Genomic DNA, 63,040 nt, shown 5'->3' with positions numbered 1-63,040 from the left:
TTGGCCTATATGAGCGCTGTAAACGTAACGTATATTCCCTTCCGTCAGCTGCAAGAAACATCTTTCTCGCCTTTTAAAATTCGTTGATTATTTTTTGTAATTTTTAGTTTTAGTGAGTTTCTGGATTCAATAGTATTAACTGATAGTAATGATTGTTAGCTTATAGATTCAATATCATCTTGCACACCTTATAGTGGACTCTGGTAATCTGGTAATCTGATATCCCCTCGCCATTCATCTCTGTTTTTTGTAAGACGTTTCCACATCGGTCCTACAGTTCTTTTAATATCGTTGCTCCAGCGCATTTGCGGTCTTCCTCGTGGTCTTTTGGCTTTATATTTCCGATTCCTTTATTCCACCGGCCATCCTTAAGACGTTCGTTATGTCCAGCCCAATTCCATTTTAGTTTAGCTGCCTATTCGACAGCATATTTTACTTTTGTTCTATTATGAATGTCTTCGTTTGTTTTATGGTCTTTGAGTGAGATACCCAGCATCTGTCGTTCCATAGCTCTCTGAGTTTTTCTGATCTTCTCCATGTTTATTTTAGTGAATGTTTAGGTTTGAGCTTTATATGTAAGTACACGTAGGATACAGGAAGTAAACACTTTGATTCGCAGTTTTTGAGGTATATTTTTACTTTTAAGTACGTATGAGAGTCTTTCGAATGCTGCCCATCCCATTTTTACACATCTGCTTATTTCGATAGTCTGATTTCCTTTGCTTACCTTGAAATTTTGACCCAAATATGTATATTCATCTACGTGTTCTATCTATGTCCCTTGGATGTTTATCATAGGTTTGTCATCTTTGTTTGACATTAGTTTAGTTTCGCTGAAATTCATTTTCAGTTCTTTTTTTAGGGATTCTGTGTGTAGTTTCTCAATCATCGTATTCAGTACATTCCACGTGTCGGCTATTAGTACAACATCATCTACGTATCTAAGATCATTCAAGTATCTTCTGTTAATAGGGATTTCCTTATTTTCCCAGTCTATTAAGTTAAAGATATCTTCTAGGGCAGCTGTAAATAATTTTGTTTCGATTTCATTACCCAACGTCACTATCATTTCAGCTTGTTAGTAAATATTATGTATTAATATTCTGTACCTGGGGTCGATCCGGTTGTTAACTAATGCTTCTTCTATTGCCCACAGTTCTAGGCTATCAAAAGCTTTTTCATAATCTATAAAAGCCAGACATTATGGGACATTGTATTCGTTAGTCTTTTCTATTAGGATTTTCAAAGTATATAGATGGTTATATGTGCTCTACCCTTTTTTAAATCCGGCTTGTTCTACTGGTTGATATCCGTCAAATTTAATTGTTAACCTGTTTGCAATAATCTTTGTAAAGGTTTTGTAAAGTTGTGAAAGAAGTGAAATTGGTCGATAATTTTTCAGGTCTGTGGTGTCTACCTTTTTGTGTATTAGTATTGTTTGAGCAGTATTACATTGTTCGGGTATGTTGTCTTCGAAAAGACATGGATTAAATAGTATTTTTAGATATTTGATAGCTTCTTCTCCACCTTCCTGTAGCATTTCCGCTAGGATTCCATCGCTTCCAGGAGCTTTATTCCTTATTATTTCTTTTACTGCTCTTTCTATTTCTTCGAGGCTTATTTAGGGCATCACTTCCGAGTTGACATTTGTTATCTGCTTTTTCAAGTTTTGCTTTGAGGAGTTCGGGAGATCGTTTCTGGAACGATATAGATCGGCGTAGAACTTTGCAATTGAGTTTGCTATATCAGATTTACTTTTTTCTAGTTGTTCTTGTTCATTTTTAATGGTTATTATGTTTTTATTTCCTAGTTTCGGTTTGGTGCATTTGAGACTTCGGTTTTTCTGCATGTTTTGGGACTCTACACTTATTTTGAATTTTCGTTTTCTGTTAGCGGTTGCCACTTCTGAGCTTGCATGTAATAGTTCTTTTGTTATGACTTCATTGATTTCATTTAAGCTAAGTTTATCTAGATTTAATACTTTCGCGGGTTTTAACTTGCTTTTATATTGTTTTCTATTAGATTTTAGTTTATCTGTATCTATATTCCAAGTTTTTCCAAATTCATTTCTATTTTTATTATGTCTTATCTCTAATTTGGCTCTAACCATTCGGTGATCGCTACTTACTGACGTTGTATTTATTACTGTTACGTCCTCTATGATATCGGTTTTTTTGCACGGATGTCATCTATTTCGCTCCGAGTTGTTCCGTCCACTTTCTTTGAGGTTTTCCTTATAGAATGTGTTCATTGTATAGTATTTGTGAGCTTGTAGGAAGTTAACCAAGGTATATATATATATAACAGATTTGGTTTCGGCATATAAAAATCGATAAAAATCAGCTATTAATGTCAAAAAAGTTTTCAAACGAAATGGGCTGTGTAATTAAAGCACTATCTGAATTGGGTGGGCACAATTACTAATTATTACATTATAGAAAAAAATTAATTTGCTAACACCTACCTCGTATTAATAACGTACAAATGAATTCAATTTTAGAGTTAAAATTAGTTATACATTAAATATCATCCAATTAATTCCAAATTGATCCGACGAACTGTATTTCATATAACGGCGAGCAGTAGCGTGTTTCATTCGGGTAGTAACGCCGCGCGCTCACCAGTAAAATGCCCAAGATTAATGATTGGTAAGTAATAATTAACAAATATATTTCTTTAGTAGTATGACGAAAGTTAATATGTAAATCTAGTCAAATAACTAGCTGTAAAATTAAGTTTATTTTTATTATTTACGTTTTACTGCCAAATGGAAGATAAACACGCTACCGAGTTCCTCTCGGTGGTAAGTATATATTATATACTACCTGGTTCTAATCTTTAATAACTGAGCTTCTCCCATTAGCCCAGTCTGTTTATACAAAAATCATCGATTTCACGGCAAAATGTTTCGCAGATATCTGAAGCTTTTAAGACATAGGTGGGGGTTACTAGATGACGAATAGATAAAAAGATACTCCTATTTTTACCTTGCGTTTTTTTTAAACAATAATTTATGGTCAGAATTTGATTTTTTATCTATAAGTTTTTTCCCTTATAATTTAAATAAACAATATTTATACCATTTTTTTTATATCAAGAATATCTTTATTCTCCCGTTTTTTCGATTAAAATTGATAAATGATTTACGGAGATATTTGCAAAAAAGCAGTTTTTTTGCACTAATTTATAAATTTAATTATTTTTTTTGTTAACACAACAAAATGTTATTAATACATTTCAACATTGAGGAATTACTGTCCTTTAAATTTGTGCGAAATTTCCCCCCGATCGGTCAAATAGTTTAAAAGTTATTCAATTTATTTATCCCTGGGACTAATTATTTAAACCATTGAACTTGCCCTATGAATGATGCTAGACACATTTAACAAATTTCATAGGATTCTTTAAGACTTATACTCTCTCAGAAGTTAAATGAATATTGAGTTTTCATCAAAATTATTTACAAAATAAACGTTTGAAAAAGGGGTATGTTTTTTACTTATAAATAATTGTAATACCTTCTATATTTTTCAAGCTACAGACTTGTACGTACAACCATTAAATAGCTGGTAAAAAAACTCACATTTAACAAAAAAAAATAAACCTTCTATGAACAATAGGAACAAAGTTAGCGACAATTTTTTTGTTAATTATATCTCCATTGTTTATAAACATTAAGAAGTAAAATTTGCACAAATTCTGAATGAAAATTTAAACTTTATATTGAATTTTATAGCTGTAAAATTCGTCCAATTTTTCGAAACTTAAAACCTTTCGAAACGAAGTTACTTTCGAAAGATCGACATAGGAAAGTGGAGGGGAAACTGTTTTAGCTCCTCGCTGCCAAATTTAATATTATGGTTACGGATTTATCATTCAAAAGCTTCAACAGTTCTGTAGGAATTTCATCAGGTCCTTTTGCTTTTCCATTTTTAGCGTTTCTTATTGCGTATTCTACTTCTTCTTTCAATATGTCTGTTGCAGTTTGTTGTTTGTCTGTTGCAGTTCAATATGCCCAGTTGCATTGATTATCTGAGTTAAGGTTTTTCTATCGTCTTCAAATAATTCATTCAGGTATTCTGTCCATCTTTTTATTTTATTCTCTAGATCTACAATAATATTTTCATCTTTGTCTTTAAGTTTACCCATTTGAAATTTCTTTATGCTTCCTGTTATCTCTTTTACTTTTTTGTGCATATTGAACGCATCGTACTTTTTCTCAGAGGTTTCCGTTTCTTCACATTGTTCTTTAATCCACTCCTTTTTGGCTTCTTTTATTTTTTTTATGTGTTTATTTATTTCTTTGTATTTGTCTGGGTAATTCTTCATCTTTCTTCTTTGTTCCATCAAGTCTAGTATATCTTGTGTCATCCACCCCTTATTCTTTGTTGTTGTTTTTGTAAGATGTTTCTTTCATGCTGTTTGTATAGCTGTATTTATGTACTTTAATTTTTGGTTAACGTTGTTTGTATCGTTAATTTGTTGCTGCACTGAACGGAGGTTTTCATTTATTTCTTCTCCCGTTTCTTGTATATTTTTGTTTCTAAATCTATTTAAATCTGGTGCCTTTCTGTGTGGTCTTCTAATCTGTTTTGGTCTCGACTTTATCACAGTAACTACCGGGTTATGATCAGAGCCTATATTAGCTCCTGGGTACGTTTTAGTACATTTAACAGCATTATGATACCTCCTTGCTATCATAATGTAGTCTATTTGATTTCTCACTATTTTTTCTTTGATATGTTGTGGAGATGTCCATGTATATAACTGTCGAGGAGGTAATTTGAAAAAGGTATTTGTTATTACGAAGTCTTCACTTTGGCAAAATTGAATCAATCGATCTCCTCTGTCATTTCTGTTTCCAAGCCCATATTTTCTTACTTGTTCTCCTACCTTACCTTGACCCACCTTGGCATTCAGATCGCCCATTAATATGTTAATGTATGGAAAAACTGACTTAATAAGTGAAGACAAACAACCTGCAACAAAAAAGTTCAGACCTGACAGTGAAGTCGAATAAATGAACCAAATTTTAACTTTTAAACCAATGTATGTAAAGAAAATAAAAAAAGTAAAGTTCAATAAACATTGCAAAATTTAATAAGGCAAGTGATGAAAAAATCGACTTATTTTATCAAAGCAGTAAGGCAGATTAGATTAATATTGTATATCAACTTTGTAAGAAAAATAGAATAAAAATCAATATTGTTAATTAGAAAAATACAAACAATTATAATTAATATCAGGAATATAATAATATAATGTGTAAAAAATTACCTGAAATTTAATTTATAAAATATATAAGTATTATTACATCATTGATATAAAATGAAAAAATATATGTTGATTTTCCGGGATTTTCCGAGATTTATGGGTGGTGAAAATTATGTCATTATTATTAATACTGCGACAGACTATTCGAGCAAATTAAAAAAAAGTAAGTATTTAGCGTGACTTTCAAATGGACTCAATTTTTCCGAGTTTTCCCATATTTTCCGGCCAGTGAAAACTATGTAGTTATTCATATTTCGACGAGCTACCCCAGAATAAAAAAAGAGGCTTGCAGCTGCAAAGAAAGCCGAGATAATGTAAATTTTTCCTACGTGTTGCAATTTGAAGTTCCGATGCCGAAAAAAAAAACGGAGCTGAAACAGATATCCTCTCCACTTTCCTATGTCGATCTTTCGAAAGTACCGTCGTTTCGAAAAATTAGATAAATTTTATAGCTATAAGTTTCAATATAAAGTTTAGATTTTCATTCAAAATATGTGCAAATTTTACTTCTTAATGTTTATAATCAATGGAGATATGATTTTTTTAAAAATAGTCACTAACTTCGTTCCTATTGGTCATAGGTTTTTTATTTTTTAATGTGAGCTTTTTTACCAGCTATCCCATGGTTGTACGTACAAGTCTGTAGCTTGAAAAATATAGAAGTTATTACAATTGTTTATAAGTAAAAAACATACCCCTTTTTCAAACGTCTATTTTGTAAATAATTTCGATGAAAACTCAATATGCATTTAACTTCTGAGATAGTCTAAGTCTTAAAAAATCCTATGAAATTTGCTGAATGTGTCTAGCATCATACATAGGGCAAGATTAATAGTTTAAATAATTAGCCTCAGGGATAAACAAATTAAATAACTTATAAAATATTTGACTGATCGGGAAGAAATTTCGCACAAATCTAAAAGATGGTAATTCCTTGCTGTTTAAATGTATTAATACCATTTTATTTTGTTAACAAAAAAATTAATAAAATTTATATATTAGTGCAAAAAAACTGCTTTTTTGCATATATCTCTGTAAATTATTTATCAATTTTAATTAAAAAAACGGGAAAATAAAGATATTCTTGACATAAAAAAATGACATAAATATTGTTTATTTAAAATATAAGGGAAAAAATGTATAGACAAAAATTCAAATTGTGACCATAAATTATTGCTTAAAACAAACGCAAGGTAAAACTAGGAGTATCTTTTCATCTATTCATCATCTAGTATCCCCCACCTATGTCTTAAAAGCTTCAGATATCTGCGAAACATTTTTCCACCTTTTTTTTTAACCAGACTGGGCTACATGGTTGTCCCCAAATTATTGATTTGTGGTATATTAACCATTTGCAAGACACCGATAAGTTTACAAAATGTCAATTTTTTTTTTCAGGAATTATTATATGATAAATGGGTCTTAATTACAAGCTTATTAACACTGGGCCTTTTTTGTTATAAATTTACATTACAGTATAATTTACAATAAAGATAAAATAAAGCAAAAATAAAAAAAAAGTTAAATTTTGTAATAAAAATCAGTTTCTCGAAAAAATCTAATAAATTATGAAGAAGTTCTAATTGGCTGAAGATCTCAGTTGTAAGATCTTGTGTAGAGTATAATTTTGTTCTTGCTCGTATTCAATGCACCATGTAAGTATATGTTGAACGGCTAATGGCTTTTAACAGACAGGTGATTTCTCTGAAGCCATGAGATATCTATGTGTCAGCCGTGTGTGACCAGTTCTTAGCCTGCGAATGATTAATTTATCTCTTCTACTTAAGCTAGAGGTTTCGATGGTAGGTTGTATTTTGTATAAATTCGGGGTTGAATCCTTTCATTGGTTCTGTCAGGACTTTTTTATTTGTGACGTGAAAACTGGTTTTAGATCCGATGCTAGTTAAACGGACTTGATGTCTGAGTTAGTCTAGTTATTTCAGCAGTATTAGCAGTCTCATCTAAAATAAAATGCCAACGTGTCTAGGAATCCAGATTATGTTACAATAAAACACTTAAAACTTTGTTTTCAAAACTTCCACAAAATTTATTTTAAACTCTTATCACTACAGCTGTTTCGGCTGATTGCCTTTCTCAAGTGATCTATTTTTGGCATGCATTTACACTTTATAGTCTCTAATGAAATAGGTTGAGGAGGGGAGAACTGTTTGTCTCAAGTTGATCATTCAGAATTATATCTGTGTTTTTTAATTTGTTGATTTCCATAGATTCTAACAAAGATAGCTTAAGGCCTTCATTTTGAATGTGAAGAATTTTAAATTCGTCATTAAAAGAATGATTATGATCTAGAAGGTGAAGTGCGTACGTACAATCTGTTTTTCTTTTATGGAAAGCCCTTTCATGTTCTGCTATTCGTTTATTCAAATTTCTACCAGTTTGACCGATGTAAGTTTTTGGGCAGTCGCCACATTTAAGTTTGTACACACCACTGTGTAAGTGTTTTTTATTTTGGTTCTTGATGTTTTTAATATATTTGCCTAGGTTGTTATTTGTTCTGAAAGCTGGTGAAATTCCTTTCTTTTTTATGTGTTTGGCTATTTTTGTTGATATTTTGCCTGTATTTGTAATCGAGCAGAATGTACTGGGTTTTTCTCTAGTGGTGGAAATCTCTGGTGGAATCCAGATTAACGTTATGTTTATTCCAGAAGAAGAAAGATGGCTTGTTGCTTCATGTATGACATCGAAACATACTGCAGTGTTCTTGGCTTTAGTTTGGTTAGGTAAGCATTTTAATGTTTGGAGGATGACATATAATTTTCCTATATGAATAGAGATGGATGCTAGAAGGTAGAACTTCTGAATAATACTGTTTGCAGTTGTTACAGAATATCCAACTTTTCTCTCAGTTTGAGATGCAGCTGTGTAGAGAATCGCGTCATATGAGTTTGTGTTAAGAAGTTCTAGGAAAGATTGCCTCAGAATTTAGCTGTTGATTTAATTTTTTATTTTTGTAAAATTAGTATTAAGCGAAAGGTTAATCTTTGTAATGTTATTATGAGTATCAGTTACTGAAAAACCAATAGGGCATGAAAAAAGAAGTAAAATTTAGTAGTATCTGTTATTTATTGTTATGCTTACAATTACAGGGTTTGTAAATTAGTCAATATGCAGTGTTCGTTCGGTTTAAAAACATCCTAACAAACTATGTCGAAAAAATTTTGGCTGCGAGCAAAGGGAGAAGATCACCTGTATCACAGCAAAGGCTTTCGACGAAACTGAATCTGAAAGCTCCAAGAATTATTCAAAATACGATATTCTGAATAATGTCAAGAGTCCTTAAATAAGACTTTGATGTTGCCATACAAAGGACCCATATTTCAGTCAAAAGCGAATGAAAGATCTGTATACCTTAATGAGAATGTCTTCATCAGCTCAATAGTGATGGTTTACTAGAGATTTTATTAGATTTAATCTAGTTTAGTAATTTACTTTGACATTTGTAATATGTAGTTTTTATATTATTCGGCTGTCAAAAATTAAAAATCTAGTATCTTTTATTCATTAGCTACTGTGAGCTGAGTATCTTTTAATGTAATTTGAGGTAATAGAATGTGTGTAGAACGTGTTCTTCGACTAAATTTGAGTACTTTTGGTGTTTCAGCAGAGAAATTGATACCAAAACACATAGACCAAGAAGTTAGTTTATTTACTACTTTTTGGAATAAATAACAACTTAGTATTTACCAAATTACGTTAATTAATATTTGGGTTTAACTTAGTGGAAAAAGCCGACACAATACTTTTATTAAACTTACTCGTTTAATGACAGTAAGCCAGTTTGGAATATATGTTTTCTTCCTCATGTGCCATCTCCTCTAAGAAGGTTGGCAACCATCATAGCAATTCGCACTTTCGATACCGATGCTCTAAAGATGTCAGCAGAAGTGCAGGTAAACCAAGCTCTCAAATTATTTAACCATGAGATGCGTCTTCTTCCGCGACTCCTTCTACCCTGTATTCTTCCTTGTATTATTTATTGCAGCAACTTATAACGCTCGCCCCTCATGACATGTGCCAGATATTGCAGTTTTCTGACTTTAATTGTATTTAAAACCTCTTTATCTTTTCCCATTCTTCTCAACACCTCGACATTCGTGACGCTATCTACCCAACTTATTCTTAATATCCTTCTGTAGGTCCATAACTCGAAGGCTTCTAATCTGTCCGAAACATCTTTCTCTAATGTCCAAGCCTCCAACCCATAAAATAATACGGAGAACACGTAGCATCTCAGAAGTCTTATCTTTAAAGAAATTGAAATGTCCCTGCTGCAGAGTACTTTTTTCAGTTTGTTGAAAGAATTTCTTGCCTGTCCTATTCTTGCCTTAATCTCTTCTGTGTACTCATTATTTTCGTTAATTATTGTACCCAGATATTTATATTTTTCAACTTTTTAAATTTGTTCTCCATGTATTGTTATGTTTTCTTGGCGCTGTTGGGCTTTTGTAATTACAATAAATTGTGTATTTTTTGTGTTTAGGAACAGTCCGTTTTCTTCACTGACTTCTACCACTCTGTCAACCATTTTTTGTAAATCCTCGAGACATTCCGCTAAGAAAATAGTGTCGTCGGCAAACCGTATATTATTGATTGGTTGGTCATTAACTTTTATTCCCATAGTTAGTTCTTCTAGTGCTTCCTGGTCTATTTCCTCTGAATACAAATTAAACAAAGTAGTAGACAGGGCACAGCCCTGCCTGACGTCTCTCTTAATCTGTATTTCATTTGAAAAGACATTGTTCTCTTTTACCACAGCGATCTGATTATAATAGATTGCGCTAATGATCCTAATGTCTCTCATATCTACGTTTTTCTTTTCAAGAAATTTGATAAGACGGTTATGTCTGACCTTATCGAAGGCTTTGTTGTAATCCAAGAAACACATATATACTTAACGTCCATGCACCTTAGCATAAGTACATTCACAGCGAACAGGGCTTCCCTCGTTCCCAGATCCAAATTGTGTGTCACTTATGTCTTGCTCAAGTTTGTTGTGTATTCTCCGGTGTATAATTTTTAAAAATATTTTAAGCGTATGACTAATTAAACTTATTATCCGGTGGTCTTGGTATTCTTTTGCATTTGGTTTTTTTGGTAACGTTATGAATGTTGACATCAGCCAATGTCTGGGAATGATTCCTGTACTGTATATTGTATTGAATAAGTCTATAACACAATTATAACAATTACTTACAATAATATTATTAGGGATAATAATAGAAGTGGCATTATTGAAATTAGTATTATCAGAGGTATCAGTATGTGTACTAGTTTTCGATGTAATAATTTAATTAATTAATTTAATTCATACGTCTCTCTTGACTTTAGCAGCAATTATTCATAAGCAGCCGTTTTAGCAGCTTCACTTATCTCATGTGGAATCAATTAGGCGTCACTTTTACTACTGATGTCCATGTTTTAAAATGGAAAAGCAAAAATACTTTGGAAGCTTATATGGCTAGTTCTATCATAATAAAAATTCAAGTTGATATAATTGTTAAGTCCGTCTACGTAGATACTCAAAATAGTTTCAAAAGTTAACAAAATCGTTCCAAAATGAAAAAAATCGTCCCGAAAATAGTTGTTTTCGGTACGATTTGTAAAAAGTGAAACTTTGCAGAAAAATAAATTATTTCCATTGATTAACATTCATATTTCATTAATGAGTATTATTTGGGTAAACCACAAAATTTACTTGCATTCTATCTCAAGTTAAATTTCATTTATAAATTGAAATCTAGAAAAATACAAATAAAATCTATTAATATAATATACTTTAAACTGACTGGACATAGGATAAATATCTCTCGTTAAATAAACCTGTTTTTAGTTAGATTATAATTCTGACAAATAACTCTCCTGCATTGGTATTAAAGCTATTCAAAAGGATATTAACCCATTTTCATCATCATCAGTGGCATTACAGCTCGTTATGAGCCAAAGCGTTCTTCATAACAACCTTCCATTCGCTCCTATCTCTGGCAACTCTTCTCCATGCTTTAACTCCGATTGATTTTAGATCATCCTCTATGTAATCTTGATACCTAAGTTTTGGTCTTCTTCTGGCTCGTCTTCCCACTAGTCCTCTTCAGTCGAAAATTTTTCTGATTGTTGCATCTTCATCTCGTCTAATTACATGTCCTATATATCGAAGTCGTGCTAATTTAATACATTTTATAACCTCAGGTTCCCCAAAACTTCTGTATAACTCAAAGTTGTCGCGCCTACGCCATAAACCCTGCTCTTGAATTCCTCCATATATTTTCCTTAGAATTTTTCTCTTAAGAGGTTTAAGAAATTCTTGGTCGTTCTGTGTAGGTGACCACGTTTCTGACCCGTATGTTAACACTGGCCTTATTAGTGTTTTATGTATGGTAAATTTAATTTTTCTGGGTAGTTTTGGTGACATTTGTTTCGTCAAGCCATAATAGCACGTATTGGCAAGCACTATTCTTCTTTTAATTTCTTTGCTGACATTGTTGTCTTTGGTCAGCAGCGAGCCCAGGTAGACGAAGGTGTTCAAACCTTCCAGTTCCAGATCATCAATTAATAGTCTAGGTATCTGGTTGCCTGATCTAGTACAATACATATACTTGGTTTTCTGTGCGTTTATTTTTATCCCATTCTCAGTGCAGACGTCCTTAGTGATCGAAATGCTTCGATCAGAGATTCTGTGAACCTAGCAATAATGTCTATAGGATCTGCATATCCGACCACTTGTACAGATTTATTAAATATGGTACCATTCGTATTAATATGGCACTCTCGAATTACTTTTTCTAGTGCAAGGTTAAATAAGAGACATGACAGTCCATCTCCCTGTCTCAGTCCATTTTTACAATGGAAGGGTCTTAAAAAGGCGTTTTGGATTCTGACTACACTCTCTACGCCTGTGAGTGTAAGTTCCGTTAGTTGAACAAGATGAAGTATTTGAAATTCCACCATAGCCTGTAGAAGTTTTTGTCTGTTGACTGAGTCGTATGCGGCTTTGAAATCCACGAATATGTGATGGGTGTCGACTCCAAACTCAAGAGTTTTCTCAAGAATCTGCCTAACTGTGAAGATTTGATCCGTTGTTGATTTATTGGGTAGAAAACTGCACTGATAGTTCCCAACTATTTGTTCAGCATAGGGGATCAATCTTCTGTACAATACGTTAAACAATACTTTATATGCCACGTTAAGTAGGGTGATGCCTCTATAATTATCACACACCATTATATCTCCCTTTTTGTGAAGAGGGTGCATTACACCTAATTTCCCGTCCGCGGGCGTTTCCTTCCGTTGCCAGATTTCGGTTACTAATTTATGCATGTGTTTAAAAAGGGGATGGACCAATACATTTTAATTATATAAAATATGTTAATATACTCAGTGACATTAGAAGTGTTACACCCAGAAGGAATAATTTCTTGAACTTAATTTTTTGGCAACATGGTAGATTTACATCAAGAATGAAACGATAACGTTGTCAAGAATTTTTATTAACAAGTAATCAAAAAAAAATAATAATAATGTGTTTGGCGACCCCGTAGCTGAATACACTCCTGTATACGTCTAGGCATGGACGAAATGAGATGTTCAATGTCTGCTTGTGGCTCCTCGTTCCAAGCAACTTACACTTTATGTATTAACTGTGCCAGAGTCTGTGCAGGATGGGGCAAAGTGGACAGTATCCTTCACATCATATCCCATACATGTTCGATAGGATTTAAATCCGGAATACGGGGCGGCCGTGGCAACACATTAACGCCAGCTTCTTGGAAAAAGTTCATAGTTTTGATGAGGAATATGGGGACGCACGTTGTGTTGCTGAAAAAGGACGTCTCGATGGCCGTCGAGATAAGGCAGTAAACTGGTTTGTAAGATGTCTTCAACATAACGCGCAGCTGTGATATTGCCTCGAATAAACACAAATGGTGATCGGTTACCATAGGCAATAGCCCCCCAAACCATTACTTCAACTGTCCTGTATACATGCCTCTCAACAGCAAACCCGATATCTCGTCGTTCTCCACGGCGGCGTCTTACCATACTACGACCATTATGCAGTCCTAAACAGAATCGTGATTCATCGCTGAATGCTACATTACGCCATTCTGCTTCCCAATGCTGCCGTTCTCTGCACCAATTCAAACATTGATGACCGTGGTCCGCAGTCTAAGGAAGCACTAGTCATGGGAAGAATGAAACCAGTCCAAAGGCTCGAATACGATGATATAGTGTACGCATACTAACAGGTCTACCTACTACTCCAAACCATTGGTCAGCAATTTGACGCGCAGTAGCAAAACGATCTCGCAGAGCCAGTAATCTAAAGCGCCTATCTTGACGCTTTGTGGTACGCCTTGATTGACCAGTTGGTCTTCTTCGTATTTCTCTGCCTTAGTTTGTCCACACACGACAGACACGCATAACCGTCATTGTCGTACAATTAACAGGACGGCCAATTTCGCGATACGACAAATCCATATCTTTATACACAATAATTCTACCCCTGTCAAAATCGCTAAAATGGTGGTAATTATGGTTTATTCGAACTCGAGGCATTTGCTTACACTGAATACAATTATACTGAGGAACAATAACTAAAAATTTCTATACGAACCGGTTTTCACAGGTCGGTCTCTCACAAAAAAATTTAGAAGATAAAACTTTATTTTTACAAAAAGTAGAAGAGATAAACCATTGGTATTGTTATCATAGCATGTTTTAAATATAGTCATTCTGTTGCCAAAAAATTAAGTTCAAGAAATTACTCTTTCTGGGTGTAACACTTCTAATGTCACTGAGTATACATAATGACTCACCTATAAACAGTGTTGAATATAAGGGAATAGTAATTACGTAAGAGACTTACAAAAATGAGACAACCTGAGTTCAATGATATTAACTTCATTTGTTAAGCAGCGAGGATTACGTTAAACGGACGAAGAAAAAAATGATACAATGTAGTTTAATAATGTATTTGCTACATTTATGTTCAAATTTTACAGATTACAGATAAAAATATTTCTAATGTCTAAATATAAAAAATGGATCTCGGTATCGGCGCCTTTGCTGTTTCGATATTTACAAAACCTTCTGCTTGTCCTCCGACTTGACCACCTACGGTTCCTTTTATACTTCCGATTTTAATATTCATGGGATCAAGTTTAGCTGAAGCTTGCCCTTTACCTTGCACACGAATATCTCTCTAGAAGTGGAAAATATAGTATTATGTAGATTATATAAAAAATTACAGTGTTTATTAATTACTTCGCAGTCATGTTTAGAGACATAAATATATTACGACGATAATTGTCTTCTTGAGTTATTAAAACTTGAGTATAATAAACTATTTTATAATATTTCATTCAACACAAAGTGTTTTAGATCACTTCTTAGGAAAAATAATAGTTCCTGAGAAGTGAAGCATTAAACAATTTAATATTTCTCTTTTAAAGAAGCTATGTTTTAGATAAATTTGTCAAGTTGACAATATTTTGTTATTTTTGTTTTATTATAAAACTACTAACACATAGAAAGACTTACAATACATCATACCTCATCATACATACATCAACCAATGCAATAAAATATTGAAGCACCCGATAGAACGTGTTTAGAACATATTTAACTTATCTATAAATCTGATGCAGTTTTATAATACGAGTATCTAGGCCTATTTTTACAATTTCTGTATCTTATGATCGTAAATTTGACAAACGGTGTATTTATTTCCTACATCAACTATAAATCAAAGTTTTAATCCAACGTCCATTCTATCTGAATTATCTGGTTACCCAATCCAAATTAAATAGAATAACTACGAAGACCAAAGACCATATAGACCAGTTGTCGAAGCCTAAAAATCGGTTTATCGCGATTTTCTGCGAAACTACAAGTGATATGAAAAAAAGTTGTAGGTAACAAAAAGATCTAAAACTTCTGTATTTAAACTTTTTTCACATAACCTCAAAATTTTTGTGGAAAATTAAACAAACTAAGTTTTTAATTTTTTATTTTTATCTTTTACAAAAATTTTTTTTTTTACGAAATTTGGTGAAAACTTGCCTTAGTATGTACCAAACATACTCTAATTTTTTGGAATTGAAAAATTTATTTTTTTACCTGATATTGATTTAATATCGAAAAAGCACCCTAATTTTCAATCGAAAATTCATGCCTTAAAATATCAGCTTTTTTAAAAAAGTCGGTGGGCTTTTTGTTCGTTAAAATCTCTACTTTCCGATAATGTAAAAAAAATATACATTACTATGGGAAATGTTCTTAAAAAACGCAAAAAACGAAGAAAACTCGAATCGAAATTTTTTTTTTCATCATTATGTACAATTTTGAGATGTTTATTAAAATTTAAACTGTAATTACTCATGTTGCGTAAGATTTCATGGTACATTGACAAATAAAAAAATTATAAATTGAAATATCCTACTAATATTAACAAACAATTAAGTTAATAATGTTTATATTTGATAAGACATCTACAATATTATAAGGGAGTTGTAGAATTTTCTTTTAATTAAATGAGTACATACTTATTTATTGCAAAACTATCGTAAATTCATTATTAGATGCTAAAAATTTGTCAAGTTTGGTCACGGCTCAGAAAAATGCTCTAATGTGAAGGAAAAAGCCTAGGAAGATATTAATGATAATGATTCTAATGAAATTGTGGATGAGGAAGTAACGCAGACAGGAAACAATATTGGAGATGAAGACGGTGATGGTCTTTAAGATTTCTAAGATCTTCTAGAATCAGAAGGCGACGAAGGAATGCCATCAAAGAGGCAAAAATGAATGCCCTAAAAATATTATGATAAATATATACATCATAAATATATATATTGTAAGATTGCCCATAACAAAAATGTAATTAAACATTAATAAACCAGCTTTTTAATTGTAAAAAAAAATCGTATAGCAGTCACATTTTTTTGATGAAATTCCCTTTAAATCCTACCTTGAATATTTTTAACAGCTATTTTCACATGTCTTTTTGAAAATCGTAATGTTTTGTGGATTTATAATTTTTTTGTTTATCAATGTATTATGAAATCTTAAGCTACATGACTCATTACGTATTAATTATAAGAAATATCTCAAAATTGTACATAATGATGGAAAAAATTTTTTTCGATTTGAGTTTTTTTTAGTTTTTTGCGTTTTTTGAAAACATTTGCCATAGTAATGTATATTTTTTTACACTATTGGAAAGTAGAGATTTCAACAAACAAAAAGCCCACCGATTTTTTTAAAAAAGCTGATATTTTGACGTGTGAATTTTCGATTGAAAATTAAAGTGCTTTTTCGATATTAAATCAATATCAGGTAAACAAATAAATTTTTCTATTATAAAACATTATAGTGTGTTTGGTACATACTAAGGAAAGTTTTTACCAAATTTCGTAAACAAAAAAATATTTGTAAAAGATAAAAATAAAGAACCAAAAACTTAATTTTTTGAATTTTCTACAAAAATTTTAAGGTTATGTGAAAAAAGTGTAAATACAAAAGTTGTAGATCCTTTTGTTATATACAACTTTGCCATTTAACTTTTTTGCATATCACTTGTAGTTTCGCCGAAAATCTCGATAAACCGATTTTTACCCTTAAAAACTCACCCTCTCTCACTTCCCGAACTCAAATAGAGTGGAATTTATTTTTTTTTTCATTTTTAGCATGTTCTCTTTCTTTTCTAATAGGTTTCATTATACAATAATTTTTTTTGGTTTCAAAAATTATCGACCCTGGTCTAATACCGTTTCAAGCTTCTAAGAGTTTTTTTAGAGTTATCCCACAAAAATACGTCTAGAAGACGAAATCATTTCAAGTGTGGGTTCTCAACCAGTTTTATGTCAATAAACATACTCTGCTTTATTGTAGATGTCACGAAAGAACATATTTAAACCGAAAAGAATTCTGCTTGGTTCGTTATTCGTAAAGATATAAACACACTAGACGTTCCAAAAGAAAATTCTGGCTATAGTTATAAATGCACTTCAAATATACCTAGAGCCCCAGAATCCCAAAATTACAAAATTTACTAGTACATAAACAATCACAAAAAATGTGACGTTTAAAATCAGACACGTTATATTGTACTTATAACACGATGCTTAAATCAACGATTACATATTCATCGGTAGTATCGTGACCAAAAGTGTACCAAAAAAGTGCCATACTTAAAATTAGTAGGGTTCAAAGACGTGCTTACCTAAAAATCACAGACTTTGAGACGCACACGAACAACAGCTATAGAGACCTTACTGGACTTCCTTTCTTTGCACATCGTTCTGAGGGGTAAGGCAAAAATAAGATATGAACTGCGAGTAAGCCTAAGCAATGTAATGGTAAGATCAGGATAGAGCTACATTATAAATCAAATCACGAATACCGAAAAGATAACAATGTTTTATCATATATATATTCCTAGACATAGGACTAAATTACCTTATCAAGTAAACATCTGTTCACGAGAGTAATGGATCAGAATAAACATTCAATTCAGGCTGCGGGCTTGTACCTGGTATATAAATTGGCCTAAAGCTACAAAAGGAACGGGTGAAGGAATCTCGCTAGTGAAAGGAATCTACTAGTGGAAATGTAAAACTTTATATTTCACTAGGAGAATATATAATATGTGTAAATCCGTAAAATAGTTTCGAAACACAATTCAGATTTCTGCCTTAATATGAGCCTTCTAAAAATTGCAAGGCAAAACAGACGTTGATAAAGATGTTAATAGAGACATGGGGAATCAAAATTTGCATACCACGATATGTCTCCTTAACTAAGCAGAAATCCTTAGCGAATTGGTTTCTTGTACTCATACAGAGTAGATCCGAATAAAATGAAAAAGACAGTCAAGATTTGATTTCACGTACAAAGTGTCTATGTATCTGTTTATACGTATTTCGCCCTAATAGGGCTCATCAAAACAGATATTCATAGGCTTTCTCAACGTGAAAAATAAATCTTTAGACCCCTTGTTCTAAAGATAAACGTTATTATTTTATTAATATAATAATATTTTATATATTTTTAATTTTAATTGTATTATTTCAATAAAATCTGAATGAACTACAGTAGGGCTAGGCAGTGTTAACGATTAAGTATATTATGAAAATTGACAAAATCTACAAGACGTATAATTTCAAAAAAAAATATAGTGTATTCGCTCCGTACGTGACCATGGTAGGGGTACTTTGAAACTGTTTTTAAATATATACTCTTTCAGGTGAAAAACTTGATTTGCCAGTACTAGATTTTTCCCTTTCTTTTCCGTTTGTGGTTGAAAAGATATATTATGATGAATTTTGAGAAACCCTGTTTTTGATACTACATGTATTTTGTACATAAACTGAAAAAATATAATTAAAAAGTTTTTTATTAATAATTGTCAATTTCGCATGAATTTAACAATGTCAAACATATGTCATATGTTTAACCTGAAAATTGGTAGGTCCAAAACTGTCAGATGAAGGCGGTAGGTGTCGCGTCAGTCACGCACGGAGCGAATATACGCTACAGAAAAGAGGAATAGCTTATCTAAATACTTAGGAATAGAGAGTATAAACAGAATTTTTAAATGAGATACAAAGTTTATTTTATAAAAATGAAACAAGAAAATACCACAAATCTTTAAATAGTAGCCATCAAGAATTTAAGCCAAGAATAAAAACTTGTGTAGAGATATTAACAATAAAATTCTATAGGATGCAAACTCAGTTGTAAATAGATGGATACAACATTTCACTGATCACCTTAACCTAGACTATGTTGAAGAAGGTAACAACATAGAAAACCAGCCAAATATACCTCAATAGCTTAACATTAAAACACAAACAAAAAAATAAGTGTCCAATGTCATTAAAAAACTTTAAAAAAGCCCCAGAAATTAAAGGAATCTGCTCTGAAATGTATAAGGAAGATGATGACTATCTTTTGGCAGTAATCCGTAAACTGATAGGACTTATATGGCAGAACTAATTGATGCCAGAGGAATAGAAATAGAATAAAGGGAATTTTGTGTCCGCTGTGTAAAAAGGGTAATAAACTTCTTTGAAATTATTATGAAACATACTTTTTGAGAGACTTAAACTCTTTATAAAGGATACTATTGGACATTACCAATACGGAGTCACTGCTGGAAAGTCAACTATACATTAAATTCAAGCACATAGGCAGTTTTTAGAAAAGTCACTAGAATATAACATAGAAACACACCATCTCTTCATTGACTTCAAAGCAGCCTATGCCAGTGTTAAAAGAACTGCACAGTATCATACAATGTTAGACTTTGGGGTCCCAACTAACTTTGTAAAATTTACAAAACTTACAATGCAAAACGTCAGCTCGTGAGTTAGAATTTAAGCAGAAAACTCTACGTTCTGTAATATAAATAATGGTCTAAGAGAGAGAGAGAGAGAGAGAGAGAGAGAGAGAGAGAGAGAGAGAGAGAGAGAGAGAGAGAGAGAGAGAGAGAGAGAGAGAGAGAGAGAGAGAGAGAGAGAGAGAGGACCACATTGATCCATCTTATTATATTCACAGCAGCTCGAAATATAAATAGGTTGACGTTAGTCCAGTCCATTTCCTTAGATTGGCCAGCGAGGATTATACGTCTACGTCCAGGGTCTGTCGAGTTTTCACTCTTGCCTCGTAGAATGAACTGTAAAAGGTGGTATTTACTATTACGCATATTGTGGCCAAAGTAAGCCAATGTTCTAACCTTTAAGGCGTTAAAAAATTAATTAAAATCCTTTGTAAAAGGTATATATTTAAAAACCCAAACAGGCTGTGTTAGACAAAAACTAAAACGTCCTAACTTGTCAACATTGTCATTTCAATCAGTTGCTTCCATAAAGTCCTCGTAGACAAACCGTCTCAGGACTTGCAACTTCAACGTGGAGTCATATGTCGCCATGTTACCTAATCCAACGGTAACTTTAACATCCTAATTATTTATAAGATATAATGTAAAACAAATGTAACTAATTATTTGTTAACGTGTTTTTACCCATATATTTAGTGGCTACATTCATGTACTCCTAGTAAGTATTAACCACACTTTACATTAACCTTGGTCAAAATTTAAACTTCATATTCTTTTTAATTAAGTGGTTACATATTTTCTAGGACACCGATGATGGAATGATGGATTCCGAAAACGTTTTGTCTAACACAGCCCTTTTGGGTTTTTAAATATATACCTTTTACAAAGGATTTTAATTAATTTTTTAATATATGGTATACAGCCAAATACAGGAACGTAGATTCCGTGTGGTTTTTAAGGCGTTACTTATTTTTTTTTTTGTATTTTCTTAGCCTGTAAAGAATTGTTATGTTAGTTGTGATGTATATAAAACCCGTAACATACGTCGGTAGCACCACATTTCAAATGCCTCTAATCGTGTTGTGGCATCTTCTGTAAGACTTCTGCTTTCTACTTCGTAGAGATATACACTAAAGACCTAAAATCTAAGAATTCTTATGCGTATATTGATAACCAAAGATAAGAGGCATAAAATCTTCCTAAGACCGTTAAAAGAGCTTCTGGCGTTTTCAGTATATTATGAGTTTTTATTTCGTAGATATTGTCCCAGATATCCCTTATTTTGCAGACCAAATAGCACATTTTCTCCACTCTTTTTAACAGTTTATTAGTTAGGATGCTAGATAATGAATACACAAAAATATTTACATTCTCAAACCCAGAGACAGATTTACAAAGGACTGTCAAGCAATTAGCACTGTTGATTGTAAAGAATATTGACAAGAACTTGAGATTTGGTGAGCTTTAGTGGTAAACTGTAAATTTTTAGTATTAAAGTATTAAATATACTATAAAAGTATTAAAAATTCAAAACAATCAAAATGGCACCACCTCGTAGATTAGTAGACAAATGTGAAGCAATTTTAATATTTAGCGAAGCAGGCCGTAACTACCATGAAGCTGTGAGAATATTTAATGAACGTTTTCCGAATCGTCCAATTGATCGACATTACTATAGACTACTTGTCACCAAATTTTGTGAAACTGGTTCTGTCGGAAAGAAGAAACGGGATGGTAGAAAAGATTTCTGAGGAAAAGCAAGTAGATATTTTGTCTCAATTTGTAGTAAATCCATCCAGTTCAACTAGAAATGTTGCTCGCGAATGCGAAGTAAGTCACAGGACTGTCTTAAACATTTTAAAAAAGCAAAAATTTCATCCCTATAAGATGAAAATGGTACACGAATTGACAGAGGATGATCCAGATCGACTACTGCAATATTGTGAAACTATGGATAATAACATTTCACAAGATCCAAGTTATTTAAGACATTTATTTTTTCGATGAAGCTACATTCTATTTAAATTGTCATGTACATCGACAAAATGTAAGATATTGACATATGATAAGACTGACGAAAACCCTCGATTGTTTCGAGAGTGTCATACTCAATTTCCCACTAAATTAAATGTTTGGGCAGGTATACTAGGGGATTACATTATAGGCCCTTTTTTTTATCGAAGGCAATTTAACGGGGGAAAGCTATCTTAATCTATTAAAAACACAAATAATTCCTGCAATTCATGATGTGCTTAGAAACAATCGGCGTTCGAAATTTTTTAAATAATTTATATCTGAGAAGATGGATTGAACGTCGTGGATTCATTGAATGGCCACCAAGATCACCAGATCTTATTCCTCTAGATTTTTACCTATGGGGTTACCTTAAATCCAAACTGTATGGGAGCCAGTTGACGACAGTTGATGAACTCCGTCAAAGAATAATCGAAGAATGTGATAGGATTGATATGCAGACCCTACAAAGGGTAAGGGAGGCAACGAAACAAGGAATCTACTTCTGCCAGGAAGTAAATGGAAAACATTTCGAGTATCTCCCGCAGTAATTTAAGTTTTCTTTAGGGTAATTTGCCAGTTCCTTTAATTTTAAAGATGTAATTTAATACATTATTTTTTGTATATTTTATTTTAAATAAAACCATTATGCCATACAAAATTTCATACTTATACATTTTTTAATTCTTCTTTTCAAACCCTTTCCAACAAACTATCGCACGACCCCCATTGCTATTTAAAAAATCTGAGGGGGTAGCTATCAAGTGAAGGGGATGAAAGGGGTGGCAATTTTTTTTATGTTATAAAATACTTCTATTAAAATAAAAATTGACGGGTCCGAGCGTTTTTTATCTTTGTCTTAAATAACGGAGTTCACTAGTAAGACTTAATATCCACACTGTATATATATATATATATATATATATATATATATATATATATATATATATATTAAACCTAAATATAAGAATAATAATATTAAAAAAATTAATACTAAACTCAACAGGCTTATGGGTTTAACCGCGTCGATTATCGCTACGCCGAACTTTCGACATTCTGTTTGATGTCTTGTTCAGGGCTTCCGATTCAGATCATCTACTACTGAAACACTATTCCGTGGAAGATTCAAGTCAAATGGATTTCTTGTACTCTGCATAGTACCATGAGAAAAATAACATTATAATCGTATACTTTTTCCATCGTCAATTTGCCAAGCGTCGGCTTTTGAGATTCTTTGATGCCAATGCCGACCATTGGCGTGGAAATTAAGAAAAGGGATCAGTTATCAAACGCATATTTCAAGAAAAATCATATAATTTTTATTAATTTTTACATAATTATATTCAGGAAAATTTCTCAATTTTTGGGCAGAAATTGTTTAAACAATTTTTTAAACAAATTCAAAATATCACCTTTTGTGCTCCAAAAAATATTTTTTAGGTTTTTGGGTGACTCTAAATAAGATCTATGTCATTTTTCTCAAAAGTTAATAGTTTTGGAGATATAGGCGATTTAAAATCCGAAAAATGCGATACCTAATATGCATTTTCGAGGCTTGAAAAATATGTAAATGACTATTTTTGAGATTCAAGAGTATCTAAACTAAAGTATCAACATTGATTTTGGTGAGAAATCGGAGCAATATTTTCCGTAGCAAAAAAAGGTGATCTTTTGAATTTGAATTGTTTCCGGCAAAAATGTCCGGCACCCTTCAACCTTCGATTTGTTTAAACGGGGCATTTTTGAATAGGACTCTTCAAAGGACAGAATCAGTTTTTTTTTCAAATGGGAGCGGGCTCACAACATCGAATAAATAACAAATTAGTTCTTTCAAATTAAAGCTTGTTAATTTTAGTGATTTATAAGAATATTGGACTTATTATTTAGTTTTTACATAAACCATAATATTTTTTTACAATTATCTGTAAATAATGGCTCATTCTGTCAGAAAATTTTAAAAGATTGTCTATCCAGCAATTAAGATAGTCAACTGAAATTTAATTTTTAAACACGGCCTACTGTTAATGCACAAACAGGGTGAATCTTCAATATTTTGCTTCGAGTTAGAGATATCTGAAAAAGTTATTTGGAAAAGATGTTCCAAATATTATTATAACCCCACATAACAAAGTTTTATGTCAAAATTCGCACTTTTACTTTTTTCATTAATTGAAGAGCTTATTTCCAAAGTGTCTTAAATCCAAAATTTCGATTTTTTTAATTTTCTTATAGATTTCTTCAAGTCTAGAATAAAGTTATATGTACCAAAACAACTTCTTATTTACCATTTAAAAGTACATATGAAAATTGTAAAATTGTATAATTTGTATGTTAAATTTGTATGAAAATCTGTAATTTCATGGATTTCATTATATGGATTTAAGACACTTTGGAAATAAGCTCTTCAATTGTAGTCAGGATTCTAAAACGGACAGTTGGCTGTCCCGAGATGCATCTTTAGACAGCCAATTGTAGATTTAGGATCGAGATTACAAATAATACTGAAAAACTAAAATACTACTACTGTTTGTGGATTCGCAGTAAGCCGCGTTTAAAATTAAAATTTCAGATGACTATCTTAAAAAAATGTGCACTATCAACATGTATGACTGTGCAAAATGTCAAATCTGTATGTATTTTAGTAGCTGATATATAGAGGTGTCTTCATCTTAAATGCGACATACTGTATAATAATGAATACTAGTGTTCAAGATGCATCGCGATAGCTGTAAAGAAATTAATTAGAAGGACTGAAAAGAATCGTCAGAGTCTTCTGAAGTCGAATCATTCCCAGGTTGGATAACTATTGGTGCTATTGCCGGTAAAACAGGATATTCGTTTTCTATTTTTACAACATGAGCTTCGCAATTTTTCCACACATCGCTATTAATGCCACTAATTATTTCTCGAATATTCTCAATGGCCATTCCGCTTAATGTTGGTGACTGATTATATTTTCGCAATCGTTTTTTTACGGTACCCCAAACCATTTCAATTGGATTAAAAATGCAATAGTATGAGGGTAATCGCAAAAGAGTATGGCCGTGCCTGCTACAAATGGTGTCAATAACGTATTCGTTTTTAAAATTCCGACTTTTGATCATTCTAATTAATTCTTTCTTTACTGGAATCTTTTTAGGAACAGTGATGTTTTAAGTTGCATAAATTTTAAAATTTCGTCCTTGTTCGTGTTATTATTAGGTATTTTATTTAATATGCGGGAATGATCCGATGCATTATCCATAACAATCACTGAATTCGGCGGAATATATAATTATATTCAGGGAAATCTCTTAATTTTTCACGAATCAGTTCTAAAGTAGGCACTCTATTTTCTTTGTAAAAATTGTAAACTGTTCGCTGAATAACGTCTTTTGCAGCAGTGTCAATCCTACCCAATTTTTTATTTGGTCGCTTTCGTTTTAAGGATTGATCTGTAACTGTGCCTAATTTAATAATTGTATATATCGTCTTATACCCGATTTTTTTAATACATGAATTCTCGAAACAATTGCATTATCAATTGTAAACTGTTCGCTGAATAACGTCTTTTGCAGCAGTGTCAATCCTACCCAATTTTTTATTTGGTCGCTTTAGTTTTAAGGAATGATCTGTAACTGTGCCTAATTTAATAATTGTATATATTGTCTTATACCCGATTTTTTTAATACATGAATTCTCGAAACAATTGCATTATCAGCCATCCCAATATTTTCTTTTTTCAAACACTCATACATATTTAAAACTACGTGCAAATCTTTATTTTTTAATTCGGAGCTGTCATTAACATAATTGTCATTATTTATTGATGACAGAGAAGTTAATGCATCTTAAAAAATGCCATCCTAGAAAAATATATTACTTATAACTTATATTACTTATACCTTATAATAAGCCTCCGCCTCTGCAAAAGGAAATATTTTAGGGTGTCACATAGCCAGACAAACAGGTGTTCATTAGAATTTACGGCTTTGCGATTCGCTGTTGCCATAATGCATGAGTTTAAAATTAGTGAATATAACCTTAATACCATTATTAATATATCTGCAATTTTTCATGTTTCCAGGTAAGGTATAAAATCAATGAAATTTGGAAAAAAATAATACAATTCTTGAAACCGTTTTTGAGAACTTGGATTCTTAAAAGTTGTCTGATTTCTTAAAAGTCGATCATTATATCTATAAAAGTATTACCGCTAAATTCACCAACAGGGCAACGTCGAACGTTCAAATTCTCTCCAGACTACAATGTTGCCAATATTCGAAAATTACTTAGAATATAAGTAATATATACAAAGTTCACGGTTGCTTTAATTCATTAGTGAAGAGTCCATGGAAATATTAGTACCTAGTTAATTAATTTATATATATATATATATATATATATATATATATATATATATATATATATATTTTGAAAATATGTTCATATTATTTTTTAAGAGTGTCGTTCGTTGACTAGCAATTGAATAATAACGAATAGAGAATAGAGAATATTTTTTAAATATAACCTTAGGAATTTTAGGAAATATGTCTGACAACCTTGATTTGAAAGGCGGTCTCTTTGATACCAGAATGAGGCATGTTTATGTTGGAAAATTATTAGTGGATGTACTATACATAAAAATTAAATAAAAGAACAAAACCAGAAAAAAAAAATACTTAATAAATTATTTAAAGCTTTGGAAGGTATGTATTGAATCTGCGAAAATATACAAAACATGTACTCATTAACTTACCAAATGAGGAGGAAGAAGCACGAACGGTTCATAAAGTGGTATGTAGTGAGCAGTGCTTAGCGCTATAACAGCTAAAGCAAAGATGGTAAACCGGAACATGCTGAAGATATCTGGATATTAATTTTCAAATAAAGAATTCCATCATGAAAATATTTTTATATTTAAGTTGATGTGCAAGTAGGTACATAGTAGGCACATTTAATTATGATATGTATTGTTTTATGTAGACTAAAATAAAAAAATAATTAACAACTTATTTATTATCAAATATCTTGATGGGAAATTCGTTATTAACAATCACGCTTTATTCGATATTTGATTGTTTTATTGGAAACCGTTTTTTAAATGCAATCATTTTTTTAAATTAAAAGTTACAGAAAAATGAATCCGCAGATAATGATAATTAACTACAAATCTACTTAAAGTACTAATTTTAAGCCGATTATTATATTTTGATTAAAATTAAAATTTTTAATATATCACGCCTCTTTGGCACAAGAAAGTAAGAAAGTTCATAGGTAGCAGAATTACTGAGCGCGGAAGATTATTTTCAAAATTTATATAGAAAATAAAATATGAAAAATTTATATATTAGGTTAAGAGTTAAAATGGATTAAAATTACGGAGTCATCTGATTATATTTGTTAAAAGTGGAATAAATAAGAACATTTTTACCTGCTTTATAGTTCTTCTTCTTCTTCCTTCTTGTATGTATGTTTTAAACCCCATTTCTTCTTCAATATTAGCCTCCTTAATTGTTTAAATTATCGCACCATCTTTTTCTTGGTCTGTCAATACTTCGTCCATTTGGTGACTTATCTCGTGCTATTTGTACTATCCGATCCTCTGCCATTTTGCTAATGTGTTCGTTCCACTCTTCTTTCTGTTTTGTCACCCATCCATTTATGTCTTCTATATTGCATGCCCTTCTTATATTTTTGTTTCTCTCCCTATCCAACAGACCTATGTTAATATAGGTCTAATTGCTGCTTTATAGATTTTTGTTTTTGTGTCTTGTCTCAGGTGTTTGTTCTTTCAGATTGTGTCATTAAGAGATCCCGCCGCTTAACTTGCTTTTAAGCTTTGTTGTCATACTTCTTCTTCAATATCTCTGTAACTAGTTATATGTATTCCCTGATATTGTGAATCATTCAATTCCCTGTTTATACGTATTTCGCTTTAATAAAGCTCATCAGAACAGTTATTCATAGGCGTTCTTAACGTGAAAAATAGATCTTTTCTGTCTTTGGGAAGCAACGATAAAATGGCTTCGAAACGGACGCAATAGCGACATCTGATATTAAATCCGTAAAATAGTTTCGAAACACAATTCAGATTTCTGCTTTAATCTGAACCTTCTATAAATGCAAGGTATAACAGACGTTGATAAAGATGTTAATAGAGACATGGGGAATCTAAAATTTGCATTCCACGACATGTCTCCTCAACTAAGCAGAAATCGTTAGCGAATTGGTTTCTTGTACTCATACAGAGCAGATCCGAATAAAATGAAAAAGACAGTAAAGATTCCATTTCACGTACAAATCGTCTATGTATCTGTTTATACGTATTTCGCTTTAATAAAGCTCATCAGAACAGTTATTCATAGGCGTTCTCAACGTGAAAAATAGATCTTTTCTGTCTTTGGGAAGCAACGATAAAATGGCTTCGAAACGGACGCAATAGCGACATCTGATATTAAATCCGTAAAATAGTTTCGAATTAACATCTTTATCAACGTCTGTTATACCTTGCATTTATAGAAGGTTCAGATTAAAGCAGAAATCTGAATTGTGTTTCGAAACTATTTTACGGATTTAATATCAGATGTCGCTATTGCGTCCATTTCGAAGCCATTTTATCGTTGCAGTAGTACTTTTTTTAAATTATCTTTATTATATCTTTTATGAAACACACATATATATCTAACCTAGCCAATGTAAATTTAAAATAAACTATCTTTAAATTGAAATTCTTATGAAACTAATTAAATTCTATAAACAATGTAAAATTTAAACAAACTATCTTCAAAATTAAAATTGTTATGACACTAACTAAATTATATTAACAAAATTTTGTACCTTTTTTGTCACTGAATGCCTAAATGAACTGTTTTCCACTATATAGATTATAATCACCACTCAAATGTCTTCTTCTCAGCTTCGGTTATCCTTGTTTTTGTGAAATTACTTTTTCCAATTATCAGCTTCCACCAATTTAAGATATTTTTCTTCACAGCATTTATAAACCACCAAGCAAACCAGCAAACAGCATTTATATTTATTCTTCTTTTCTATATACCAATATCCAATCACCAAAAATATTACTTAATTTTAATATTCAATTAATACTTCTTCCATTATCATCATTTATACATAACATAATATTTAATCTTCCATAATATTTTCTTTATACTGTGTCTTGATCTTGATTTAACTCACTATATTGAACAATTGTAACTGATTGACTGCCTCTAACTAATTTTCATACTAAAACTGGCCATCATAGTAACTGTAATTCATAACTGATTGACTAACTGAATGGACTTTCTTACTAAACTGCCCTCTTGAATCCAAATCACGGGTATTTATATCTTTTCAATCTTCCAGAACCATCTGGTAAGAAATCATGTTCGATTTATTCCATTAAACACATGTCTGAATTTTCTGGAAACAGTATATGTTCGATCCACAGACATAACCATCATTCCCGAATGTTCGACCGTAAACAAAGGTCAAATTCTCTATTCTGGAGAATTTGTTAATTTTCTATTGATAATTTTGTTGACATTTAGGCTTTTCAGATCAGAATAAACACTTAAATCAGTAAATATATATAAATTAAACATTTTAAACTAACATTATTGTTATAACCCCACTTTATATTCCTAATTATTTAAAATGTCACTTGGAGAGTATGTATATCTGTCTGTCATTCACATGTATAGTTGGTTGCCTAGTCACATGGCTCACCGTAATATATCTACCACATTATAATTACTAAAATACAACTTTTTACAATTATTATATGCTAATTTCTTAAAAATGCCCTCACATAAATAATTTTTATTAAATTCTCTAGTATATAACTTCTTAAAATAACCAAATACTTGTTATATCTAATATTATCTAGTATATAACTTATAAATTATTTTCTTTAAACATTTTTATTTCTCCCATATCATATCAATATATATATATATATATATATATATATATATATATATATATATATATATATATATATATATATATATATATATATGTATTAAATAACTAACATCTGGTTTCATACCAGCTCATTGACTGAATATATTTTCTTTATTTCTGCCGCTGTCTACTTATCGCGTGAGAATCCTGCAGTATTTACTGCCTCATTCCAAAATATATTTTCCAATCTTCCATCGAACAGTAAACATTTGGTTTTTTCAATAATTGTGCGATTTAATATTTTACACATTCCATTTTTCTGTGGTGTGTATTTTGTTATTTGATGAAAACTGCATTTTATATCAAGAAATTTTTAAGCTAAAATATCACTAGTAAGTATTTTCATATTTGAAGTTAAATGTGTCGATAGCAATTAAAGTAAATTGTATACTAACGCTTAATCAAGCCATTAAGAGCGATGCTGGGAATATTTATATTTATAATTGCCAGAGTAGTCGGTGCGTCTTGATTTGGTTTGAGTCTTCTTACAAACTCTCTCTGATGACGGGTAGACCCAGAAACACGTGTTAGGGAGTGGTAAGAGACTCAAATTAAATCGAAACCATTTTCATATATTTTCATATTTATCTAATTTTCAACAAGGCTTCTATTCTAAATCCTTTAAAACAAGTTATCACCTGAACTTGGGGACCATAGTGGGCTGAAAGTGTATCACCTTATACATTGTCGAACTTTTATAACTTAATTAAAATAAAAATAAGTATAATGTAAATATACGGAACTTTGTCATCTAAAGTCCGTCATTAATTTTTTAAAATAATAAAATTTTTGCATATAATCCAAGTAAATATACAGTATTAACTGGTGCACTTCTAACCTAACATAATTTTTTTTTCTATACTCTATATATATATATATATATATATATATATATATATATATAAAGCATATATGTCTATTATCATCCATAGTGTCATGTGTTATGTCGTATGTCGCTATACATTCGTTAATACCAAAGACGATGTGTAGTGCTCTTTAAATAATCTCTTTGTTTGCGTTTTCCATCTGAATATACTTTTTAGATTTTCCCCTTTTATTTGTTATGTCGAATTTAAAGATTTAACCAGTTGTTTATTTTGCACTTAGCCTGAGGCTCTCTGTAAGTCAATAAATCAAAATTTATTTTTTTGACAAATCTATTTTTATTCATAGTGCTTTATGATATCTCGTATGTCGCTATACTTTCATTATTATTGAAGATACTGTGTAGTGCCCTTTTAGTAGTTGCCTTGTTTGTTTTGTCTATATAAACATATTTGTTATTTCCGCCCCTTTCATTTGATATGTCGCATGTTAGGACTCGATCAGTGGTTTGTTTTGTATACAGCTAGAGGCCTTCTTTAAGTTAATAAATCAAAATTTGTCTTTTAGTTAAACTATTTTTATCCATAGTGTCCTATGACATCTCATATGTAATTATATGTTCATTAATAATGAAGACACTGTGTAGTGCCCTTTTGGTAGTCACCTTTTTTGTTGTTTCTATCTGAATATATTCGTTATTTCCGTCCCTTTCATTTGCTGTGTTGCATGTTAGGATTCGACCAGTTGTTTATTTTGTATTCAGCCAGAGGCCTTCTTCAAGTAAATAAATCAAAATTTGTCTTTTAGTTAAATTATTTTTATTCATAGTGCCCTATGACATCTCGTATGTAACTATATGTTCATTAATAATGAAGACACTGTGTAGTGCCCAAGTACATACGAAATGAAGTAGAAACGGTATACCAGCGTTTTTACAGGTACAGCTTTAACTTTGATAAAATAAAGGCAGATATCGAGCACAGTTTTATTAATTAAATCTTGACCAAGTACTTTCGCTCACTAGAGCATGTTCAGGGGCATCTGAAATAAGCCAAGAAACGTTTTTTTTAAATGAAGAAATTGATTAACCTCGATAAAAACTCGAAGTTAATGGATGATAAAAGTTTTTTGTGATTAACGTTTTAGACGTACTTCGTCAATTTTGGGCTATACAACAATTGCAGAATGTCATAAACATAAAATTAAGCATAAAAAATATTTGAATCATCAATTTGTAGATTGAATTAGCAATAAATCGACCGTATTGTTTCAAGAACAAAATATGACTGAAATGTCAAATGTTGGTAATTCAGATTTCCTTCCTAGGTGGCGTCGTTTCCTTACTTTACAAACAGTACGACCTGTCATCATACCCTTTTATATAGAGAGATAATAGAATTTATTATTAAATACAGCCATTCATTTTGATTGATTTTCTCTTCATAAGTTATTTTCTATTTATTTTTTTTATTTCAGCCTGATTTGATCTTACTTGTTGTATTTTTATGCACCTTTACTAAGTGATATGAAGTATTGTGCAAATTGTGCACTATCCACATTATCCACTCTATTTTGTTTGATGGGTTTGACATTCGTTTGACTGATGCAAAAGTAGCGATAATGGATGGAAAGAAAAAAGACGAATTGATAAAAATGATATGTGAAACTACAGATAAAAAAGAAAAAGGGTTAAAAAAAGTAGAACTAATGGATGTCGCCGCCATATTATTGAGCGTGGCTTGTGATGTGCGGTTGGAGTGGTGGCGACAACTATTAAAAATTGTTGATGTCGACTTTTTTTTATTACTGAAAGTATTAGCGAACTTGAAATATTTTAGAGAATTAAATCAGCTACAGATAGATTTAAAATCCGATTGAGATAAACTCAATGTGAAATATATGTGAAATACTCTAAATATAATGCACAATATTATGATCGAACAAGTCAGGAAAAACTTACCTCCTCAGAGCCTTCTTTCAGTGCGTCACAGTTTTTCGTTTTCTTTCTAACGCATTTAGTTGGACATCTCGGAAAAAGCGGTAGTTTCACACAAAAATATTGCTGCGTTACATACATAAGCGGTCTATTCCTAACCTTAACGTTTGATTCATTGATATTTAAAATCCTCCCTTTCTAAAGCCAATCAATTCCGCAAAATAGGAACATTTATGTCGTAAATCTTCATCCACGTTGGCGATCCTTTCGAAGTGTAAAAGAGTATAGTGCTCGTTGTCTTTAGGGCCAATATATGACATTTCACAGCGCTATGCAATATTTTGTGTTTTGCATTATTTATTTTTTTATTAAAATATTTTAGAAATGCCAAGATAGATACAGAAAAGCACAAGTAACTTAACTATTTTAAATTAGAAAATGAAGCTGGACAAATTTTATTACCAATTTCTGCTGTTAGTGAAGTAAGTTTAAAATTATAGTGAAAATAAACTTGTTTTACCTAGTGTTCAGCGTGTAACTGAGCCTTTAGGAATTTCTTTGCCAACTATAAGACGATTGGCAAGTGAAGGTATCCAAAAGATTCTGATTCGTAAACTAGTTCGTAAGGTTTTATTACGCAATTTGCAATTTAGTTAAATTTTGCAATGGATTGTATATTTAATTATCTTTTATTTTGTGACTCTGTGATATTGACGAATTATGTAATTTAAAAAAAATTTAATGGTTATTGTTATTTTTTTTACTTTTTGTAAGCTTTGTTTATAAAATTGTACAATTTTCAGTGACAATAAAGCATATTTCTATTTCTATTCTATTCTATGATTATTCCATCACAGTAAGCGAATCAATAGCCATTAGTCTTGAACCCAAATTGTTAATAAATAAATGAATTAAAATAAATATTAAATCTAATCGAATCTAATCGAATCGTATATGGAATCTAATCGATTATCTAATAAAATAGAATCGATTATCGAATCAAATCAATTATTAAGTTACACCGATTCGATTCGGATTAAATCTAATCGAATCGAATATCAAATAGAATCGAAGCAATTATCGAATCCAGTCGACTATCTAATCGAATCAAAATACAATAAAATTGAATAAAATTAAATAAAATAAAGTACAATAAAATAAAATACAATCGAATCGAACCGATTATCAAATCGATCATCTAATAGAAATAGATCATTGAATCAAAATTGAATGAATTGATTTTCGAATCGACTATAAATAAACTAAAAAAGAATGAAATAAAATAAAGTAAATTAAAACCATCGCTTCTTGCTTAGACGATAAGAAACCTATGTTTCCTCCCCTGGGTGCCTTCCACTCCTGGAGTGCCACATCCCGTTTTTTTGTTTCAGATATATCATTAGTTGATATGCCGTGAAATCATTATTATATTATTTACGTAATAAAAATTTTTTTAAAAAATCTTTTTTTGTCTTTACAAAAAATGACAAATTTTTTATTTGTATAACTAGAGAATAAGCTAGCTATATTTGTATTATATTCGATTATGAACAAAAATATTGTTTACTATTTAATCTACCTTGCAATAAAACTACTAGTTTAATGCCATAAGCCTTTCACCAGTGGTTAAGTACGATCCTGGTATTTATCAAATTCGTCAGGAATTACACGGAATAATTCTCGAAACATGCAATACATTATACGAAGTTATAATTAATGACCCACTGAAAGAAGGCTCTGAGAAGAACCATAATCATAAAAATTAACTGAATTAGACAGAAGCTGAATCAATTCGCATCTACTTCTAAAGATCTATTTACTTTTGTACAAAAATATTTGCTTAATTTGTTGAGCAAAACATGCCGAAGAAATAGGAAGACAAAAATAAAATACAAATATTTAATAATATAATATTGAATATATTTCCTATTCTTTCGTTAAAATTTTATATTTTACAGTCATAAAATTTATTTGATAACGGAGAAAAGAATCTCTATGCCTTTGGTTTCTCGAATACTATAATACCTTCCCCTTTTCCTTGGGCCTTACCACCTATAGTTCCGTTTATTTTTCCGATTTTGAATGTAGTGGAATCGAGTTGAATGTCAGCTTCACCTCTTACGTGAACAGAAACATCTCTCTATAAATGGGAAAGATATTATTTAGAACAATACGGCAGCACCAACGAGCGGTAAAAATTACTCTTAATTTAAAACTGATAAAAGATTTTTGTACAATATTTTACATATTTATCATTTAATTTTGAAATCTTAAGTTAAATAACCATGTTGGTAGTGATCTTTACTAGTCCTTACTAACTAGCTAGGTGTGCTAATTTTTAAAATATAGTGTTTTTAAATTAATAAGTAATTAACTGTTAAACCATTATATCTATTGTTATATATTTTGATTTTTTTTATATTTTTGACAAAATAAAGTTATGATGTGTTGTTTGTTTGAATGATGACCAATGAGTATTTTTAATAATATAGGGTTTTTATCGCGGTTCTCAAAGAATTAGTTTGTAAGTACTTTTTTAAACTATCTTTATTATAACTATTATGAAACACACATATATATCTAACCTAGCCAATGTAAATTTAAAATAAACTATCTTTAAATTGATATTCTTATAAAACTAATTAAATTCTATACACAATGTAAAATTTAAACAAACTATCTTCAAAATTGAAATTGTTATGACATTAACTAAATTATATTAACAAAATTTTGTACCTTTCTTTCACTGAATGCCTAAATGAACTGTTTTCCACTATATAGATTCTAATCACCACTGAATGTCTTCGTACTTCGGTTATCCTTGTTTTTGTGAAATTACTTTTTCCAATTATCAGCTTCTACCAATTTAAGATATATTTTTCTTCACCAGCATTTATAAACCACCAAGCAAACCAGCAAACAGCATTTATATTTATTCTTCTTTTCAATATACCAATATCCAATTATTATAAGTTGATTTATACTAATCTCCAATCATAATATAATTTTAATTCCTTCCAATATCCTTCTAATATACTTTTTTAATCTTCAATAATTATTTGTGTATAATTATAAATGTGCATAATTTTTAATCTTCATTTAACTCACTATATTAAACAATTGGACTATTTGTAACTGATTGAATGTCTTGAAAATTCTGAACAATTGACTTTACTAACTAAATGAGTCTATCTTCTACTAACTTTCATAATAAACTGGCCTCATAGTAACTGTAACTCATAACTGATCGCTTCTAATCTAAATCACCGGGTATTTATATCTTTTTTTCTGTTCTAGAATCATCTGGCAATAAATCATGTTCCATTTGTTCTATTAAATACATGTCTGAATTTTCTGGAACAAACCATTTCGCAAACATGGCCATCTCCGGTGATCCAGAGAATTCCATTCTTTTCTATTAATAATTTTGTTGACATTTAGGCTTTTCAGATCAGAATAAACATTTAAATCATTAAATATATATAAATTAAACATTTTAAACTAACATTATTATTATAACCCCACTTTATATTCGTATTATGATTAATTTCTGTCTGTCAATTTACTGTATAGTTGGTTGCCTATGCACATGGCTCACTTAAATATATTTACAACATTAAAATACAACTTTTTACACTTATTATATGCTAATTTATTAAAAATGCCCTCACATAAATATATTTTTATTAAATTCTCTAGTATATAACTTCTTAAAATAACCAAATACTTGTTATATCTAAAATTATCTAGTATATAACTTATAAATTAATTTTTTAAACAATATCTTTCTTTCTCCTATATCATATCAATATATACATATATATATATATATATATATATATATATATATATATATATATATATATATATATATATATATATATATATAAAGTTAATTGTGTCGATAGCAATTAAAGTAAATTGTATACCCAAGCTTAATCAAGCCATTCAGAGCGATGCTGGGAATATTTATATTCCACTATGCATCAACAATTTACCCATATAAATTACCATCATTCTTGTACTCATTGCGTCGAGTAAGCACGATAAATATACGAAGACGGTTGCGTTTCGATTTAATTCAAGTCTCTTACCACTCCCTAACACGTGTTTCTGGATCTATCCGTCATCAGAGAGAGTTTGTAAGAAGACTCAAATTAATCAAAACGCACCGACTACTCTGGCAATTATAGGAAAAACAATTACCAAAGGCTACTAGAGACCTCTAGTGAGGGATTTAACTTCATATTTCCTATATTTCCTATATTATCGTTTATGTGTATATTTATTGAAGTGAAAGAAACTAATGAAGGATATATTTATTATAACTTGAAAAATAAACTAAACAATACAAATAGTAAATCGTACTTACATGAGAATAGAATCCCCAGAAAATTACTAAATGCAAGAATGCAGGGAAAAAGACCTGTTGGAAGACCTAAAAAGAGATGGGAAGACGAAGTCGATGAGAATGCCAGGAACTGCCTGGGAACGCGTTCATGGAAAAGAACAGCGGTAAATCGAGATGATTGAAGAAGCCTGTTGAAGGAGGTTAAGGCCCGATTTGGGCTGTAGTGCCATTGGATGAATGGATGTCAAGAATCGGCAGAAGAAGTATTGGACGACCGCGCAAAAGATTGAATCACAATCTTCCATAGAGGCATTAATCCGCCAATGAATAAAGAGGAAGAAGAAGAATGTATATACATATACATCTGTATATACAATGTACAGATGTATATGGTATAAATAGTATTTGTACGGGTTAGCAGAACCTAAAAATTTTTATTAGTTAGTAGAAATGCCTGAGATTTTATCCAATATTAGTCTTAAAATTGAATATAAGCAATAATATCAGAGACTAAAACATTTTACCAGTGCATCTGATTAAGTTACTCAAGGAGTTTGCGAAAGGAATAAGAAGAAAAAAATAAAATATAATTTGGTAATCAATATATTTCCTATACTTCGGTATAAATATTACATATTGCATTTACATTATTTAGTCTGACAAATTAAAGGATCTCCGTGCCTTGTTGGTCTGAATTTCAAAAAAACCTTCTCCTTGTCCTTGTGCCTGACCACCTACGGTTCCCTTTATACCTCCAATTTTGATTCTGGTAGGATCGACTTGAATTCCACCTTCACCTTTAAATTGCCCAGAAATATCTCTCTATAAGAGGGGAAAGATATAATTTAGTTAAATTACAAATATTTACTAACGGTTACAAAATTACTTTGTAATTTAAAACATTTAAAATACGATTTTATAATATTTATTATTATTAATTTAATTCTCTAATGAGTCATTTAGTCAAATTAAAAAAAATAATTGATACTAGTCTTTATAGTTATTTTTTTGTTCTCTTGTTTCTTTCTCAAGTTTTTTTAATTCATAATAGCCATATTCTTACGTTTTGGACTCCATTATAATTATTTTTTTTTAAAATTTGGACATTTCACTACAGTTATTTGTTTGATTTAGTTTTAATATTTTCGAATTTTTTTTGGCCTGAAGGATAATTTTAATTTGCTATTTGTGGTAAGTACAAAAGACAATTTATATTAGATGTGAAGAAGACTTAAAGTAAAACAAATAGTAATTAAACTAGAGATATTAAGAATATTTTTATTAAGCAAAAATAGAAAGCAACAAGAGGAAGATATGGGAAATTGGGGAGTACGTGTTTAGCGGAGGAACGAATGCATAGGAGCAATTGGAGAGTAATTTTTGAGGAGGGTAAGACCCAGACAAGATTGTAAAGCCAAAATAATGATGATAATGAAGAATAAACGACTAAATGAGAGAAAAATAAAAAGTGGATTGTATATTAAGTGGTAGTTTGCAAGACACACTAGGGCGGTCTGATAACTACTTAGCCAACAAAATAAAAATGAAAATTTTGACAAAGTAACGATTTATCTTTTAACATATTCTCCTTTTAGCTCGATATACTTGACCTAGCGATGCTCTAACTTCTTTAACCCGTCTAAGAAATACGTTTTCTAGATGTCTGCAAAGTAGGCTCTCGTGGCAGCGATGACCTCCTGTTTCGACTTAAACTTTTGTCCGGCCAGTGCCTTTTTAAAGTTTGGAAACAAAATGAAGTCACAGGGAACCAAATCTAGATAATATGGTGGATGGAGCGACAGATCGTAGCCCAATTCGAAAAATTTCATGAAGGCGACAACGGAGGTATAGCGTGTGGGTTGTCATAATGGAAAAGTACTTTTTTCTTCGCTAAATAGGGTCGTTTTTTGTGCAGATTGGCATAGTAGAGCCCTGTAACCGTTTTGCCATTCTCTAGGTAGTCGACATAGATCACCCCTCGTGAATCTCAGAAAATGGTGGCCATTACCTTTCTTTCTGATGGTCTTCGCCTACTTTGGAGTACGTTCGTCGGTTGCCGCCATTGATTCGACTGTTTCTTGTAACTTGGTGTATAGGAATGAATCCATGTTACGTCAATGATTACGAAACGACGTAGAAACTCCTTCGAATTGCGCTTAAATAGTATCACACACTGCTCTGAAGTGTCCTCACGGTTAAGCTTATTCTCCGTGAGCAAACAAGGCAATCTTCTCGCCAGCAGATTTATATTGCCTAAAAATTTTAGGCTGGATATGACATATTCGGTCTTTTAAGATGACTACTGTCTCAGCTATCTCTCGTATCTTCAGTCGGAAGTCTGCCGATATGAGATCGTGGATTTTTGTCACGTTATCTTTCGTGGTAGCCGATTTCGAGTCACCTGGGCACGGCTTATCAAAAAACGACGTGCCATCACGTTGAAACTCGTTAAACCAATTTTTGAGGATTGCCATCGAAGGTAAATAGTCACTGTATACAGCATTCAAGCGCTTTTTGATTTTGCTGCGCGATTTTCCTTGCAAAACAAGAATCGAATCACCGACCGATATTGCTCTTTTTCCATTTTTCTAAAATCTGCGGACACACTCGCTTTCTCAGGCGGTCAAAATAAAACTACAAGTTCGTTTAGGCAGAAATTTTCACATTAGTCATCTACGAGAATTTATTACGCGATTCTAGTTTTTTCTTGAAATAGTGGCGCCAATGGGCGGTGAGGCTAAGAACTTATCGGACCACCTACATATTGCAAATGTGAGAGTATTATACTCTCACATTTGCAATATGTAGGTGGTCCGATATATAATATGGAGCATACGAAATAAAAACTTATTAAATAGGAATCAAATCTAAAACAAGGTTTTATAGAAACCCACAAAAGTTCTTAAAATGCAAAAATAATATATTTGTAGTTAAAAAGAATGCCAAGAAGATTGTATTTAAAATAAACATACAAAAGACAAGTATACTCTGACAAAAGCGAATGTAACAAGAATTAAGTTTACAGGGAACAAAGGTGGGAATTCAAAATATTATAATGAAGGACAAAAAAGTATATTTGTTACATATTCCGCTACAACACCTTTTATCGAAAATGGAAGATTAACTTCTATAAAATCTTCATTAAGCCCACAATATGTTACGAAAATGAGACATGTGTGAAAACAGGAAACACAAAAATTAATTAAATTAGAAAGAGTCGATTTTTTCAACCAACTGCAGTATACTAACAGGTGAGGCTACAGCTATTTTGGAAGCCCTAATCTTCTTCGAAAAGAGTAGAACGATAAAGTGCATTATCGTAACAGACTCATTAAATGCATTACTAAAACTTATACAAATATATACCAACAACCCTATTATACAGAGTATAAAAAACGAACTAGAAAAATTTCGATCATTAGGAAAGGAAGCGGCTTTTATTTGGGTACCTTCACATACAGATATTTACGGAAATGAAAAAGCAGACCAACTGGATAACAAAAGTCGAATGAACTCAAAACATCCTTCAAAATTGAAGACATATCCGTACACCGAACTAAAAAACCTGGTTAAAATCCACTGTATTAATACTTGGCAAAATTATTGGGAAAAATTAGGTACTAAATTAAATATAGTTTGCCCAAAAATAACTAATGTCCTGGAGACTCCTTTAAACAGAAGAAACCAAGTCATTATTAATCGTTTAAGAATTGGCCATACTGCCTTAACACACAAATAGCTAATAACAAAAGAACCACTACCTATCTGCTTCAGCTGCTCTAACCCACTGACTGTGAAACACATTCTGCTTAATTGTCCTCAATTCAAGGAAAAAAGAAAATCCCACGGATTCACAGAGGATGATCTCAAGACCTTTCTCACCAAAAAAATTTCGACAGTGTTAAGCTATTTAAAAGACATCGAGTTATTCAATTTTATTTAATGTAATATTTCATCTATTTGTTATATCCACTAATAACCTTGCGCGGTTGATGTGGTTTTGTGTTTAAATAATAAAAAAAAATGTTAATAACTTTTATAAAAATGCAATTTCGCTTGATTATAGGATTAATGGATTAATTGATTATAGGAACAATATGAGATGTATTCATCTATACAAATTTCAAGAAGTTTCACTTAACAATTGTTGCAAAATTCAAATGGTTTATATCAGAAAGATTTTATCTACAACGTTATTATATGTAAACTATTAGGTCTACATGAATTGAGAAAGCACAAAATTGAAGAGAAAGGCTATTAATAAATGAAAAATGTATGTTAAGTATTGTTAAATTGGTTTACAAAAGTACTGTTGATTTTAAGATTGTATGCATTTAAAATAACGCAGACGCATCAACATATATAGAATGTTAATATTATTTATTCCAAACTTTAGCATTTCTACACGAATTAAAAAAATTTACTACGACCCTTAGTTTTTTTTATTTCTCGATTTCTACGGAACACAAAAATAAATATGAAGAATGATCAGAACACAAAAAAAAAACATGAACCAACTTAATAACAAATGAAACATATTCAGAAGGAAACATGGGCAGACTATTTTCTATCCCTATTTGCTAGAGCTGACGATAAAGAACTACCAACACGAGAGGTGAAAAACGAATAAATAAATATTCAGGAGGAAGAGGTAAAGGGAAGCTTTAAGGAAATTAAAAAATTGAAAATCACTAGAACAGAACAGAATACCCACAGAATTCCTAAAGTACAGAGGACCAAATCTAATCAAACAACTATTAAAACTAATCCAAAAAATATTATAACATAACACAATTCCTCAAGAATGGAGATTAAGTATTCTAATATCTCTCCTCAAAAACGGAGACAAATTAGACGTAGAAAATTAGAGATGAATTATTTTATTAAACAGAACACTTAAATTAACAACCAAAGGAATAACAAATAGATTGAATGAAATTATAACACTAACATAAGAACAACAAGGTTTTAGGTCGGGAAGATCATGCAACGACGCTATATTTATAATGAGGCAAGTGGAACAGAAATCATTAGAATCCAACAAACCGGCATATCTATGTTTCGTGGACCGTACAAAGGCATTTGACCAGGTCAAGTTAAAAGACGTTATCCAGTTACTGTATGCAAGAGATATAGGTATATCTAGAAATAATCAAAACGATCGAAAATATTTACCAAAACAACACAATAAAAGTAAAAGCAGAAAAATAACTAACTGACCCTTTTGAAGCTGGCAATGGAATAAGACAGGAAGATCCTTGGTTCTACCTAAATAGGGACGAAATAATAAAAAAATTAGGAACTATAAAGGGATACTTAATGGAAGATAAACAACTTAAAATAATTTGCTTTGCACACGACGCAATACTACTCTCTCGGATTGAAGATGATTTACAACGTATACTGTACCAATTTAATATAACCGCCAGAAAGTAAATTGGAGCTTCATGTAAATTGGAGCTGCAAGGTCAGATCATTAAACAAGTGATGGATGGTAGATATCTAGGCATCACAGTGTCTAGCTACGTTAAGGAAACGTAAAGTAAACGTTGTCAAACGCAAGTGGAAGATCACTGAATGGAGCAAACAAAGCCGCAGGTTGCCTGAATGAAACAATATGGAGAAATAAAAATATCAGAAAAAAATAAAAGGCAGAATTTCAAAATAGTCATCACACCAATAATGACATACGCGGCAAAAACGCGACCTAATACAGACAGGACAAAAAGGATGGTAGAAACAGCAGAGATGAAAACACAACAGAAAAAGACGTAGATGCAAGGTGGAAAGCATCAAGGATTGGGTAAAAAATAGAAGAGTAGAATAAAACGATCATGTAAGCCGAATGACATCAAATAGAGTAATAAAGACAATAAGAGACGGTGTCCCAATAGGAAAACAATCAATAGGAAGACCACGTAAACGATGAAATAACAAGTTACTGGAGGCACATTGAAAAAAAAGATAGTCATGTCTACATAAAAAGAAGAAGAAGAAGAAAAATAATCCAATTGCTAAATAAAATCAATATGTACAAAGTTAAAAAATACAAGACAACTTAGACTACTCAGAGAACGAATAATCCGATTGTTAATTCAAGTATCTCAGAACGTAAATATTTACCACATTCTTAATAAATTTCAAAACTTTTGCAAGATTATCCATGATCAGAATAAACCAAGTGGTGTAGTACACCTAATTAACTCCTCCGTGGACAATAAATATTCCACATTTTGATGCATCCCTTAGTATTATGAGAAAATACTTTTATTTTGTAATTTATACCAATAAAATTTCCTGTTTTTGTCACATTGTCTAACCTTTACTATATATGCACGTGAAAGAGAAAAGAAAAATACTGATTAAATAACTTTAAAGATTTAAAATGTTCATTAAATTTGTAAATGTACAAAATACATAGACATTAACTTACCAACTTAGGTATATAATATACGTAATCTGGTATATAATGGGCATTACTGAAAGTCATGATAACCGCTAAAGCAAACAAAGTGAATCGTAACATGTTGAAAGTATATGGAAATAAGGATGGAATAATCAATTCTAAAAAAAAAACGTTTTTTATATTTTGTTAATGTGTTTGTAGGTAGTACTTTAATCACACGAAATGTATTGTTTAATTTAAACTAATTAAAATAAATAATTGTTTACTACTACTACTAATAACTTGTTTATTACTAAATATCTTATTGGGAGATAGGTGTGATAGCTACAATAATCAGGAAGTGTAGGGTTTCACAACCAGTGTTTGGAAATAGTACATTGTTTTCCCAATTTATGGGCTTTTGTGAGAAATCATTTATTTCTCACGTTTGCCTGCGGCATTGCCAATATCGACGTTCTTGCAGGTAATTGTATTCACTTCGATTAGAAGCATCGCCGCATCGGATTTGATAATGTACTTCTTCTCATGACCTTTTATCGGTACCTTATTTCATTCTAATAGGTCTAATAGATAGCTGTAAAAAATTTTCTGTCGGTAAATATTTCTTATTTCTTTTTAAATCAATCAAATAGTCAGCATTCGGAATTTTGCTATCCATGCAAACGATTTTTTCATGACGTCTAAACAGATCTTTGAAATTGGAAAATACGGCACAAATATTAGCAGATGCGGTAGCAGTGCTGGACGGACTGACACCAATAGATTTGATAAGGAAATGACTAATTATTAGGGACGAAAAGGAAGAAAGAAAGATCAAAGACTGATAGAAAGAGATGTATTAATAAATGCAAAGTTAATTAATGGAAGCAAGGATAAAAGTTGACTAAATTCTTCATCTCATCAATACTTTCAAGATATCAGTCAGCCGTTAATATGAGATAAACTATCATTTAGATAAAATGTTCTCGGGCATGGTTGTTTTGACTTACACCAGAAATATTATGGTAATGAGGACACTGACATATATGTGCATTGTTAAAAAGAGTATGGAGATAATACAGAGCATACTGTGTTTTTATGCGAAAGCTAGATAAGAGAAAGACGAGAGTTTGAGAGTGGCTTAGGTGAGTGGATCACTAAGGAGGTGCTGTTTGAACTAATACTGAATGGAAGAACTTATTGAGAAGATGATAGTACATACTAAAAGCGAAGTAAACACCGTTGCGAAGTACAGCAGATTGCTAGAGGGCGGGTGAGGGAATGAAAAAAGCATAGTAAAGTACTATCACGTAGGTCGTCCACCATGCCTCTCCCAACGGACGATAGTATTTAGTGGGTGGAAATCCCATAATACTTTTAGAAAAGTATGTATGGTGTATTTTATAGACATCCTACACTCGCGTATAAAAGCCATAGAATCTCAAATATACTAAGATAAATTTAAGATATTAAACGAAAGATGAGTTGTACTTAACTCACACTTTCTTTGACCAAGGCGTTACGTGGACTAATATAATTCCATATCCAATTTACATTCTACGTTCTGTGAAACAAGTTTATCTATTAATATGCTTCTTGGATTCTAAATGGTATTAATTTCGATTTATTGACACAGAAGAATGTAAGGGAAAGAAAGTTATTTTTATATATCACGTTCACGATTAGATTGAAAGGTATTGTCATCTGGAGGTGATTCCGTAATGTTGGGTGGCGGTTTATTAAGAGGGCCTAATCCAAAACATTTTGCATACCAAACGTGCATCGAAATACACCAAAAATAATTGAACTTTGATAAAATGAAAGGCAGATATCGAGCACACTTTTCTTAATTTAATATTGCCCAAGTACTTTCGAGATCTACAGCATCATCAGGGGCATTTCATCAATTTTAAGCTATCCAACAAGTGCAGAATGTAATAAACATGACATTAAACATAAAACTGTACAAACACTACACAAAACAAGGACAAACAGTTAAAAATTATATAAAAATTGGTCAAAGCTACATTCTTGTCGGCAACAGGAGAGAGAAGAATCTTTTTATTTATTTAAAATATTAATGTTTTTTACTTAAGTTTTTTACAAAAAATTTTTATATACATCTATAATTACCACATGTTCTTTTGCTCTGCTAAGTTTGTTAGTTTGTAAACTGTATCTAGTTTCAATTAATTGTTTATACAACTTGATCTCATAATGTCCATTGTCGTAAGCTTTTTCACACATTTATTATCATTGACTGCTACATGTCTTTTTAAGGTAACACACTTGCAATAAATTTTCTATGGATGTTTGGTTTTTCATACTGTTCTTTTTAGATGAAATGATGATGCTTTCTGATTAGAAAGCGAAACGTCTTCAATAAATAGATAAAGTAGCCACCTTATTTTTCTTTTATTTCTCCACTTTGACAGAAAAACCCACCACTCTTTGAGTGTTCCTTAATTTGTATATATATATTTACATTTTAGTTAAATCTGATTTTTTTTAAGAAAATTAAAACTCAAATTTTAAACTTTCTTTATTTCTTGTATTTCATTTTTTAGTTATAAATAATATATACGATAACCGTCTTTAATAATAATAAAAATTTCTATTTATTTTATATTGTTACAATCTAGAGGGCGGTTCGTCCAATTATAGGTTTAAATGAAGACTCCCTCGGAAATATTGTTATCGCTTGGTGTCATAAATGAACATTATATCTAGAATAAAATTTTTAATCAAAAAATGATCTATTATTCTGCACTGCCATATATTTCTCGTTATTTTCAAACAAAATGTGCGCAGCAAATAAGTATTTAATGAAAAACATTAGCATAAGTTTACAACGGTCTTTTTAAAGGACTGTTTAAAGTAAAAAAGGTATACATATATATATATATATATATATATATATATATATATATATATACATATACATATACATATATGTATATATATATATGTATATATATATATATATATATATATATATATATATATATATATATATATATATATATATATATATATATAAGTAAACATTAAATATTGGGTTTGCAGCAATAAAAAATGAAACGTGTACTCTTGTAAATTCTTATTCCAAACTTTCGGACATTGGTTATGTCCTTCATCACGGAGAAACTTCATGAGGTTGTATCATCGATGATGTCATGTAATGTTGATAAAATTTATCACTGTCTGTCATCTTTGTTCAATATAAAAAACCTATTTCTACGTTTAAAATTCAAAAATTACTTTACATCCACAACACTTAATTATTCTAAACACATTAATGACATTATTATTTTTAATTTTATTCTATCCTGGTTTCTATGGACTACTTTCGCAAAATTCTTAATAATCTTTGTTTTTACTTTTTTCTGGATGTCATTTTTTTTACTATTCTTATATCTATCTTGGGTCTTATTTTCTTATGAATTATTTTGAGTCATATGTTGATATTTGCAACCAATAGACTATGATCTGAGCAGACATCTGAATTTATAAACCTTTTGTTGATCAAATCAATTTGATAAAAAGGATTTTTGATTTTTTGAAGTTATACTTCTATACGCGCACTCCACATTGAAAATTTGTATGGGAGTGAATATGTGAAATCATAACATATATAAGATAATGAGTAAGAGAGAGACAGAAGATATATTTTCTCTCTCTTTCTCTCTCGAATATAAAAATGTTCCTATTGTATATATTATTTAATATTATGTATTATATTATATATATATATATACATATAATATTATATACAGATTGAACGAATTTAAAACGGAACATACAATTTAATATATGTCTATTTGAACTGCATTTGAAATAGTGGACCAATATAAAACTTGGACAAAAATAAATCCATACCCGGTGATAGACATTGTATAAAATATCGTTCAACTATCTGTCTCCTCTAAAGGAAAGAGGAGCTAGCCTAATAGTCGGAGAGATAGTGCCGAAATTTTGAACTGATCAGTAATAAGACATTTCTCTATTGAAATATATATTCATTGTAACTGGGTTAAGACTTTGCCTTACAGGCGGATGCCCCTCGTGGTACAGGGGGTGGCTATACAGGGATGAAGTTGTAATTTTTTTCGGAAAAATTAACGATCGATAATATGGCTGAAAATTTGCCCAGAGTAAGATCTTGGTATAACTAGACGAAATCCCAAAGGGTGGACGAGAGAGTGGATACATAAGGGGTGGCAGACAGGGGTGAAATTGCAATTTTTTGGGGAAAATTTAACGATAAGTAATATGTCCGCCATTTTCATGGCTAATTATTTAGCCCCTAAAAACTCTAAATCGAAAAGAGCGGACAGCTGGGTTGGTACAGAGAGCCATAAAACGGAATCAAATGTACCACTTGCCTGCGCATTTTAGGTCTCGGTAACAATTTTCAAACTGATTTTATTATATTTTTATACCGATTGATTTGAAAATTTGTATGCTCACTTCTGTTACTATTCTGAAAAGCGTCAAGTAGAGTTTTCCTCAAAATTTTCCAAAAAAATTTCCGTAAATGAAAATTTTCGTAATTTTTTGAGATAAAATCTAATTTGTAGAATCCTTTCCATTTTCTGTCAGTTATACCATGATTTTTTTCCAAAAATTTTTAAACGATTTTTCCGATAAGAAAAAAAATTTAGAAAAACTTTTCTAAAACATTTGATAACACTCTACGTCATCGTCTGAATCTTTTATAGAATATTTTGTAGTTTTAAAATGATATTATGATAATGTTTTTTTTCAAACTAAAGTCATATTTACTTTACAAATCACATTTTTTTCTTAAATATACCTCTGGGCAAATTTTCAGCCATATTATCGATCGTTAATTTTTCCGAAAAAAATGACAACTACATCCCTGTATAGCCACCCCCTGTACCACGAGGGGCGTCCGCCTGTAAGGCAAAGTCTTAACCCAGTTACAATGAATATATTCCAATAGAGAAATGTCATATTACTGATCAGTTCAAAATTTCGGCTCTATCTCTTGGACTATAAGGAAGCGATAAGTGGTTTGACAGCATAATAACTGCTTGTGTAGTCTAGTTTTTTCAGTGATTCTAGGCAACCTATTTGGGTGGAGTTTTGACTTGTTCTTGAAAGAATTCAGAATCCAGCAGCCCGCTGAAGTATTGGATTTTTATAATATAATTATTTGACAACCTTTTGTTGGCCAACCACCTAGAGCGGAGTTGAGCCGAAATACATTGATTTCGTATGTTCCGTTTTAAATTCGTTCAATCTGTATATATATATATATATATATATATATATATATATATATATATATATATATATATATATATATATAATAAAATATTTATTAATATTATTATTTATGTGATATGTTTTGTATTATTTATTAAATGTTCATAATTCTATTAGTCTTTTGTATTTCAAAATAATAATCTCAATAAATCACTGTATGACCCAGAACTGTCAATTTTGAAATACGTTTGTGTCATGTCCTCGGTAGTATAATAGTCAGTATCCCAGTCTGTCACGCGGGAGACCGGGGTGCGATTCCCAGTCGGGGAGGACTTTTTTATTAATATTATTACATGGTAAATTAAACGTATGCGAAAAGTTATGTATATTATTGTCATTTTTAAATACTTATGAATATTACATTTTAATTGGTATTGTATTATTATATTGAATTATGTTGCACTGTATTCTAGTTTTTTTTTATGTATATTATTGTCATTTTTAAATACTTATGAATATTGCATTTTAATTTGTATTGTATTATTATATTGAATTATGTTGCAGTGTATTGTATTGTATTTTTATATTAACAACAAAATAAACAATGAATTTTATTGCAGAGTATGTGTAAGAAAATTTTTGCATTCAACTCATACATATTGCATACATATTTGAAAATAAAAATACATTTTCATAAAAATATTGATTCAATACTTCATTTACTATACGCCTATTACAGGTCAAATGTTGTTTATTAATTGTTAGTAAGTTGTTACTAATTCTGTTTCTCTTTCTGCTATGTCTTAACTATAGCATTACATATGTAATGATTGTGCAGATTGACTCCCAAATAAATTTGTAACGGCGAATGCGTGTATAGAAGTGTAACTTCTACCGGCAGTCCCACTGGACTGCCACACCCGTTTTTTTTACGTTAGTAATTTTTGTATACACACAGATACTGGGGTAATACAAAACAAAATTACAATCAATTGTAACATTTTTATAATTTCTTGTTTCTTTAGGTTAATTGAATAAGCTATGTGTCGAAACACAGACAGGTTAAAATTTCACTGCTTTATTATTTTAACAAATATAAAATAATTAATATTGCCACGATACACCTAATGATAGGCCTGTAATTTGCTGTACTGCCAGTTGCTTGATATTGTAGGTGTGGGATTTTCACTTGTCAATACTAATATTTTTAAATTTACAACACAAAGATTTTTGAAAAACCAATAATAAAAACCACTAGATTGTTTTGACAAAAACTAATGGCGATAGAATAAAATTAAGAATAATATTATCATGAATTTTTTTAGAATAATTAAGTGTTGTGGATGTAAAGTAATTTTTGAATTTTAAACGTAGAAATAGGTTTTTTATATAAAACAAAGATGACAGACTGTGATAAATTTTATCAACATTACATAACATCATTAATGATACAACCTCATTAAGTTTGTAAGTAGTGAATTTTTTAATTAATTATGCCAACTTTAACAAACTATTCATCACATTTGTAGCTCCCTGATGAAGGACATAACCAATGTCCGAAAGCTTGGAATAAAAATTTACAAGAGTACACGTTTCATTTTTTATTGCTGCAAACCCAATATTTAATATTTACTTCTTTACGTTCCTTAAATTTTTTACAGGTTGGTCAAAATATTAGATTGTTCTATTAGCAAATCTAAGCTGTAATAAAGTACGTATTTTAAATAAAACACAATGTATTTTATTAGCGCGTCGTGTGAAAAATTTACTTTTTAAAGTTTTTAATCTATATAAGGGATTTTCTATACCTATCTCTCTTTATATTTAAAATATTTAAATATTTCCTTATTTGTAAGCTTTAAGAATTATAATTAAGTATGCCCTGGAACACATCACCCAGCACCAGCGATATACCTAGCCGAGATACTATTAACAATAATATTTAAATTTTATAATTTCAGGTCAAGGATGTCTTATTTTAAATAGCACACTGTCAAACATTTTTTTTTTCAAAAATTACTGCTCCATGGCCTTGGGTATCTGAAATCTACACCAATTAATGTAATGGAAATTGAAGCTGTTGAACCGCCATTGAATTTACGGAGGCAGTATCTTACCGACAAATATATAGCTCGTACCATTAGCAGAGACCAAGTATTTCTCAAAGATATACACAATCTGGCTGTTTTAGATTTGACTAAAAGGTATTGGTTTAAGAAAAAATCTCCACTCGTGGCGGTAAGCTATAGAAATCTGTCTAAATTCAAAGAGGTACTTTATAAGGGTCATCTTCCACCAGTTTATACTGAAAAGCCTTATGTACTGTTCTCAATAAAAATCAAGACAGAATTTCTCAATGCTGTCCAAGGCCCCATGTTTAACGCAGAAGTTCAGAAGAGATGGCCTAATTATTATTATATGTTTACTGATGGTTCAAAAAAAGGAAGTAACACTGCTTGCGCAGTATACCAATAGAATTCTGGACTACAGCATAAATATAAGTTACCTGATGAAGCCACCATCTACACATCCGAAATGCTGGGTTTACAGTTTGCTCTTTTTCACGCTTTGACAAAGGAAATCAAGAACCGTGTAATATTTACAGACAGTAAAAGTGCAGTAAAAAGATTCATCATTTAATCTTCGCTTATCCACTGCTGGGCATAGATCTCCCTCATAATTTTCCATCTATTTCGATCTTGTGCCTCTTGCATCCAATTCCTATGACAACGTTTTACATCGTCGGTCCAACGTGTTGGTGGACGACCTCTGCTTCGGTAGAAAGATTATGTGTAACAAATAAATCTAAGCAATTGACTTTCTTTGATATAAAGATTTTAAAATTGTACTAAGAGGTTTCAAAGCTCGGAGGAGAAGTTATTATCGCATGGATCAAAGGCCATTCTGGGATAAGGGTAATATAATAGCAGATGCTTTGGCAAAAGAAGCATTATCAAGCGGAGAAACCATAGACAACAATATTCTACCGGTGTCAGATATAGATGTAGGTATATAATAAACATAGGCTCAAATTAAAATGGCAAGCCAATTATACGGAATCCGAAAGTCAGTCATCCTTTAAAAATGTACAAAATGAATTTAGCAGACACTCCAAACTGTACTTGTGGTAAATATGGAGATTTAACACATATCCTATTAGAATGTGTAAACCAACAAGGAAATATTACATGTTTATATGAAAATTTACGAAAACTAAATGTCTGTTTCCCATTTCACATACATGAATTAATTTTCTCTGAAAACGTAGAAATCTGAAATTGTATTTATCAGTTAATACTTAAGAAATTGTAAATATAAACTTTAAACAATATAATGTACTAACCATAGAATTAAGATGAAACTTGTAAGCAATTTGCGAACATACCAATCATGTAATAAACCTTTTAATACGAAAAAAAAAAAAATAAAAAAATAAAAAAAAATAAAAAAAAACTATAAAAAAAAGAAAAAAAAATGTAAAATAAAAGTATTACAAAAGATGACCAAAACAAAATAAAAAATATATATACATATTACATACAATATCAAAAAATAATACAAGGATATAAAAAAAAAATTAAAAAAAAAATAAATAAAAATAAAATTAAACCAAAAAAAAAAATTAAAACTTACATTTAGTACTAACTCGAGCTCTGATTGTTGTTCTGTGAATGCAAATTACAAAATAATCTGGTCAATTGGCTATGCCAAGGCCATAAAAAAAAATATTGCTCCATGGCAGATAGTTAATCTTTGGAATGACAAAGTTAAAATACAAAATTCGAGAAGAGTTTTAAAAATGAAGTGCCATTACGTGATAGTTTACAAGAAAAATTAATCATGCTTAAAAAGAAACAAAATGGCGGACATTTGAAAAAATTGACCAAAAACGCATTATTTCTTAAATTTTTTTAATCACAAAATTTTTAATATTATTTATTTTTAGGTTAAACTGAAGTAAACTATCTTAGAAAAAATCAAAATAAACAAAATGCATCAAGATTTAGTAAAATCGACAGATCTGGAGATTAAGTGTCCGCCAGTTTTAAAAACGTAGTTTTTTTAAAACTTTAACCTTGATGCATTTTATTTGTTTTGTATGTCGTTATGATATGTCATACATATATTCTGACACAGACCAATGTTTATTATCCACTTTAAAACAATAAATTACTTCCTCGTCGTCTTTTGGCACGTTAGTTGTGGCAAGTGGCAAGTTGGTTTGAACATAATTTATGGATGGTAAACATTTGTTGGTTAGTCTTCGTCATAATTGGATTTATGTATAGTAGTGGATGTTTAAATAAGACTCTTGACTAATTATACGTTCAGATGAGATCCGTGTGTATTTGTCAGCGTTCAGCAAAGAGATTTATGTATAGGAGTGGATGTTTAGATGAGACTCTTGACTAATTGTACGTTCAGTGGAGATCTCTGTGTAGTATTTTGCGTTCAGCGAAGACTCTTGGCGAATTGTATGTTTAGTGGAGATTTGTGTATAGTAGTGGTCGTTCAGATTTGGCATGTAGAGAACGTTTATGTCCTTATCGGTTTGTGATCATCCAACTCATATCTATGTCGAAAAATAATCGTTAGTTGTTTGGTCATCCTGGAAGAATGGTATACATACTTTGGTTAGGCCTCATCATAATTGGGGTATATCTGAATGGTAATTCTTGTAGATAAAATATAGTATGCAATAAAACGATATCGTATATTGTATATAAATAATCATAATTGTGAGTTGTGTATAGTAGTTACCGTTCGGAGGATACTTGTAATGACTGCTCAGTTTATATATATATATATATATATATATATATATATATTGATATGTTTCTTCTTTCCCAACAAAAGAAAAATAAATAAAAAAATCCATCGAAATAAAATTTTAAGATATCAATATAAACAAATTGTATATAGTAATTTAAGATAAGATTTAGTGTAAATAAGAATAGAAATTTGTACCTTTTTCCGTTTCAAACAAAATTATCAAAAAACCTTTGTTTAGAATTAGATGACATTTTACCTGTAAGTTAATCTTTTCATTGTTTGTATAATCGAGTATTAAATGACCATATTCTAATCTTTTGAAATATGTATAAATTGTGTATTGACAAAACCAATTTTAAAGTAAGCTATTTAGTTTTTCTCTGAAACCGAAATTAGGCTTTCCCAAAATCATGGTAAACACAATTTGAGCTTTTGATTGGACGGTCGTTTTTAAATGGGAATTTGTGAGCCAATCATGAGAACCGGAGAAGTCAGTTATAATTTGATCATCGAAGGAAACAGTCGTTTGTCTCAAGATAGGGTGTGGTTCGTGAGTTGGATACCGGCATTGTAAAAGAATTGAAGAGTTTTGCAGAAGGAGATAGCAAGTAGATTGAAAGAGGTCCTTGTATCTACCGTTGGCATTTGGTGAAGATTTGTGAAAGTAGTTTTACGGCATCAAGTTGACAAAAGGAGGTCCTTGTGTCATTAATAAGTAGTTGAGTTTTTGGAGAAGTGCATCAGGTGTTTTTGGTTAGTGCAGCAGGTTTGCAGAGACGTTAGGAAGGAGCCTAGGTGCCAAAAAGGAGAGATCACATCGTTGAGGAGACTGGATTTTTCTGGGTATGTTCCACATACAACTCAATAAGAAAATAAGCTTGTAAGTGTTTTGTACAATTGAATTTTATATCTGTGAAGGATCGGTTTGACATCATGGTCATTAGCCTTCAAATTTAAGAACTGAGGTTTTGTTAGGCTAATCAAAAGTTTAAAGTTTTATTGTTTCTTGTTTCAAGTAAAGAAAAATTTAAGTTCAATTGGTTTTCACTTAATATAAATGTATGTAGATTTAAAATGTTATTATTATAAAAATTTGATTTATTTTCTTGTATGCTGATTGATAAGATAACGACAGAATTTGATAATTGTTTTATTCGTTCATATAAAATAAAGAAACGTAAATTTTTGTAATATAATATATTTTTTATTCTTATCCTTCTTCTCTATCCCGATAAAACACAACTAGATAATCTTTGAATCCATCGAACACAGGTAATATAAGGAGTTTATTTTACTTTTGATAACAAATAAGTTATATTTTTTTATTGGCTCAATAAACTAAGATTAAAGTCAAAATAAACAATCATAACAATATATATATATATATATATATATATATATATATATATATATATATATACATATATATACATATATAAGGTTTGTCAGAACTGGTTGGAAGAAACAAAAAATTTTATTTGCTATAACTAGAAATTCCCCAGCTTTTATTCAACATTAGTATGGTAAAGGTAAATAGCAATCAAGAGACAAACTTTTTACAAATGATTCTAAATATTTGATTAACTTACTCAAGGAGGTTGATGAACAAGAAAAAAAAATGTAGTTTCATATTCAATGTATTTCCTATATTCCGATATAAACAGAACATATTACATGTACATAATTTATTCTACAACAGATCTAAATGGCTGGAATGGCTATATTAGCTGCTGGAATGGCTGGCATCCCTGGTAAGGCTGGCATGGCGGGTATGGCGGTTGTATCTGGAATGGCGGGACTGGCGGTTGTATCTGGAATGGCGGGACTGGCGGTTGTATCTGGAATGGCGGGATTGGCTGTTGTTGCTGGTGTGGCTTGCCTGTCTCAAGTACCAGAAAGCCTTCTCCTTGTCCTTGTGCCTGACCACCTACGGTTCCTTTTATTCCTCCAATATGGATTTGGGTAGGATCGACAACAATTGCACCTTCACCTTTTCCTTGTATAGAAACATCTCTCTATAAGTTTAAAAAGATAATATTTAGAAAAATATTAAAAATATTAATAAACGGTTAAGAGATTACTTTATAATTTAAAACATTTAAAAAACTGTATTTTTTTCTAATTTTTATACACTATTCTGTTCTGTTTTTTTTTTAATTGATGATAACAATAGTATTACATTTTACGCTCTATTATGTGCACAATTAATTTTGAAAATTTGGATATACCACCAGAACTGTTTCTTTGACTTAGTTTTTTAGTTTCTAGTACTTTTTTGGTTCATTAAATCGATCAAATTAAAAGTTTAAAGAAATTTTATCAACTCTAGACTATAAAATCAGATTTTATTTTTTAGTTTTATTGTTTAAATATTTGGAACACCATACAGTTTGCAGTGTTTGACATTTACCACACATTGCCTTATTACAGCCGTGGCTGTAATAAGCCAATGTAGCCTTCCAAGCCGTGATTGGAAGTATGATTTATTTTACAAAATATTTTCAACTGATATTTTTTTGGATATTAACAGTGCTGGTTCTTGGTAGAAACGGGTGTCGATAAGTTTAGTACAAGATTTCGGGAGGCAAGGTATAGAGCCTGTTATTCTTTACACAATTGAACTTACGACGACTAGGTCTATAGGCTGTAATATAAAGAAGCACCATTTGGTTTACTACATCAACCCCATATTTGGTTTGATTATAAAAACTAACTGTTTCAGGAAGTTTTTTCCATCAACAGCAACATCGATTGATTAATGTAACGAGCTCAATAAAAGCACATATGCAGTAAGTGTTATTTTTCCGTAGCTCTGGAATATATGGTTCACATACGGTTACCTATTTTCACGGTTTACGCTTATAGGAACTTCCCTTCTGTTGCGATTCAAAGTACCCACAAGAGTTGTTGATTTCTTATGCAAAGCTTTGACAACTTGATCGATGGGAATAAGTTATCTGTCGTAACATCTTTGCCCTTTCTCAGCTGATTTTAAATTATCCGCAAAACAACGTGTTCACCAACACTTGTGTCTCTATTGCATGGATTATTATTGCCAGCATAAGGGTAACCATTTACAATATATTTTGATTTCACGCAAGCCAAAAGCCAAGATTCTATGCCAAATCGATGCGGCTCATTTAATATATACTTAGAAGACAGTAGTTGTTCGTCCATAGTAAAGTTCATTTCCGGCTTATAACATGCACTACTATTTTCTAGGTAATTACTTACATTAGTGAGGATAGTCGGATTAGTCTGAAATTTGGACAGTGGATTATGTTTTATTTTTTATTCAGTTTTCAATATATACATTTTTTACGCTGAGCTATAGTTTTTCTGTATTTCGCATTTAAAAAACTGATATTTTGACATAAATTTCAAGATGCCGCCGCCATTACAGCTGCTGTCAATGATGTGCGTGTGCGGAGTACATACTTCTTGATCCAGTGTTGCCACACTTTTTAAATATATTGTTTATTGTGAAAATAATAATTCTCAAGCTTCTCAAGTACAATCATAAAGGAATAATGATAATGAGCATCATTTCCGTTTTCTGGTTCTAAGGGATTCATATAACTGTATTTCATTTGTTATTCACTTATTTTATTACATATAGATTATAGTTTATTTCGTTTTATGTTGTATTTAGTTGGATGCATTAGTTATTAACTTCTTCATTAATTTACATAGTTAGATGTGATTATAATAGGTAAGATTAGGTTTTAATTTGTTTTTTTTTATTGGTACCCCATTTTGCTTATTTAAAGTACGCCGTAGCGTTTTAAATTTAACTTTCAAAAACTCGTGTGTTTTAAAGTTACCCTGGCAACATCAACAGTTTTAAATATTTAGCTGACCTGACAGGAGTACATAACTTGTAATGTCAAACAAATAATATAGGAATAAAATATTACTAACAAATATTTCAAAAGCTTTATTCAAATATTTGGAAATCTGAATCGTCCCAATCTTTTAAATGAATGTGAAAAGTGCAGTTGGTATTGTTTGAAATATTTATACTACCGTTTTTTCAATCAGAGGAAATGCTGTTCAAATTTATACTACCGACATTCTCGGAAGCCAATAGGGTTGTTCTTCCATTAATGGCACTCTCAATAATGTTTGAAACATTCTTAACGAAAAGTATACTGATCAGTACATCACAAATTCAGTCATTTTACATTATTAGCTCTTATTTCAATTTTTTGTAGCAATAATACATGATTTTAAAGTGTAGGTACCAATAAAAAAAATAGGGTAAAGTATTCGTGGATAACTGGATAACTGGTCTTCCGTTTTCCCATGCCGTTGCCATCAAACTGGTGAGTATTTCGTTTTATGTTGTATTTTGTTGGATGCATTAGTTATTAACTTCTTTTTAAATTTAAAGTTTTAGATGTGATTGGATTAGTTAGATTAGGTTTTATTTTGTTATTTAATAGTAAAAAATGATTTTTTACAAAAACACTAATTCTGCAACTTGACAACAGAGTTTAAAACTCAATGTCAATATATTTACTCCGCAAAAAAAATATTAAGTCATATGTGGTACACTTTTATTAAAACTTAAAAATTTAATATATTTACTCCGCAAAAAACAATATTAACTCATATGTATTATACTCTTATTAAAACTTAAATTCAATATATATACTCTGCTAAAAAAAACAATATTAAGTCATATGGAGTCTCTTATTAAAATTTAAATTCAATATATTTACTCCGAAAAAAAACAAATGTATATGTGGCAACATTGAACCTGCGCAGAATATTGTATATTGTGCGCAAACGCGCTTGACTTGTTTTTCCAAATAAATGAATTTTGGCCATTTTACAATATTTTATATTTTTGGATAATTTAACGGGGAAAATGATTGGTATTTACAGTTGATTTATAAATTTTATGTAACTACTAAGGTTATTTCGTATTTTGATAACATTTTTCTCTTGTTAATTTTTGATTTCCTATACTTTTTATGAATTTTTTTCAATTTTTGTTACATTTTTTCACTTTTTGTATGTTTCCGTAGACGTAAACATGAAAATTTTACCTTTTTTCAATTTTTAAGGCTAAGTCCAACAAAAATTCGCATTTTTAGGGACCCTCACTAATGTAAACAAAACCATTTTCTATAAATCCATTTCAAACCACAGATGCTACAGCAAATTTGTCGCGTTTGCTTTACGTCAAATCTAAGATATTCGTGAATCTGTCTCGTGGCAAAGCTTCCCTAAAAAACTATTATCGACATACCGATCGCCATAAATAATCCTGTTAACAAAAGTGTTTGTTCTGATTAGTAAATTAAACAAAAAAATTTTACAGCTTTGAAAGCTAGGACAAGTTCTTGCTTAAATTATTTTTTAGAAGACACAGCTAAAAAACGTTCAAAGTGAATTTGAAATACGCTTCTCTGTAAAAAAAAACTGACAAATATTGTAACTTTCAAGGCTTACTATACTTCTAGTAAAGTTTAAACATATTTTAAACATATTTTTAAACATATTAATTCGATATGGAGATCATTTTTGTCCAAATTGAAGTATTACGGATACTTTCAAATAAACATGTCAAAGCCAGAGCATCTGCTATTAAATTCTAGTTTTTTATACTAAAAGACACATATCCATATCTAAAATAAATAGCTTTTTACAGGAATGTTTAGATCAACATACTTGCACGAGTCTACATTTTCAGAAATAAAAATAGTTCAATCAAAATATTACAAAACGGTTTACATTTTCCTATCTCTAATAAATCTACGTATTTTAATATCTAGGCTCCTTATTGTATTAGTCAGTATTTCATCGCTTGTTTTTTAAATATTTTATGGTAGATCGCAGACAATACAAGTATAAGCACCTCTGTAAATAATCTAAAATTTAAGTTCGTAATCTAACCTTTTTCCTACTATTAAACATAATATAATAAAGAAAAAGCTTTTGGCTTTAGAATTTAAATCTGAAAATACCGATAAAAAATACCATATTATCCTCATCACTCTCATTATTTCCTCATAAAAAAAATTATGGAGTTTGAAGATACATACGCCAAAAGAACTAAACTAATAATTGACGATTATCCACTAGAACAAGTGAGTTCTGTTAATTACCTGGGGTACTATATGAGTTTCTAGAAATATAAAGATTTTTATTGCAAAATAAAGAGACCTAGTCACTTATATGGATGTGGAAGCTCGGTAATATAAAAATAAAATTTTTTAGAATAATAAAATTGATTATATAACTTAATAGATTGATAATATATTTATTATCCAAAATCTATTCATTTATATCCAATCGCCAATTACAATCGAAATGTACGAAGTTAAAAAACGACAAAACACCTCAGACTACTTAGAGAAAGTACAATCCGACTTTGATACGGTGAGTTGAGGAGGTGCCTAAATTGTTTCCATACTCTTACAGTATTGTGCGAATTAATGTGAACAGAGATCGAAATTTTCATAAGTTGGCACACCTGCCTATTCTGTCAACTGTTTTGTCAAAAAAACAACATAACCTCAAAACCTTATTAGTATATTGTTCAAAACACGTGCTTTGTGTTTTATATCATTATTATATTTTGTTGTATCTCAGGTTATGTGCAAGTTGGTGTTATTTTTATTGATTTAAATGTGCAATCAGGTTTAACTTTTTAATATGGATATCACTCCTAGGAAAAGAGAAAGGATCATAACACTTAGTGAGCATACACCAATGACTCAGAGGGACGTTGCAAAAAAGTGTTGTGTAAGTTTGGGTGCAGTAAACAAAATAATTAAACAAAAAAAAAGGAAACAGGGTCAGTTGAAGTGCAGCAGAAAAAAAATGTGAACGAAAACGAAAGACTACTCCTCGAGATAAAGCCTTTCTTTTGCGCGATAGTTATAACCTTTTGCAAGATTTAGAAAAGGCTAAAATAAAAATGCACGACTCAACGGTACGCAGACGTCTCTTAGAAGGAGGGAGAAGAGCCGTGAGACCGCAGAAGAAACAACTTCTGACAGCGCCTATGATGAAAAAAAGACTAAATTTGCCAAAAAAATACGCTCACTGGAGTGCAGAAGATTGGAGAAAAGTGTTGTTTTCTGATGAGACCCACTTCCTAGTGCAGGGCCAGCGATCAAAATTCGTACGAAAGCAGCCAATGAGTCACTTTCAGCTAGCCATATTAACCAAACAGTTAAACATCTTACCCAAAAAATGTTCTGGGGCTGTTTTTCATACTCAGGAACTGGCACTCGTATTCCTTTTGACGGTATGATGAACAGTGAAAAGTACAAAGCCATGCTAGGGCAACGCTTAGCTATAGAGCTTGACAAAGTACAGACTGAAGGGACTGCAATTTTTCAACAAGATTCAGCTCCGTGTCATGTATCGAAGGTTATGATAAAATACTTCAAGGATAATAATATTACCCTTCTTGATTAGCCTGGGAATTCGCCTGACATTATCCCTATTGAAAATTTGTGGGCAATATGTAAGGCTAAACTGCAAAAATTTGACTGTACGACAAAAAAAAATGGTGGAAGCGGTGATTAAGGTGTGGTTTAGAGATAAAGCAATCACAAACAATTGCAAAAAACTTATGAATTCCATGCCTAGAAGACTCCAGGAAGCCATAAAAGTAAAAGGGGGACATATTAAATACTAATTAATGAAAAAATCTCATGTAAGTGTACCTAAATTTACCTTTGGCCTAAATAAATCATATTTACAAATTAATTCTGTTTTTTCACATTAATTCGCACAATACTGTAATAACTCTTTAACCTTTTACAAAAATATACACGATCAAAAAAAAGCAAGTGGTTGATTGGTCTTAAGTAACTTCTCCATGGACAATGAATATTCCACTTTTTTTATGCATTTCTTTATATTATGAGAAAATACCAAATTTTTATTTTATAATATTTTATCAACAAAATTTTTAACCCACTGTCTAACCTCTACCTTATAAACTATAAACGAGACAAGAAAAATAATTATTAAATAATTTTAAATAGTTAAAATATGTTTGTTAAACTTGTAAATGAACAAAATACACAGACATTAACTTACCAACGTAGGTAAATAAAATAAGTAATCTGGACTATAATGGGCATTGCTCAAACTTATGATAACCGCTAAAACATACAACGTAAATCGGAACATGTTGAAAGTATATACGGAAATAACGATGTAATGATCAATTCTAAAAAAAAAAGATGATTTTATATTTTGTCAATATGTGAGTAGGTAGTGCTTTAATAACACGAGGTGTATTGTTTTATTCAATCTAATTAAAATAAACAAAAATTACCAATTTGTTTATTGCTAAATACTTTGCTAGGAGATAGTTGATTGATAGCTACAAGAACTTAAGCGGGTTTCACGGCTAGTGTTTTGAAATATGTAAACTCTAATTTCACTATTTGAGAGAGTGATTCATCGTTTGAAGGCGGAGAAGTGGGGAAAGACGTATGAAAATCCAGTGGCGTACACTTACTTTTATTTCAACGTTAATTATATTATATTGTTTAAATATTGTTCAAAATAGGCCACAATATATTTATTTGCAGGTTTTCACTGAATTTTCCATCTCTATATCCAAAGACCGTTTTCAAAGATATAAATTATAGTTATATTTATTTTATTTGTTTATTATTATATATTTATATAATCTTATATTATTTTTTTTTTCTTAAGTTTAAAAACGGTCTCTGGAATAGAGATCAAAACGTCAGTAAAATAAACATTTCAATCAAATATATTGTTACTTATTCCCTACATTATTTCTAAATATACAGAACGGCAAGCAAAAAGCCATAGAAAAATAAATATTACTATCACTTGTGTATTTGAAAACAATCTCTTTATGTAGAGATCGAAACATCAGTAAATTAAACCTATAAATAAATATTTTGTGGCTAATTCCCTATAGTCTCCTAAAAATACAGAATGCCACAAACAAAAAGCTATAAAAAACAAGTAATTTTGCAGAAAGCTTACTGATGCCAGTCGGCTGTCGCGGAAGTTACGCTAAAACTTTTTTTGACGTGACCCGTCTTTAAAGAGTTACACAATAAAATTTTTTTAAAACAAATTTTAAGACAGTTTCCACACCACCCCAAAGGTATGTCTTGTGGCGGGTTACTTTTTTTTAAATGGGTGTTCGCCAAGAGCCACATTGTCCCATTAAATAAAATGAACAAAACACTTAAACAGTATAAAACAAAACAAAACAAAATCCTATAAAACAAAATAAAATTCTATAAAAACAAAATAAAAATAATTTTTGATGTAACAAAACATTGTACTATTCTATTTAAACACAAACACTATACACACTTACTATGTTCTTCTCGTTTTTTTTTGTTTTTGGTTTTTTTATGCTGGTGTTCCTACTAAACTATTAGAAAATATTATTCGCTATCTAAATCTGAAGATGCTGCTATCGCTGTCATTATCTTCACCTGGTATAATTATAATTGGCTCTAGTAAAACTTCGAGATGTGTGTCAAGTTTCCACAAACGATGTTCTTCTTTAATTATGTGGCCTATACATTTAGCCCATTTCTATGAAGTTACATGGAGGATTGCTTGAATTAAAAGTTCCTTAACTTCGTTTAAGTTCAACGTTTTGTTATTGGGTGCTACTTCTTCTTTCACTTGCGCCCAGATAAGTTCAATGGGATTAGGTTCGCAATGATAAGGTGGTAGACATAGAACTTTGACACCATAATCTTATGCAGTTTCATCCACAGCATATTTAAGATATTTACTTTTCCTTAACCGTGCAAAGTCAAGTAGCTTAATTTTGAGCATTGATTCTTTGTATGCAATCCCCTTTTCTGTAAGCCATTCTTGAATTCTCCCTTTCCGCTATGCCGTCGTCGGTAATTGTTCTAGTCTGCGGCTATGATATGGCGCATTGTCCATAACAACCACATACCCAGATTC

At 30.8% G+C, this 63,040-nt stretch overlaps 3 long non-coding RNA genes across 3 annotated transcripts; all 3 read right to left on the bottom strand.

The window, feature by feature from the left end:
* Positions 1-14,247: 14,247 nt before the first annotated feature.
* Positions 14,248-26,605, bottom strand: LOC140446229 (uncharacterized). Its single transcript, XR_011951473.1, has 2 exons — positions 26,382-26,605; positions 14,248-14,491 (listed from the first exon to the last, which is right to left on the bottom strand). It is a non-coding gene; the product is annotated as an uncharacterized lncRNA (long non-coding RNA).
* A 10,684-nt stretch (positions 26,606-37,289) lies between these two features.
* LOC140446228 (uncharacterized) lies at positions 37,290-43,259 on the bottom strand. The gene is made up of 2 exons (XR_011951472.1): positions 43,136-43,259; positions 37,290-37,524 (listed from the first exon to the last, which is right to left on the bottom strand). It is a non-coding gene; the product is annotated as an uncharacterized lncRNA (long non-coding RNA).
* An 11,454-nt stretch (positions 43,260-54,713) lies between these two features.
* On the bottom strand, positions 54,714-61,418 carry LOC140445141 (uncharacterized). The gene is made up of 3 exons (XR_011951371.1): positions 61,401-61,418; positions 61,160-61,292; positions 54,714-55,107 (listed from the first exon to the last, which is right to left on the bottom strand). It is a non-coding gene; the product is annotated as an uncharacterized lncRNA (long non-coding RNA).
* Positions 61,419-63,040: the final 1,622 nt, after the last annotated feature.

This window comes from Diabrotica undecimpunctata, chromosome 7 (genome assembly GCF_040954645.1).
Source record: "Diabrotica undecimpunctata isolate CICGRU chromosome 7, icDiaUnde3, whole genome shotgun sequence".
Classification (NCBI taxonomy): domain Eukaryota; kingdom Metazoa; phylum Arthropoda; class Insecta; order Coleoptera; family Chrysomelidae; genus Diabrotica; species Diabrotica undecimpunctata.
The sequence above is the reverse complement of the archived record's forward strand: the minus strand, read 5'-3'. Positions and strand labels throughout refer to the sequence as shown.